Here is a 72,089-nt window from a genome sequence, read left to right as displayed (position 1 = left end):
ATTGTTCCTTATGCAAGAGATTAACACTTGGAACCCTGCCATAGCAATGCCATTCATGCTTTACTATGTTTCTGCCTATTTGATATGCTTGTCTTGGAGCAACTGCGAAGGTGATTTGAACCTGACATTTGGTCATTCTTAATGCCAGTTTACTTTATGTGGAAAACCTTGGCATTACCCTACTCTAAATCTGAATGTCTGAAATTCGTATCTCATGCAAAGCAACATCTAGTTGGTTTTAATCTGATATTTGGTAAATATTGGCTTATTCATTTGGCAGCTCAAGTTTTTTGTTATTTGAAACCAGCTGACTTGGTCTTAAATGTGATATCTAAACATAGATTAAGGACAATGGAGCAGGAGGATTAGCATTTCACTTGATGGCTGAACCTAAAATGACAGGCATGTCGACCACGACTAGTGCACGCAAGAGAAGGACCTGCAGCGAGCCAGTATGTGCTCAGTACATGCATCTTATCTTATCTTGTGCTTATTTCTGCTACATGCTGTTATCTGATCTCTACATTGCGTAATACATGTTTGAATAGTTAATTGTTGTAACTATGTTTGCAATATTACTAGAATGCAGTTTTAATGAAGCAGTCATCATTAGAAGATAGTCGCCAAAGCGACCATGTGCAACATTATGATGTAAGTCTATGCTTAGTACAAGTTCCATACATTGTCTTATTTATGGAACTTGTTATTATCTTATATCTACATTGCATAATAAATGTTTGAATAGTTCACTGTTGTAACTATGTTGCATATTACTAGAATGCAGGTGTAATGAAGAAGTCCTTAGTAGAAGATAGAGCGCAAAAAAGGTTCCGGGGTGAGCCTATGCAACGATATAATGTAAGTCTGTGCTTAGTACTTGTGACTATCTCATATCGACAATGCTTAATACATGTTTGCAGAGTTCATCGTTTAACTCTTTTTTGCATTATTATCAGAATGCAGTTGTGATGAAGCAATCTTCATCAGAAGAGAGGCCCACAAAAAGTTCTGATCTTTCTTCTGATGCATCCTCTCATAGCCGTCAACCTAGACCATTCCTTTCATCAAACAGTAAATATCTCAAGGCTGTACTTTATAAAAGACATGGTATTGCTGCTTTAAGATCTGTAGCTGATATGTTGACCAAGAGTACACAAGATTCAATCAAGGCGATTGCCAAATGTGAACGTGTTATTGATGATGCTAATAGAAGTCCTCAATGATTCTATGTAATTTTTTTATTTAGGCACATTAATTGCCTTGTAATTTTCCTAGTTATTTTATTTGTGTATGTAATTGTGTGTATCATTGATACCAGATTTTAGGCTCATGAAATTTAATGCAAGTTGACTAGTCAAACAACCAGGGCCCTACAACAGATTGGGCCGGCCCACTTACAGTAGTGTGGGACCCACTTTCATTTTGGGTCGGCCACCTACTTATTGGGCCGGCCCGGTAACAGGAAAGTGGGCCCCACCTGCTTATTGGGCCGGCCCACTATCTTGTTGGGCCAGCCCACTTGCTATATGGTGGACCCCACATACTAAATGGGCCGGCCCTTTAACAGGAAAGTGGGACCCACATGTGTTTTTGGCCCGGCCCACTATCTTGTTGGCCCAGCCCACTTGCTATATGGTGGACCCCACATACTAAATGGGCCGGCCCTTTAACAGGAAAGTGGGACCCACCTGTGTTTTTGGCCCGGCCCACTATCTTGTTGGGCCAGCCCAATTGCTATATGGTGGACCCCACATACTAAATGGGTCGGCCCTTTAACTGGAAAGTGGGACCCACCTGTGTTTTTGGCCCGACCCACTATCTTGTTGGGCCGGCCCACTTGCTATATGGTGGACCCCACATACGAAATGGGCCGGCCCTTTAACAGGAAAGTGGGACCCACCTGTGTTTTTGCCCCGGCCCACTTTCTTGTTGGGCCAGCCCATTTGATCTATTGTGGACCCCACGTACTAAATGGGCCGGCCCGATAGCAGGAAAGTGGGACCCACATGCTAATTGGGCCGGCCCAATAACTTCTTGGGCCGGCCCAGTTGCTTTAAGGTGGACCCCACTAGTTAAATGGGCCGGCCCGATAACAGGAAAGTGGGTCCCACATGTCTTTGGGCTGGCCCTTTTGCCTGTTGACCGGTCAAACGAGTGCATTCGGCCCGGCCCACATGCTTAGTGGGCCGGCCCATTAAAGTTTTGACCAGTCAACCTTAGAGGTTAGGCCCGGCCCACGTAACTAATGGACCAGCCCAGCTATATAGTTGACCGGTCAAACTATGTCCATTGCCCGGCCCGCAAACTTAATGGGCCGGCCCGCTTAAGACATGGCAGGCCTCGTGTGGGCCTACCATCTACCACGGGGTTTCAGTAGGTTAACGCCGTTAATCGCGATTAACGGCGTCGCCACGTGTCGGTTGCATGACGTCGGCGATCAACGGGCTCCGGAAACACTTGTGCAACGGTCCGATTTTCCGTGGCGGAAGGCGCCCAATCGCGACGGCCCGAAAAAAATCGTCGTAGGACTTTGCCTGACGCAGTTTCCACAACAGAACCCATATCGTCGGGTTAGGCCCATAGGCGACGAAAAATACCCCTTAGCGGACGATTTTGAGACGTTGTCTATCAGAACTTTTCTTGTAGTGGAGGCAGCCAAGGAAAGTAGTACTCGAATAGTGGTCAGTCGAGCTACAGGTGAGTATGTATCAAAGAAGTCTTCGCCTTCTTTCTGAGTATAACCCTTGGCCACAAGTCGTGCCTTGTACTTTTCAATAGTACCATCGGGCCTAAGCTTTTTCTTGAACACCCACTTGCATCCTACAGGTTTGCACCCATAAAGACGATCAGTAACCTCCCAAGTTCCATTAGCTAAGATGGAATCCATCTCGCTACGGACAGATTCCTACCAGTAGTCAGCATCCTGAGACGCATAGGCTTCTGAAATAGAAGTGGGAGTATCATCCACGAGGTACACAATGAAATCATGTCCAAAAGACTTTGCAGTCCTCTGTCTCTTGCTCCTTCTGGGAGCTTCATTGTCATCCTCCACAGGATTATCAAAGTGTTCTATAGCCATGGTAGGTTTAGGAAATAATTCCTGAGTAGATGAACTGGGCATCTCCTGAATTGATGAGCTAGACGTTTCTTTCATAGGAAAGATGTCCTCAAAGAAAGTCGCATCATTCGAGTCATTAATTGTACCAACATGCATGTCGGATACCTCAGATTTTACTATCAAAAATCTGTAGCCAATGCTATGAAATGCATATCCCAGAAGAACACAATCCACGGTTTTCGGTCCAAGCTTGCGCTTCTTGGGTATTGGCACATTTACTTTCGCCATACAGCCCCAAGTTCGTAGGTAAGAGAGTTTCAACCTTTTCCTTTCCCATTCCTCAAACGGGGTAATGGTTTTGTTCTTTGTGGGGACACGGTTTAGGACATGACATGCAGTCAATATCGCCTCCCCCCACCATGCCTTGGATAGACCCGATGTATCTAACATGGCGTTAACCAAATCAGTTAGAGTACGGTTCTTTCTTTCGGCCACCCCATTTTAATGAGGTGAGTAGGGAGGCGTCCTCTCATGGATAATACCATGTTCCGCACAAAAAGAATCAAACTCGTTGGAAAAATACTCTCCACCACGATCAGACCTTAACCGCTTGATCTTTCGATCAAGTTGGTTTTCTGCTTCAGCTTTAAAGATTTTGAAGTAATTAGGAGCTTCATCTTTAGATTTCAGGAGGTACACATAACAATATCGAGTGGAGTCATCAATTAAAGTCATGAAGTATCTTTTACCTCCTTTTGTCAATTCACCATTCATTTCACAAAGATCTGAATGTATAAGCTCCAGCGGTGCCAAGTCTCTTGCCTCCGCAGTCTTGTGAGACTTACGTGGTTGCTTAGCTTGCACGCATACTTGGCACTTGGATTTCTTGACAATAGCAAATTTCGGAATTATATTCATATTCGCTAGCCGCGTCATGCACCCAAAATTAATATGACAAAGTCGTGAATGCCAAATATCGGACTCACTATCATTGCAAACATGATTAATAATTTGAGTACATAGGTCTAACAGAGATAAGCGGAACAAGCCTCCGCACACATAACCTTTTCCAACAAATTGTCCACACTTGGAAATTACAACTTTATTGGACTCAAAAACCAACTTAAAACCATCTCGACATAAAAGCGGTCCGCTAACGAGATTCTTATTAATGGAGGGAACGTGCTGCACATTCTTCAGCTGGATGGTCTTTCCCGAAGTAAACTTCAGATCCACCGTACCAACACCACGAACAGAAGCACGTGAGCCATTTCCCATCAGCACGGAGCAAGTCCTTGCGACCTGATAAGAAGAAAACATAGAGACATCAGAACATACATGTGTATTGGCTCCGGTGTCTATCCACCAATCAGGAGAATTACATACTTAAAGGACAGTAGGAGAAGTACCGTACCCAACGTCCTTCATCTCAGTATCAACACCAATAACAACATTCGCGGACTTGCCGCTGTTCCCACGCCGATCATGGCGTTCTGGGCAATCAGGAGCCCAATGTCCAGGAGCGCCACAAACATGGCAGTTCCCTTTCTTCTTATAAGGAGTCTTCCTCTTGAAGTTGGTTGAGTTAGAGGCTTTGTTCTTCTCGTCAAACTTGCCTTTTCCATTATTCTTATTCTTAGACTTGTGAGATTGGAAGTTTTTCTTTTGTACCACATTGGCACTAGAACCTCCCTCAAAACTTCGAGCGCGTGTGTCCTTTGCTCTCGCCTTCTCTTCCACATGAAGCGAGTCAATGAGATCCGAAACGGAAAACTCTTGTCTCTTATGTTTCAGAGAAGTAGCAAAGTTCCTCCACGAAGGAGGAAGCTTGGCAATAATGCCACCGGCCACAAATTTGTCCGGTAAGGTACACTTAAACTGCTCGAGTTCTTTGGCAAGTGACTGAATCTCATGAGCCTGCTCAACCACGGAGCGCTCATCAGTCATCCTGTAGTCATAGTATTGCTCCATGACATACAATTCAGTGCCAGCGTCCGAGACCCCAAATTTGGCCTCGAGCGCATCCCACGCATCTTCACCATGGTCGAAAGCCATAAACGGGTCAACAATGTTGTCCCCAAGAATGCTGAACAAGGCCGCCTTAAACATGGCGTCGACCTTCTCAAACTTTTCCTGCTCCTCTGTAGAGAGAGGCCCCTCAGGTCTAGCATCTGTGGCGCTAAACCAGCCTAGGTTTGTAAACCATAGAACTGCCTTTGTGCGCCACCTCTTGTAATGCATACCATCAAAGAGGGGAGGTCGAGTAGCGGCAGCAACGCTGCTTGAATTGATTTGCCTAGAATCAGGTTTTTGGATTGTTGAAAATATAAGCAAATATCCATATGAAATAATTCGTACAAGTAATTGATAAATCATGACTATGAAAATAACAAATAAACTAATCGTGTAGACTAGTAAGATAGATGAACAGATCACGTCTAAACAAGATAAACCGATCGCATCTACCACATAAACTAGAAGAAGGAACTCTAACAGAAACTGAAAGAGAAACGACAAGCTCACATACTTCGCAGCAGCGTCGTTGTCGCCCATGTTGAGGTTGTCGAAGAAGTCGCTGAGGTCCGGGAAGAAGTTGTCGGTGTGGAGGAACTCGTCGTCCGATGACGACGTAGTGATGCCAGTAGTCGCGCCGGAGCGCTCCCCAAAAACCTGATTGCCCCTCACCCGTACAGGTTCACGAGAGGCAGGGTTCCGGAGGCCTACTGTCCCGGCAGTCGGTGCACGCCGACGGACGGGATGAGGAAGACGAAGGCGGCGGCGCAATGAACTTGAAACAGGTAGTCGCATATGCGTCTGGTACAGACTAGGGTTGACGTCCGCGCTTATATAGTGCGGTTCGGGAAGGTCGTGGGACGCAGCCCACATCCGAGTCGGCACAGCCACGATCCAGAAAAACCGGAAGGCAAAACGGCTGAGTAACGCGTCCGTTAATGACTCGAGATTGATTACACAATTAATTTCCCAAACAGCAAAAAGATAAGCTCGGCTCGGCGAGATTCCCGCAACCCGCGACGCGTCGTGACGTGTCGTGACGAGGCGAGGCGTGGCGAGGCGGGCGGCGGAGGAGGAGGAGTGCGCGAGGGCTCTCTCTCTTCTCACTCACTTACTAGGACTAGAACAGCCCACCTTATATACCACTCCAACTCTCTCCCAACTAGCAATGTGGGACTAAACTTTAGCCCCCACTAGTGCTGCCACTGATTATTGGAATGGGCCATGTGAGTTTCAGAATTTGATAATGGGCCATGGGCCAAAGGCCAAATGCCCAAAATTCCAGCAATATATATACTCAATTCATTGTTGGAAGTTTTCATGAAGTAGAAGAATCTCCCGCACACAACTATGCCCAGTGAACCACATACATCATCATGTATGTTTCCACTAAGTTAGTTGCCCGTTCAACTCTTGGCCTATGAACGGTATTTCAGTCATTCTCTTTAGAAGAGATTTGCAAGCGCCAAATGATTCAAAAATCAAATGACTCCAAAAATCCATTTGCATGGAATTTCTTCATGCGTTCCTTTCTAACATGACCTAAATGGCGGTTCCACAAATAAGTGGAATTCTAATCATTTGCCTTATGACATTTTAGCGTCAGTGTTATGCATGTGTGTTTCACCATTAAGATTTATAATAACTTATCCATCGTATATGGAGTACGGTCATAACCTTTAACAACTCATTGTTTTTATTTGACCAGAACAAAACAACAATTATGAAGTTCTTTATTATAAATCTGAAGGGCTAGATAGAATGCCAACGACGAACATAATAACACTTTATTTTTGTTCTAGACGTGCATTCCTATCATATTCCTTGTCAGACACTTAGGCCATTGTATTCTTGTATTGCGTTGTTTTGTATGACACTTCATACCAACCAATATGGTACGAATACCCAAGAATTTTATTGTGTGACCAAACAAGGAATACATTCATAACATGTGTATCATCTATATACACCTAAGTTAGACTTTTTAGTCTTTTCTTTCTTTCTGCCAAAAAATCTTTTGTAGTTTCTCTTTTAGTCTTTCCTCATTCTCAGAAAAAACACTTCAACATCAATAACTTCTAGGTTTGTTGGTCAAATACCAATAACCTTGAGGTTCTTACTTTGAAGTTGATCATCATATGACAAGTGTTCCGGATTTCACTATTAGTAACCTTTTAATGTGATGAACAATTTCACTTGTATCCATCAAATCATGACGTCTTTCTGAGACCATGTCTGTACATGCTAGGCTCGTAAAGTTTAACCTCAGTATTCGCATATGCAAATCTGGCTTGCACCCGTTGTATGCACACATAGAATCTATAACACCCGATCATTGCGTGATGCTTCAAAACGACGAGTCTTAGCAACGGTTCATACTAAGAACGATCACTTCATGGATATGCGAATATCATTAGTGCCCAACTAGTTGGAGGATCGAGACGCCTAGCGTCTTCAACCTTCGTACATTCTCATAAAACTTATGAGTTTATGTAGTCTCACTAGATTATATTCTATCATCTTGCAATAAGGTCTTAGATATCACATATATCTCATACCTTGCTTATTTCTGAAAACAAAATTTCCAGCTCCTTACATTTCAAACGGATTTGAACTTCAAGTTTCACGGAGACAAGATGATTTTAGGTACTAATTGAAACCATTGCTCTTTGAATCAGCAATGTGAGGTTTACTAAAAGTTTGCAATAGGACTTAATCATTTCTTGATTCTTTAACAATACGGTACCAGTCCGTAAAGTTTCTTGTCAGACTTAACAGTATTTCTATCTCAATTACAAGACTAGCGCATGGTAGATAACGAATGCCAATTCTACAAATTTAATTCAAAATACTATTCAAACTATGTTCATGATAATTAGTTCATGTTTTAATCTAATTACTAATGAACTCCCACTTAATACAACATCCCTCATAGTTGTTTAGTGGCACACGATCCATATCCACTACACCAAAACCGATCATCACGTGAGATGATGTAGCTTCAATGGTGAACATCAACATGTTGATCATATCATCCATATGACTCGTGTTCAACCTTTCGGTTTCCTGTGTTCCGAGGCCATGTTTGTACATGCTAGGCTTGTCAAGCAAACCCAAGTATTTCCGCGTGTGCAACATGGCTTACACCCGTTGTATGTGAACGTAGAATCTATCACATCGGATCATCACGAGATGCTTCAAAACGACGATCTGTAGCAACGGTGCATACGAGGGGAGAACACTTTATTATCTTGATATTAAAGTGAGGGATCATCTTATAATGCTACCGTCGCGATCTAAGCAAGATAAGATGCATAAAGGATTAACATCACATGCAATTCATAATATGTGATATGATATGGCCTTTCTTCTTGTGCGTTTGATCTCCATCTCCAAAGCACACGAGCATGATCTCCATCATCACCAGCATTGCACCAAGGTCCATGGCGCCGCTTCATGGTTGTCCATCACTTATAGCTACTATAACAACTACTTGAAATAAATCTATTACATGATGAATAGACACGCAGGTCTTAACAAATTTAAAGACAAACATTAGGCTCCTTCCGGTTGCCATAATACCATAATGAACATCTCATACATATATTCATCATCACATCATGGCCATATCACATCACCAAACCCTGCAAAAACAAGTTAGACGCCTCTAATTTGGTTTGCATATTTTACGTGGTTTGGGGTTTTCGAGTAAGATCCAATCTACCTACGAACATGAACCACAACGGTGATACTAGTGTTGTCAATAGAAAGAGTAGATTGAATCTTCACTATGGTGAGAGAGACAGACACCCACAAAGCCACTTATGCAATACAAGTTGCATGTCGAGCGTGGAGCAAGTCTCATGAACGCGGTCATGTAAAGTTAGCCCAGACCGCTTCATCCCACCATCCCGCAAGATGCAAAGTACACTAACTAAAAACAACAAAAGCATCAACGCCCACAAATCCATTGTGTTCTACTCGTGCAACCAATCTATGCATAGACACGGCTCTGATACCACTGATGGGATTCGTAGCATAGAAAACAAAAAATTTCCTACCGCAAGAACGAATAACAAGCCAAGATCCAATCTAGAAGATGATAGCAATGAGAAGATCATGAGACTAACCCTCGAAGATTTCCAAAGCCTACGAGATTAGATCTCGTTGTTGATGTAGTCGATCATGCTGTGCTGCAATCCGGCAGCACTTCCGTACTCGGTCGTGCGTACGGTGTCGATGAAGCCCGTCCTCTCCCCGTTCCAGTGAGCAGCGGAGGTGTGGTAGATCCCCTCGGAATCCCAGCAGCACGACGACATGGTGGTGGTGGTGGAGGAGAAAAGCTGCAGGGCTTCGCCAAGCCGGAGCAGACTTGCGATGGAGGAGAGAGGGGCGGCGAGGGTTATGGTATGAAGGGTGGTCGACCCCCTGCCCCCTCCCCTCTTTATATAGGGGGGAGGTCGGTTTGGGTGTCCCCCCAACCCCCAAAACCCATCTAGGGCCGGCGGCCAAAGGGGGGAGGGGGAATTCTTCCCCCCAAGTTGATCCCCCCTAGGGTTTTGGGGAAAACCCTAAGGGTGGCCGACTTGGGCCTTGAGGGGCATGTGCCCCTGGCCCATTAGGGCTAGGATGCACCCCCTAGGCCCATGTTGGACCCCCTAGGTCGTGGGCCCCATGGTGGACCCCCCGGAACCTTCTAGAACCTTCCCGGTCTTCCACCGGAAAAATCCCGAACTTTTCCGAAACCTAGAAATCAATTTCCCTTATACGAATCTTATTTTCCGGACCATTCCGGACCTCCTCGTGATGTCCTGGATCCCATCCGAGACTCCGAACAAACTTCGGTCTCCATCTCATATTCTGAATCTACTTATGCGACATCGAACCTTAAGCGCGTCACCCTACGGTTCGTGAACTATGCAGACATGATCGAGACTCCTCTCCGACCAATAACCAATAGCGGGACCTGGAGATCCATAATGGCTCCTACACATTCAGCGATAACTTAGTGATCGATTGAACCATTAACATATGATACCGATTCCCTTTGTCACGCGATACTTTACTTGTCCGAGGTTTGATCATCGGTATCTCCATACCTAGTTCGACCTCGTTACCGACAAGTACTCTTTACTCGTACCGTGGTATGTCATCTCTTGTGACCTTGTCACATGCTTGCAAGATAATTAGATGTCATTCCACCGAGAGGGCCCAGAGTATATCTATCCGTCATCGGGATGGACAAATCCCACTCTTGATCCATATGCCTCAACTCATACTTTCCGAATACTTAATCTCATCTTTATAACCACCCATTTACGTAGTGGCGTTTGATGTAATCAAAGTACCCTTTCGGTGTAAGTGATTTACATGATCTCATGGTCGAAGGACTAGGTAACTATGTATCGAAAGCTTATAGCAAGTTGAACTTAATGACTTGATCTCATGCTACGCTTATTTGAGTGTGTGTCCATTATATCATTCATCCAATGACATAACCTTATTATTAATAACATCCAATATTCATGATCACGAAATCATGATCATCTATTAATCAACAAGCTAGTTATACAAGAGGCTTACTAGGGACTCCTTGTCGTTTACATAACACATATGTATCAATGTTTCGGTTAATACAATTATAGCATGGATGTAAACATTTATCATGAACACTAAGATATAACAATAACTAATTTATTATTGCCTCTTGTGCATATCTCCAACACATACTTCATCGAAGACCTCGCTGGAGACTCGCCGGATACTTCGTAGCAAAAACTTTCTGCTATTGATGCTAAACCGACCTCGCCGGAGACATTGAAGCAACAATTTTATACTAAAGTAGAAAAATAACATAACATTTGTAGCAAAAAGGTTATACTACAGTAGCATCATCCACTACTCGCCAGAGACGTTGTCGGAGACCTCGCCGGAGATATTGTAGCACAAAATTTATTCTGAAGTAGCAAAACCATAGAACATTTGTAGCAAATGATTTATACTGTTGTAGCATTGTCAACTACTAGCTGGAGCAACGCGACGCCATCCCAGTTCTAGCTAGCATCACCATCACTCGCTTCTTGCGCCATCGTTGAGGGTTTGCAGCACAATCGCTGACGTTTTGGAACAATGCCGCTGACAGATTGCAGCACCGTTGTTGTCAGTTTGTAGCACCGTTGTTGGCAATTTGAAGAACCCCTACCGACCGTTTGCAGCATAGCTGTTCAGCCGTTGACCGTTTGCAGCACACACATAGGGCGAGCGCCATCATCCTCAACGCCATCCTGCAGTAGGGGTGTCTTGACGAGCAGCGCCGTCCTCCGACCAGATCGGAGCAGCGATGTTGTCCGTCCTTTGTAGTACCTCCGCGGTCGCCGCTGGTTGTATTGTCATCGCCCTGACATTTGCTCGCAGCACTAGCCCTCACAGGTGGTAGCACCACCCAACGCCCCAGGAAGCATTGCTCGACACCGCTTGCAGCATTGTCGTCGTCTACCGCTAGTAGCACAGCCGCTCACAGGCGCGGCTCTAGCATATCCATGGCGGTGGCCAACAAGAGTAGTGCGCGGCTGGTGCTGGAGAGGCCGCTTATGAGGCGGATGACGAGAAAGGCATGGTCGCGGCGCGACACACTACTGGCGCAGCAGCGACACGAGGCTGGACGCGGCGCTGGGACGCCGCAAGTCGTCGGGCACTGGCTCGCAGCAGCTGTGGATGCCATCCTCTGCGTCGTCTTCCTCTCCGTTGATGTGGGCGGTGAAGACGCTGGCAGCTCGGAGCACCTTGATGGCCGCCCCTGTTGGCTCATCATCGCCACGCTCCCGCACGCGTCGTCGAGGCTGCGGCACCACGCCAGGCTCCCGGGAAGCGCGGGATCCGGCGGCGGGTTCGACGTAGCACCGGCAAGTGACGAGGTCGATGGCGTCTAGCCGAAGGGAGGTACGGCGGCGGCGCACGCGGCTGGAAAGGATGGAGATAAGATGGGAAAATGGGGAGCGAGCGGATACGGTTGACGCTAACGTGGGTGGGTCCCAGCCAATCACTTCCTCACGTGGAGATGGACTCGTGGCACTAGGAGAGCAGGATGTGCAGGACGATCGAACGGCACGCGGCCCGAGGTTGCGAGCCACGCAGCCTCCGGAGGAAACCAAGCATTTTCCTATTATTAATTTCCTCGGAATATGAGATCTAAATTTCTAATTTCTTCCCCTCTCACAATATAGTGCCTTGACTCGTACATATTGCTTAGGGATACATAAATAGCATGGCGTTGATGTTGAATATTTCGATTAATTGCTTAAACAGAATTTTGCCGTTTCCTCCCCGGTCACCAACAACTAATGTTATCTAAAACGAGTGGCTACTCCACACTTTATTACCATCTACTTCAGTAGATAAGAAGATATCTAGCTTTCAATTGACATCATACATTAGATATTTTCTTTTGTTTGCATGGTATACCATGCTGCACTTGCTATTAAATCATGTTATAAAACAGTGTAGTCTTGGGAACTTTCCCCAATCACTTTCCATGCTTTCACATTCATAAAAGAAATGTATCCAGCAGAAATACGAGAGAGAAAAATAAAAATAAGAGATATAAAGTTTAAGACATGTAGGTAGGAGTGAGAGGGATCGGAAACAGAGGTTCCATGTGTGGAAGTGAGAAACTACGTTCGTAAGAGCACCAAAGTTAGCACTCCCAGAAGACTGATCATGTAAACATTTCTTAGATATCGTTTGGTTAGCCACCAATTCTGGCACCTACTTGCTTTTTGCTAAGACGTGGGCGGAACAAGAAGACATAAATCGTCCGTCAAAAGATTGCCGACCAAACTAGGAGCGACCAATCCAGCGAGCAATCCCACTTCCATATCTCATGCGCTTTCTTCCAAGCTTCAGGCTAAAGATAACCGTAGAGAAAGATAACTGCAAGTTTGCAATTTCTTGCCCGGGGTGGGATTCAAGCTTCAACAAACTTTGTTTGCAGGAGAAAAGGAATTGCTTTAATTAAACATGAGTATTACAATCCTTAAGGATGAAATTGAGTATCTTATCTGACCCTGAACCCAACCACATGGTTGTTTTCTCAGAGGTTCTACTAAAACGAACTAGAGCATCACTAGGCTTCTTTTGGGATATGGGAATTTTGACAACACTTATCAAGGTGATTAGATTGCAACAAGGTCTTAATGTCAGAGATTAAGTAGCCTAGTTCGGAGCTGTCTTTCTGCTAGCTAGCCACCAAAGACGCATTGTCAGTCTCGATGATGATCGGGTCACTGATCCACTGCAACGCCAGGGCAACACCCTCCATGCACGCGCAAGCCTCTTCGTCCATCTCTGAACAACAATGCTTTAGAGAGCGACAAGCAGAGAAGACGATCCCTCCCGACGAGTCACACAAGATCATACCTGCACCAGCTTGATATTCCCTTTTGTAGGAGTATAGTAGTTTTGATTTCTTAGCCATAATCTCCATGTAATTATGGATGGAAAAGGTAATCAACTTGATGGATCCTTCATCTGGTTTACGTGGTCCCTTGTAATATCTCTATAGAGTTGATTCCTATGTGCGCTTTTTTTTTCGAAATGGGGGCTGACCCCGGCCTCTGCATCAATTGATGCACGCAGCACTCTTTTATTACCCAGATAATATAATCCTTAGTTTTACAATTCACGAATTACAAAGCGTGTACACAAAAACTAGCCAATGAAAAATAAGAGAGACTCGCTTATACATCTGAAAGTCGTTTAACAGGACGCCAGCCATCCTGGTTGTATATAGCCCGTGCCACCGCATCCAGCCGGCGGCATCCATGATGCATAGGCTCGCGTTGCGTCTCCGGCAGTAAAAGAGACCATTCGTGGATCCAGTGTGAGACCATACGGGTAACCTGTAAATTTTTTGAGTTCGTACTCTTGTTAAAGACAATATCATTGCGGCAGTTCCATATAGCCCACATGAGCGCGCAAAACCCAATTCTATTTCTGAACTTGGACACTTTGTCAACTCCGTTTAACAAATTTCCAAACATATTTGTAACATTTGTCGGAGGAACAATATTGAAAGTGAACTGAATAACTCTCCAAATAAGTTTAGCGAAGGGACAATCAAAGAACAGATGATTGATTGATTCTGATGAATCACAGAACGCACATTTCATGCAACCATTCCAATTTCGGCGAGCTAAATTATCTTTAGTGAGTATAACTTTTCTATGAAGAAACCACATAAAAATCTTGACTTTCAGTGGTATCTTAAGTTTCCAAATATATTTACGAAGATAGATCGTATGACTGTTCATATAATCTTCGTACATGGATTTTACCGTGAAAGATCCAGACGTTGTTAACTTCCATACAAAAATATCCTTCTCCTCTGACAAGGTTACAAGAATAAGGCGTTGGACCAACGCAATCCAAGCATCCCACTTGTTTCCCGTCAAAGACCTTCTAAACTCTATATTCATAGGTGTATTTGAAAGAACATTGGCGACTAAAACATTTTTTCGTCGGACGATATTATACAATGAAGGATATTGGGACGCCAAAGGAGCATCGCCCAGCCAAATGTCTTTCCAAAAGCGTACTTGCTGGCCATTCCCAATTGTGAACGAACCTTGTGAGAAGAAATTGTCTTTCACTCCCATGAGTCCTTTCCAAAAGGGAGAGTCGGTTGGTTTCGCAGTCACTTGTGACAAAGTCTTGTTCTTGAGGTATTTATTGTGTAAAAGTTCTTGCCAAACTCCTTCTTCATTAAGAAGTTTATATAACCATTTATTTAACAAACATCTGTTTTTCAGTTCCAAAATCTCCACCCCCAACCCCCCTTGCTCCTTGGGTCTACAAATAATGTTCCATTTAGTCAATCTGTACTTTCGTTTTAGCTGATCGTTCTGCCAAAAAAAACGAGATCGATAAAAGTCTAATCTTTTCCTAACCCCTTTGGGTATTTCAAAAAATGATAGCATGAACATCGGTAGACTTGTCAGCACTGAATTTATCAAGACCAGCCTATCTCCGTATGAAAGAAGCTTGCCTTGCCAGCGCCCCAATTTACGTTCGAAGCGAGTTTCAACTGAACTCCTTTCCTTGTTCAATAATCGTCTATAATGAATTGGGATGCCCAGATAATTAAAAGGAAGTGCCCCAGATTCGCAGCCAAAAATCTGCTTGTACTGGTCTTCCACTTCTTTCGCCTTACCGAAGCAAAAAAATTCACTCTTGTGAAAATTTATTTTTAGCCCAGATAAATGTTCAAAGATACAAAGTATGAGCTTCATGTTAACGGCCTTCTCAAAGTCGTGCTCCATGAATAAAATTGTATCATCGGCATACTGTAAAATAGAGACTCCTCCCTCTACTAAGTGAGGTACAAGTCCCCCTACTTGGCCATCTTCTTTTGCTCGAGCGATTAAAATAGCCAACATGTCCGCAACAATATTAAAAAGAATCGGAGACAGGGGGTCACCTTGTCTTAGTCCTTTCATAGTTTGGAAATAATGGCCAATATCGTCATTAACCCGTATTCCCACAGATCCTCCCTCAACAAAAGTACTTATCAAATGACACCATTTTTGGGAGAATCCTTTCATACGCAAGGTTTGTTGGAGAAAAGACCACTTAACCTTATCGTAGGCTTTTTCAAAATCAATTTTGAAGAGTACACTATCCATTTTCTTCCGATGAAGTTCATGGATGGTTTCATGCAACACTACTACTCCTTCTAGAATATGTCTCCCCGGCATAAAAGCTGTCTGGGTAGGTTTTATCACCTTGGGTGCAACACTTGTAATTCTATTAGTGCCTACTTTCGTAAAAATCTTAAAGCTTACATTAAGTAGGCATATCGGTCTATATTGTTGAATTTGTGTTGCATTCTCTTTCTTCGGTATCAACGTAATGATTCCAAAATTGAGTTTGTAAAGCGGCAACTCGCCGTGTTGCAATTGTACAAACAAATCCATAAGGTCATCTTTAAGCACCTCCCAAAAGTATTGATAAAATTCAGCTGGGAACCCATCTGGTCCCGAAGCTTTATAATGTTCCATCTCCATAATAGCATCTAACACTTCCTTCTCGGTGAAGGCAGCAGTTATAATTATATTCTCCTCAGGAGTTACTCTAGTAATATCCGCAACGAAATTCTCTCTCATAGTAAAATTATTTTTAGCCGGTACTCCAAATAACTTCTTATAGAAATCAGATATATATATTCTAAGGTTTCCCTCACCAATAATTTTCCCTTCTTCTTGCTCTAATTGGAAAATTCGCTTCTTTCTATATCTACCATTAGCCATTAGGTGAAAATATTTCGTATTATTCCCACCTTCTTGGATAAATTTAACTTTAGCACGTTGAGCCCACTTTGATTCCTCATTATGTCTCAGCTTTCCGACCTTATCATTTGCACTCCTTAGCATCTTACTCTCTGTTTCATTAAGGGGTGATGATTCCGCCTTAATATCAAGATCATCAATAATTTTAGTGAGTCTGTCTCTCTCTTTTTTATACTCCCCACTTTTATTTTTCGCCCATCCACGAAGAAACCGTCTCAAATGTCTAATCTTTTTTTGCCAGGTATCAATGGGACTGTAGCCGTTTGCCACAGATTCCCACTCATTTTTAACCAATTGAAAAAAACCTTCTTCCCTTAGCCATGATAATTCAAAGGAAAAGAGAGCCGTATCCTATATAACTAAGAAGTTCATCCCCACTAACCTATTTCTCTACACATGCAGCTATGCCACATCAGCGGCCCCACCACCTACCCAGCAAATGTCGATGTCTTCCTGTGCATACACACCGAGCATGGTTCCATATTCGTGGAGTTAGGCTTTGCTATTTTCTAGATCCGATCGTTTCCCCTTCCAGTTCCAATTATATCAGCCTTTGATCCGATCGTTTCCCCTTCCAATTCCAATTATATCTGCCACTGAAGTCCTCGTCATATACAATCTCAATTCGGCTGTCCATTGCCATTCCGTCGCCCCTTGCTATCATCTTTCCGTCGCAGCTCGGGGCAGATCGTCGGAAGGAAGACAACGCCCCTCACACTAGATTTGACTGCTCTCCATGGTAGCCGTGTGCAGCTCCTCAAAGTCCAGACTGCCCAAGTTTATGCCAATCTCGGTTGATTTCCTTAGCTCTTTCCTCATTTGGTTCAGTACCACCAGGTTCGTCCGTGTGCAGTTTCTCACTATCCAGCCTGTACCTAGATTTGTGCCAATCCCGGTTGGTTCTGCATCGTGCTTAGCTCTCCCCTCCTTTGGTTCGGTATATCAGCAAATTCGCACCATTAATCCGTATACTGTCCTAGCATATCAGAGTTTATTAACCTGAAGATGTGTTTATTAATCCCCAATCTGTCTACAGGTAAATGCTATCTTCCTTTTTCATTTTTTCATATATCATATTCCCATTATTTGCAACTGATTATACTATTTTGTTCGCACCTGAATACTTCACATGCTTTCCTTTTAACGTACTGTCAAATTTCAGGTTTCTTATTCTGTATAGCTAGCTTACATAAGTGTGTGTTTTTCTTTTGTAGGTAGGCATTTGTTACATATTCCACTAACTGAAAAATCTTATGGGACTGAAGAATCATTGGTTTTTTTTTTTGAGTCAAAATATTTATATTAACCAATCTCACTCTTTCTCATTGTGTGTTCAAGTTTTGCAGGCAGACATTGGATTAGAAGTTTTCTATGAATCCATCACCCCTTGTATTGTTTTCTCAGTAACTTTTAGCTTATGTTTCCATTACTACGTTATACACAAAGCTAAGCTATTCATCCAGCAAAAGGCTCAGTGGATTGATGGTTAGATTTCCTGCTGTGGATTCAGTATAAATCTGATGTGGTAAGTATGGACCGCCCTTTTTCTTCCCATGACATCTTTCCTTGCATTTTTATATTGAGAGTGGACTTTTAGAGTAGGTGCTTGGTGAGCATCCGTATCCACACCGTCTATGTTGCATCGAGATCCGTGCAAGTTCTTTTTTACCCCTCTCAAACAATTTCTCATTTTTATATCTCTCACACCACACATTGTTTGAACTCGAAAATTTGCAGATCACTTAAACATAACAATTGGAATGTGGAAAAAATATTTTAGATTTTTTATGTCATTATCTATATATGTATTTCAAGAATTTATTTTGAAATTTAAATAATTTAAAATTTACATTTGCACAAATAAATTCCGATCTATTTTTCCTCTATTCTATTTGTTATTTTTGAATGACCTGCAAAATAATCAAATCGAAATATTACATAATTTGGAAGATACAAAAAAGACAAAGTGAAAAAAGTCAAGGTGCGCAGGGCGCACCTGCTCCATTGAAGTTTTCCCTTTTATATTTTACGTATCTTTGATATTTATATTCTTTTTTTTTTCACGAGCACACCAAAGTGTGCCTTATCTTTATAGAAGGCAGAATTATGAATACAAGAAGACTACAACTCGCTGCGGACAACGAGCGCAGACAGACTCCACTCCGGCTAGTCCTAAGACACCACCAACACCACAAAAACAAAGCAAAAAAGCATGTCCTAGACTAAACACCAACGCCGCATCTCGACCAACGCCGGTCACCTCCGAAGAACAACAACTCCCACTGGCTTCCCTTGTCGACGCACCATCCACCCTTGATGCCGAAAAGGAGGTGGCAAGTGAATGGCGGGACTTGCTAGACCCGAGGAAGGCACTGTCTTGGACTCACCAGCGACGAAGTACATTGCGCCGCTGAGGAAAAGCCATGAACAGCAGCGATCGCCGGAGGAGCGCAACAAAAGACCTCCAAGCCGTGTCTCCAAACACGATGCTCCCAAGAGAGGAACGGCGTCGAAGACGCCGCCGTCGTGCCGATCCAACTCCGAATCTAGGCTTTCGCCCGGAGACAACTACCAATACCACGAGGTAGCAAGGGACACTACTCGGCGACGCCTCCAAGGAGGAAAAAACGACACCCGCAGGCGCCATCGTCGCCGGCCCGACAAAGTCGAGCAGGACTTTCGCCCGTAGTGTCACCGTCGCAGTGCTATCGAGTATTGGGACACTGTCCATGTAGCCTCGCACCGCCGCCGCTACAGCTCCTTGTCTTCGTAGATGCGAGGTTGTGGTCTCCAACGACGTGCTCGGACTCCCCACCTCCGTCTTCCACCTACTGCACAGCCGAGAAGCTACATCCTGGACCTTCTCCCACCTTCAGCTCAGTCGAAGGACACGCCGAACCGTCACTGTCGCGCCAGCTCCAGGCGGACAGCCCTCCACGGTCGCGGCCCCGTGACCCAGATCGGGCCCGGATGGACCCAGATCCGGCCCGCCACGCCACATCCAGGGCCAGCCACGCCGGCACCTCCGCAGCCTCACGCCGCCTCCAGGAGAACAGCGTGGACCGACCCCTCGTGGCGCCTCCAGCTCCTCCTCCGTGGCCCAGGTCAGCCCGCGCCGCCGCCGAGATCTCGCGCCGCCGCCGCAGGCGCCGACTCCTCCAGACCCCACGTCGCACGCGAGCCCTCCGCAGCACCCCCGGCCGAGCTCAGCCGCTCCAGCCTCTCTCGCCCGCCGTGCGCCGCCGCCCTCCCTCCACCTCCATGCGCAGCCCCGGATGACGCCACTCCCGCGCGCGCAGGAGGCCCGTCGGGGCGCAGCGCCCTCCTCGCATGCCGCCTTTGACGGCCAGGCGCCGCCACCACCGCCGGCGTCGGCAGCGGTGGCGGCCAGCGGGAGCGCCCGGGGTGTGGCCTGTGTGCGCTAGGGTTTTCTCCTCCGGAGTCGCACGCGCGTGCGACCCGGGAGGCGTTTCTTGATGATATTTATATTCCAAATGTAAAGTGGCTATGATTAAATAGTTGATGTGTCCATGTTCTAATCTAAGCTCTTCTTTGTTTTACTCTTTCATGCTATAGAAGATCATGACAACAATTATCAGTTGACTGATTTCTTGCGTATCCAGAAAAGTCTAATTCAGTAAGGTAAGAAATAGTCTAATTCAATAAGGTAAGGAAATGCTTTAACTTTTATGATCTGCCTGGGAGCATTATGTTTCAATGTCCGTGTATTCAATTGATCAACATGCTAACGAATACAGTACAGGGTGAATTTGGTATCTAATCACAGGCAGTTGTTACTGTAGTAAGTTTTCACACTATTAGTGTCCTTGCTCAGCTCCTCTATTGGCTGTTGAAGTGCACTTTTGTCAGGTTAGTCAACATGTCCAATTGTTATTTATAGGTACATGAATATCCAATGGATAGGCAGGGACTGCTCAACTACAGATATTTACCCCCTTTCCTCATATAATTATTTGTGTGATTCATCTTGCTTATTTTTTATTACAGATATTGCTCCATTGTTCATGGAAATGAGAAGATGTTGAGCTGTCGGTGCCTTTATTTTTTGCTCACCTTTTCTCACGGCCACTCTATATGGATTTCAGCACAGCCCGGGGTTTTACAGTATGAATTAAATATATGAACGATTACTTCCATCTGAATTACAAAGATCCCAGTTTAAGATATGGTTACTTTTTATTTAGACCTACTACATGCTAATAGTTATTTAGTTCCTACAAGTTATGAAATGTGATGACAAGACTTTCTCTTCTTTCAATATTAACAGGAGCATCCGTCTTGATTATTTCTCTACAACATTTCTGGAGTATGTTTCTACACAAAAATTGATTTAAGCTAACAAAATAGGCGAGATGTGAATAGAAGATAATCTTCAATGACTAAAATAATAAAATGGTTCTCTAACATTTTTTTAGTAATCCAGTACAATGGTACTGCATCTGTACATCAAACACTCAGATTCATATATGGGAATAACTAGGGAAATACGCAATATACTTTGTAATATTGTTTCTTCGGGTGTTTATTTCGGCAATTCTCTAGAGATATAATTAAAGATTCACGCAGCAACGCGCGGGGTATCATCTAGTTTTTCAAAAATACCAGACCACCTAAGAAGGATAATTTCTCAACCGGTGTATCTAGAACTACTTCGTCCACCTCTCATGAAAAAGACAAATTTCTGCCGAATCGGAAGGAGGCCGACCAGATTTGAACTACAGGTACATGATATAATGCTCAAGATTTTTCGTAAAAATTATTTTTAGGTTCACAACATGCTATTTTATCAGAGATCCAGTGCAAGTTTAGCGAGCCTCAGCCCCGGGCAAAGGATTTTCATGCCCGCTGTTTTGAATATAGTTTGAAACGGGCATAATAAATTCAAAAACGATCCAAACCATGTGAAACCTTCGCGTGGTGTCATATTATATGTCATAGTTGCAAGGAAAAATATTAAAGTTGGAAAATTACAAATGTCACAAAAATTCCTTCACAAAATGAGCTATCACGTTCGAGGTCTCATGACATTTAGGTTAAACGACCAATGTTATGGACAGAATCGCGGCATATTTTGTGATAATGTGCCCATATTGTGCACATTACCTAAATGGGCATGATCTCCTGAATCAAGCAAAAGAGGTGTGTGATCCGACCCCGTACGGGTCAGTGCGCGCACAGAAGTTAACGGAAATTTTTGTTCCCACTCTACACTAGCTAGCACACGATCTAACTTTTCGTAGATGCGATTTTCACGACGACTCGCCCAAGTGAACTGTCGGCCCGACAAAATCAACTCGCGCAGGTTAAGTGAACCTATGATTGCATTGAAGACAAATGGCCACTTTGCATTATAATTTCCGTTATTTTTCTCTAATGGACTTCGAATAATATTAAAGTCTCCACCTACAAGCACCCGTACGCAAGCACGGAAACCCTGATGACTAATCCTATCGAGTGGTTGCTGTAGCCTAACCCTCTCTTATACAATCACATTGACTGCTAAGTTGAGACCCTATAGTGGGGCAACGGCATCAACCCCAAATGTAGACCAAGCTACATGGCCGCTATTTCATTTCATACATTTGATTGGTCGGGTATCCAATCTTGAACCCTTGTGGCGCCTTCTTCTGGTCGGTCTCTACATGTACGAATTTACGTAGCTTCGTCTGCCAAGAGGGATCATCTATTTACATGTCTCTAGCTAGCCCTTGTTGAAAGGACACAGATGCTGCCTAGAGGGGGGTGAATAGACGGTTTAAAACTTTTACTATATGGGCGTAAGAAATACGGAATAAAAATAACGTTTAATTTGTCAAGCATAAAACATATATAACTAGGGTTCATCTAAGTGCACCAACAACTTAAGCTAGACAAGACAAGTGACTATGTGATAGAAAGATATATAACTTCAAGCACGATGGTTATCACAAAGTAAAGTGCATAAGTAACGATCTCGAGTATTGGAATAATAGAGGTGACGTGGAGACAACGATATATCCTGAAGTTTACACTCTTGCGAGTGCTACTATCTGTTGGAGTGGTGTGAGGGCACAAGGCTCCCCAAACGCCACAAAGGTCTCACCGTATTCTTCTCGAGCCTTCACACCAAAAGGAAAGTCTTCGATCCACCATGGAACCATTGAGGGTGGTCACCGAACCTGCACAAATCTTGGGGCAATCTCCACATCTTAATTGGAGTCTCCCAATAAACCGCCACAAAGGCCTCACACTTGAGAAATCTCCACAACCTAATTGGAGGCCCCAAGAACACCACAAAGTCCACTAAGCCGTCTAGGGTCCAAAGACCCAAGAGTAAAAACCTTCTCACTTCACTTCCACGAATCACCATAGAGAACTCAAAACTATGCACCAAATTCAATGGCAAGAACACCACTATGATGCTCACATCCTCAACTCTCAAATTCCACCAAAGCTACAAAAGCTATTGGGGAATAAAAGAGAAAGAAAAATAGGAGGAGGAACACCAAATTTCTCCAAGATCTAGATCCAGAGGATTCCACTAACAAAGAGAGAGATTTGATTGGTGGGATTGTAGATCTAGTTCTCTTCTCACTTTCCCTAAAAAAGATCAAGAAGCATATGAGGAATAGAGAGGTAGGGCAATCTTTGAAGGTCAACAATGGACGGGAGAGGGTGGGAAAGAGCCACAACCCAAGCAGGAAGAAGGGGGTCTTAAATACCCCCTCCCAACAAAATATGAACCGTTTGGGCCCTCTCAGGCTGGATTATCCGGGGCCGGATTATTACAAATATCCGGCCCCCGAAAAATGGCTAAAGACCTAAAACGTGAAGCCCATCAGGGTGGCCAGATATTTGGCCAAGTCGGTTATATTTATCCAAGAGTTTAGAGGTGAAACCTCCGAATACAAAGAACCGGGAAAAACTCCAATATAAAAAACGCAAGAAGTATTTCATGAGAAATCCGTTTTCGATGAACTAGAGCTTGTCATGAGAATAAGCACAGACTCTAAAAAAACCTTATGGATAAGATCCAAATAAGAACCAAAAAAGATGGTGCAAAGATTCAGAGGTTTGAGCTCCCTCTAAACGATACGATCGAGTTACTCACTATGGCGCCTCTTCATAGAACAACAATTAACCTATAAACCGGTCTCTTAACTACACCACGAGAACGGTAAGAAAGAAACCCTATCAAGAACAAACATTAACCTTGCGCATTCTACTTGAGCTTGATGATGACGATCTTGTCTGTAACAAGATAGAACACCTTTCTTGATTGTGGTTGCTTGATGAAATCTTTCGGGTTGCTATGGCAAGCTTCAAGCATATTGATATCTTCTAGATGCTCATCTTAATTGAACTTGCACACATGCACACCATCTATTATTTTGTACTTATGATGATGTCTTGAAGGGGCACACTTCATCTTTGTTTTCAAGACATACTTGACGATTGATCTTCTTCATTTGCTTATTGTTGCAACCTTGAATTCAACATATGGTTCAAGCATTGCCTATGAACAACTTCTACACATATGAATCAACGCAAACATTAGTCCATAGGGATTATCATTAATTACCAAAACCACACATGAAGGCTACACGCATTTTCACCTGTTTGGCCTACTCTATCTTTGGCTCACGTACCTTTGAACTGAGAGCCCATAACTAACACCGCCCACTTTGAAACTTTGGCGCGAGCATGGCAACAATCATAGTTGTAGCACCACCACCAACAGCTAACACGGGAGTCAATGCGACTTGACGCGCATTAGTGTATTAGACCAAGTATGTCGTGTTGGTTCAACAACCCAAAAAAAGTTGTAAACTTTAAATCGCTACCCATTTGGCTGCGATGTATAAAACAACACCAAAGTTTCACAATCGGCCCAACTCAAATGAAACAATATCTTATGCTTCCTCCGTATCCGGGTGTGATGTGGGTGATATCACTATGTGCTTCACGGAAAAGAATCATTTTCTATTTCTACAAGTCGAACCAACAATTAGAACCACTTTTCTACCTTGAATCGATGCACCTCTATGTATAGAATCAGCTCAAATGGCTCATTAAAACCCTTTTCCGCAACATGTTGGATGGTCTTAGATGGCTCTCTCCGCTCAATCCCCCTATCCTTTGAGTACCTCCTCCGAGACCTCAAGTTGCACACATTGCCTATGGGTGCGAGGGGATTAGGTGGTTGCGATCCGTAATCATCATATAAATTATGTAGGTGTGCGTGTGCACTTTGCTTTACAATGCTTTTTCTATTACTAATTAACTCATCATTATTAAACATAGAAATAAAACTCTCAATTTATCAAAAAAAAAAAACAGTGCCGGCCCATTAAAGAAGAAGGCTTAAGTGGGAGGATGTGACCGCATTTTTCTGAACAACACAAAACACCCTCCAATTCAGACGGCCCAACCCATATTGCCGCGCTGGTGATTCGAAATTCAAAACACCAGGAGGAAGGGAAGACGTTGGTGCGGGCGACTGCACTGCCCCACATGTCATAAAGGGTTCCACAAGACTCTCCTTCTCCTCTTGACCTGAGGTGAGGTGCGGGCAGAGAAGAGAAGCGTGCTCGGATCGAATCTCTCAACGACGGGTGCGGCGGAGAAACAACGACGACAATGAAGTGGCTGCGGTGGTGCCGGCGCCACGGCTGGCAGCTGCCCCTCTATCCGCTCCAGGTCCGCCGCCCGCCCTCTCTTCATCTTTTCTCCATTCCTTCATCCCACCCCCTCTTCGCCACTTTCAATGACACCTGACCTCACTGTTTTTCTCGGATTTAATTGCTGACTGCAGCTCGTGGGTGCGGCGGTGTTCGCCGTCCTCGTCGCAGCCTACTACGTGGTCCTTGGCCCTACCTCGGTAGCACCATCGTCGGCACTACCCTCCTCGTGCTCTTCTCCTTCTCGGCACGTTCACCACCAGCGACCTCTCCAGTACCCAAAGGGAGACTTTCGCGTTGCGCTGACGACTGGTTGACGATAGGACGCCGCCACCGCGGCTCCCTACATGCGCTGCACCGCCGTGGACCCCTCCGACCAGACACACGCCAAGAAAATGAAGAGGCAATTTCTGGAACATCTTTCACAAGTCTTTATGCAGAAAATCATAACTTGTAACTTTGTCACTTCGATCAAATTGCGGAAACTCATTTTTCTTGTTAACTAATGCCCTTCTTTATTCTAAAATTCCTTGAGCCTATCAAGTGGTTTCAGGTTCATGTTTCATTTAGTAAATACACACATTCACTTAAATCAACAATGAAGTTTGCAAGACAATGATATCCACTACTTGTTGAAACATAATACATCATTATGTATGATAATCAACAATTTTGATAGACATTCCATTTTACCAGTACACGGAGGTCTATTCATAAGGTGTAATTTACATGTGTCAATAGATCAAATACTAGGCTGCCTGAGTTTTGGATGCTAGCAATGTTTATTTTATCACACTGAAGTCAAGTTGCTGAAATATTGGATCCCATCAAGATGTAAACTCGCATATTAGTTGATTGTAGTCCAAAACATTACACATGTAGTATGTGGGTTGAATTTTAATATTTTCATGTCCAAATTCTAAATTTATTTGTAGTAACGGTTTCTTAACAAAACAGCTTGCGTAAATACCTTTTTTTTTAGATCGAACTGCAAATGAATTTTTCTAGTGGAGAAAACTCATTTCAGCACTGATTTTTCTAGATAGCTTCAATCATAACCACTTGGCTTTAATCTTGTTAGTATGCCTGAACTCACAGGTGAGTGCGAGGCTGCCATCCATCCTCTTGAGCACAAACCTTTCCATCAGCAAATAGCATCCAAACTTGCGCCACTGCCCCAGGCCGTCATGTTTCTCCACCCTCTCTATCCTCTCCTCATCGCCATTGCCGTTGCGGGGCGCGACCCACCCTCCCCTCTCCAGCTCCCACCTCATCCTCTCCCAGAGCACCATGTCCAGCCCCACGGTGGCCGTTTTCGCCGCCGCCGCGGCCACCGGTCGGAACCAAACCGTCCCGCCGTCTGCCTGGGGCCCGCCCTCTTGCACCACGTTAGTGTCACCCAGCAGCGCCGTCGACCGGCGCACCGTCGCGGCCACCGCGACCTCCGCCGGCTTGCTGCTAGCTGCTGGATAGTCGCTGCTGTATATCTGCTCCCAGCTCTGCTCCATGGTCATCTCGTAGAAAGTGCACCGGCGGGACTGGTCCTTGAGGCTGCGCTCCCCGTCAGCCTTGACGAACATGAACGGGACGTACCATCTGCCGACGACGACGGCAGGCGAGCTGCTCTCCGCGATGCTGAGGCTCTCGAGGTCATCCGGCGGCGGAGAGCGGAGTCCAGCCCTGGCGCGTCCGTGAGGTCGTACCTCGGGGACACCATGGTGTTCACCTTCCAGCCCTTCTTCCTCAGGTAGTGCGGCGGGATGCCATCCGTGGCGACCGCCACTGCCTTGAAGCCCTTGCCCCCGGACGGAAGAAGCTGGATCTCCACCTGCTGGTAGACGTCGCCGCTGTCGAAGGCCCGCGGCTTCACGTCGTTCACGCAGGAGCCGAAGCAGCAGGTGGTCTTGTCCTCCTCCTTGGAACACGCCGACACCTTCCTGCACGCGATGGTCAGGTCGTCTCACTTAACTACGACACCGGCCGATCGAGAAAGATGACAAAGAAGGAAAGTATGCTCACCCCCTGTGTTTGCCGTCGAACTGGACGACGTAGTAGCGGCCGGACGACAGTGGCTGGTCGACGACAGGCACCAACATGGCATAGTTGGGGGGCGGGGGGGCCTTGCCGCGGCCGCCGGGCAGCTCGTTACCGGTGCATTGACCTACTATCTCCGAGACAAAATCAACAAATGTTGCACATGACTCGAGAGCTGGGTTGGAGCTTGTGTTGGGCCGCAGCGCGAGCTGCCGATTCTGCGGGAAGGGGAGACCGCGCATCTCCCTGTCGATGCACATGCCGCAGCAGGTTGTTCTGGCTGTCTCCCCCGTCTCATCCACCAGGACCAGGAACCCTGAGCCTGGGCCTTCTGGCGGTGGCTCCGTCGCGGCCTTGGGGTTGGCCAGGTACCGAGACAGCTCCCTCGTAACGTACATTTTCCTGGTCTGCTACTCCGGTTGCCGGGATGTGGATATCAAAGTACAAAAGTGTTATATATAGCCACGGCTTGGACTGGTTGGTGGTTTGCCCATGCATGCATTTTTTTCGATAAAGGGAATATCTTAATATCGAGAGATACCAATTACATCCAATCTCTGCAACAACGCACCACCCTAATGGCACTATGGATGCACACAACCAAAAAAAGGAAAAGAAAACTAAGAAAAAAAAGTCCCGCTACAGTATCTCGGGCCTAACAACAGCAATACATCAAGCACCATGACAACACCTGAATTGCAGACTCTCCAAAAAACGACGCCTCCAAGAAGGGAACAGTGCTCCAACACCGTCGTCGCCCGATCAAAGATCTTAGGTTTTCACCCTGAATATAGTCCCCACTCTCAAACAATGCCTCCACCAAGGTCACTGCCATGCACAACCAGTTAAGGCCAGACCTTGGGTTTTCACCCTAAAAGGTAGAACTCTGCGCTTCACATGTGTTGTCGCCCCCACTTTCATACCGTTGCTGTGAAACCCGGACACCAAGCAAGCCCCTCAACAGCGCGGAGACTTGAACCTCCCTTAGCTAGTCCTCCCCTCCGGCCTTCATAAAATTCTCTTCTTCCGACTTTCATCATGGATCCATAGTCACTTGATGTCAACACAGAAAAAGAGCTTCGCGTCGCTCCCTCCAGAACCAAACGGTCGGAATAAACGCATGGGTGCGCATGACCGAATACCTCCGATCCAGCAAACTCCAGGCAAAGCACTGTTACATTCACCGGCGGAGCCTTACGGAACTCAACCCTCCGGCCAGATCACGAGTCCAGGCCTTCGGTAGGTCCTCCTCTTCACGCAAGAGAGGCCCTAGGACCGCCGTCTTTATTCAGGCCGGACCCCCACGTCGGCGGCCATCCCGGGCTGGCCAACCCAACCCTCCACCGGCGACACCATCACCGGCTTCCATGCACCTCCATCTCACCGTCGGATGGCGATGATAGATCAAAAATCCACCACCACCAACCGCAGGCCGACCCTCTCCAGCGAAAAAGAGGCCACCTCCTCTGTCAAACCCAAGGCTGCTGCCCCGGGTGCCCTCGTGTCGCGGAAGATGCCCGAGATTGCCTCCACGCACAAACGAGAGGCGGGGAGTGGATGGCATGGCGAGACCGAGGGTCTGGCCGCCGCCCACCACCAACCCCTGTTGAAGTGCTGCGGGAAGTCGACGAGAGGAGGGAGACCGCAGCTCCGCCCATCCCACTCGCGCCGACCGGTCTGCCAGGGGACAGCCGACCGGAGGAGGGCCGCCGCCGCCGTTGCCCATCCCACGCGCGTCTGCTCCGCCATGCATCGAGGAGGTGGGGATCCGGCCGCCGATCTCCACGCGGCGACGAGGAAGGGCCCCCGCCGCCGCCACGCCCCGAGGGACTTTGCCCGGCGGCGCTACCGGCGGCGGCGGAGTGTAACACCCCAAATTTCAAAACAAAGAGAAAATGAATTTCCTTTTTTCCAAAAATGAGAACCAACAAAAACTTTTCTAAAATAGAGTGCTATGCTTAGTGCTCATACATAATATTTGTGTTTTGCCATGATGAGTGTTATTATGCTTATGTGATAAACCCTAAAACCCTAAAGTGATCAAGTAAAGATCACAAACCAAATAAAATCAAAGAGAAAGAAATCAAATAAGAAAAACCTTAAACCCTAAACCTCATCCCTCTTGTCATCAATCTTTGAAAAATAAAATAAAAAGAAAAGGTCTTATTTAAGAAAAAGGCATATGCAAGCCTATAGATACTTGTTGAAAATGATGAGCTTTGCCTTGTCTACCTTGAGTAGATGAATTGAAATACCTCAACAAAGTACTTACCAACCAATTCAAGTGTGAAACAAAATAAAATCAAACATATGCATAGAGGCATATGTGCCTATGGCTATTTTTGTAAAACTTTACCCTAGGCCTTTCTACTTTATTTAGAGGATTGGAAAACCTTCATAAACCTTATCTAGTACTTCTCAAACCTAATCCAAAGTGAAACAAAAGATTTTAAAAAGAAAGTAATAATGCCATAGAGGCATATGAGAGCAAAATAGCAAATTTGTGAAATTGAGGATCTTGACCCTAAGACTTGTAGTGAATGGTTGGATCACTCCTATATACCATTTCAACACTCAACAACATCAATTGGGTCAAGCCTAGTCAAATTAAAAATCAAATGCCACATATGCATAGAGGCATATGTGACACATAGCCATAATACCCAATTCTTGCCCTATGACTCTAAACCTTGACCAAATGGTGTGAAACCATCTCTAAACCTAATCTAACCCTAAATTGACCCTCAACCTTGCCCAAGTGAAGCAAGGGGAGCACAATACAAGAATAAGAAAAATTGACATGTCACCTCTCATGTGTTGTGGCCAAATTATCAAATCCTGACCTAGCCACTTCCATTGCCTCAAAATGGTTTGAACCTTTCACCTAACTCAATATAACACCAAATAAACCTCACTCTTGTCAAAATGAAGCAAATAAAAATAAAAGAATAAAAGTTAGAAATTCACAAAACCCTCACATATGGCTTATGCCATTTTTATAAATTTTGACCCTAGACCATTTTGGTCTTCACCATTAGTTGAATAATGTTACTAAACACTTGTTACACCTTTTGGAATCAAAGAAACACAAATCAAATGATTTTCAAACTCAAATTGTGCTCACATGTGATAATGGTCAAAACTGCCAATTATATTCTGGTCACTACTTTGAGCCTCTCTATTTCAAGTTTTTCAAACTAAACTTTCCTAATTCTTTACATGTCATCCAAGAGCACATCAAGGTGAACAACTTTGGTAAAGACCACCATGCCAAATTCATCTTGGATCAAAAACTATGCTCATGCAAAGTTGAGACTTTTTAATATGAACAACAATCTCACTTTGTCAAATTTAGCTATTCTTTGATTTTTAAAATTCCACCACCACTTGCCTTTGTCTCTGGTCAATTGCAACTCATCCATTTACTCCATTCTCAAATTTCTGAACCAAAGTGCACAAACTAAATTTTTACCAAACTTGCAAATTGCAAATAGGCATAATGGCAAACCCTATTTGAAATAGTGTTTTGGCCCAACCCTTGCCACCACTTGGCCCCTACCTGTCCCATGGTCCCCTCTACATCCAACCTTGGCACAGCAACCCTAGGAACTAGCTAAGCTTGGCCATGGCAATACCATGCCGGCCATGGACATGCACACATGCTTCTCTCCCTCTCTCTCAACCCTAGCCCTAGCCAGCATGTCTCACCGCCTCCTCATGGTCCCCTGAGCACGCACATATGCACCGTTTGTCGAATGGTGGCCCGCAACGCCCAGGCCAGCACGTGCCCGCGACGCCCTGGCGCGACAGGAGCGGCATGGCCATGCCATCCCGTGTCTGCCGGCGCGCGCCACGGCCACGCGCCGCCTCGACGAGCTGCGCAACCCCTGGCCCCCCTCTCTCTTTCCTGAGCTTCGCCGCCGCGACACAAGACCGCCAGACACGCTCCCGTGCCCTCGCTCAGCCTGCCGCCGTCGACATCGTCGCCATTCTCCCGCGCCCGTGCTGCCAGACTTCGTCGCCGCCCGAGTTCACCTGGTCGTCCCCCACCTAGCTAGCAAGCGCGCTAGCATCGCCTGGATGCCGCCTACCTAGCTCGGCCCTCCTCTTGCCCCTTCGCCGCTCCAAATCGCCATCACCATGCTCGACCTCGCCGCGCGCCTCAGACCTCGACGCAGCTATAAAAGGAGGCTTCCCGCGCACAAGATCTGCACGCCATTCGCCTCCCCTCTCCTTCCTGACCTTCCTCCAGCAACCGCTCCCCAATTCCCTCGGTAGACCCCCAATCGATCGCCGGAGTCCCGCAGTACTGCCGCAAGATTGCCGGAGATAGGAGCCGCCCCCGGAGCTGACGCTGGTACCCAGAGGACCGCCGTCGTCGACAACACCGCCGTACCTCGTCGCCAAGCCTCGCCGCAGCCCCAGCTCGCCGCCGACCCCCTACCTCGCCGGCGCAGGAAGTCCTCTCCCCCGACGGTGACGACGATCCACCGCCGTCCGATCTTCTTCTGATCCAACGCCTCTCAGCATCCCGTACCGATTCGGTGAGTTACAGTCGCTGACATGTGGAGCCCCCTGTCAGTTGGCCCGTGGCGCACCGAAGCGTTACTGGGCCAGCCCAGTTCGTCTCCCCTCGTTTCGGCCCAAATGCTTTCCCGCGCAAGCCCAAAGTTTGAATTCAAATTTTGGAAATTTAATTAATTCCTTGCAGATGCTTTTTCAAATTTAAATAGAATCAAATCTACCCAACCAAATTTGATGAATTATATATTGTTGGAAAGCTTATGAAATGCTTGATCCAACCACACTGGTCTCACATTGAAATTCTTTATAGAATTAATGTAGCAAAATAAACAAGACAGGGACTTTTCTGCCTTAGAATAATTATTAAAAATCAACCACAAATGATTTTAGGTTAATTCCAACTCCTATAAATCACATTACACTTGTACCAATTGTTTATGCAAAAATATACCATGCTTACTTTGAATGATCATGGCCTAGATTAATTAAAGGACTATATGGCTAGTTCTAGTCAAAGATATTGTCCAAAACTATTAATAAATCATAGGGGAGTTTTTCCCTCACTTAAATCTTGTCATGAACAATTCAAAATGAGGTAGAGACTCTGGTCATATAGGTCTCATATGAATTGTTGATGATATTGAATCACCTTAATGGTAGTTTTTAACTTAGTTACAACTATGTGTTAAATCATATGAGCGGTATTCCTCTCATTTAAATCTTGTTCTCAAGTAATTCAACATGAGGTAGTGGCCATGGTCTATATAATCTCATAATTGAGTTATTGGGTGACATTAAATCACTACCATGATAGTATTAAATTGCATGAGGTATGGAACCTCATTTAAATCATTTTCTTAAATGATGAGTATGAAGAGGTTGACTTTGGTCAACCTAGGTCATATATTGTTCATGAGAGAAATTAAATCTTAATAAGATAATGAGAGGAAATTATTTCTCTAAGTAATTGAAAGTAACACCTAAGTTAGCATGAGAGGAAATTATTTTTCTTAAAATAAGAAAGGAACACATTCACCCACTTAATAGTAGTGTATGATGCTAGTTTAAGTTGTGTAAAGCTTGTGTGTGCTTAGTTTAGTATGTAAGTTTGGTATGATGATTGTATCCTCGTATTCGTATATAGACGCTAGTGCCGGAGAATACCAGGAAGAGGCAGGATTCTACCCAGAAGAAGAAGAGAACTTTGACCACCACCTCAACCAAGGCAAGCTAGACTATTGCAAGTTATAATGTTGAAAGCTAACCTCAAAGCAAGATAATACTCTTGCAAAGTGCAAAGCTCACCATGAGCCAGGCATTACCCCATGTACTTTATGCTTATGATCCTATTTCCCAGTTTTACTTTACAAGCTTTATTTACTTTTGTTTTATCAAAGTACTTTTTGATTTATGATTCACTTGATTAGTATTGGATTAGTACAAGAGTGTCAAGGTTAGCCTCGAAGCAAAGCAAAGTACTTAGCACCCTTCATACTTAGATGCTAGTGCTAAATTAAAAGTGACTACCTTAGTTGGGAACTTGTGAACTGAAATGACTTTGAAAACCTTGGAATGATGAGTCATTCTATTTGAAAGATTTTGAAGGTGAATATGACTGGTGAATGACTTGGTGAATTTTACCAAAACTGATGGTTGGGTTCGGATGCGATACCATTCCAATTTTACAAGTACCCCCACAATACCTGAATCTGGGTAAGGCTTAGCTGGAAATTTATGTGTCTTAGTATGGGTTCCCTCTAAAACAAGCATCATCAGGGTTATGCCGGAGGCTGCCTCTACAACAAAAGGAATGATGTGAAATGACATGAAATGAGGTGAATGTCCGGCCCAAGCCCTGTGCAGTTCCCAGGCTGACTGTCTGTCTTCACTGGGAGGCCAAGCTCATGGGGAGAGGTGCCTATACTAGGGTATGTAAATGAAAGGTTAGGATTGGTAGTTCGCGTACTGCGTACGATAAATCAGGGCCAGTTACCCCTGACGAGCTATTGCAATTGTTGTGGCACAAGTGTACAACCTCTGCAGAGTTAAACCTATTCGAATAGCCGCGTCTGTGGTTATGGACAGTTGGGAAGACCATACTGTTCCGTCATCAGAACTTTTCTAAAACTATGAATGGTGAATGGTGACTTGTGAATTTGAACTTGAAAGGTGACATTGATTTTGAATCACAACAGAGTTGTGGGAATGACACTAATGTTCCCACTTGAGTTAGTTAGTACATGAAGAGTTGTTTACTAAAAGGTTTGTGCACTAAAATTGGCTTTATGCAAAATAAACTAGAGCTTAGCACCCCCTTACTAGAATTGTTAGCACTTACATTAGTATTAGTTTGCGAGTGCTTTAAAGTACTCACGGCTGTGTCCCTGGCTATTCAAATGGCCAGACTATGAAGCAGAACAGCAGTATGAAGAGGGCGACCAGCAGGATGCCTATGACAACTAGGGAATCTTCTGACGTCAGACGTTGGCCTGTGGACTCAAGAGTCCCTTCTACTTACGCTTCCGCTATGAAACTATGAACTTTGTGTCCGTTGATCAATAGATCAACTATTTGTGTAATATTGGATCATGTGATCTCTATTTGTAAGACGACCATGGTATGTAATGAATGATGACTTATGATATTCAACTGTTATGTCTCGCAACAACAATATTCCTGGGATTGCGATGTATGGCATAACAGACATCTGGACTTAAAAATCCGGGTGTTGACAAGTTGGTATCAGAGCCATTGTTTGACCTTAGGAGACCCTAGTTAGAATGGACGTCTGCAAAACTTAGTTTCAAAACCAAAGAAGTGAATATTTGCGAAAAACTTATTCTCACTCTTATCCTTAAGATCTTTTTTCAAAAGGAGAAATTCATGCCCTACTTTTCCTTGCCATTCCTACATAAAATTTTGCACACTGGAATACTTCTCTAATTTACTCCTCCTCTTTGTTCATAGATGGAGTACCAATGGGAGTTCTATCAGCTTGGTCCCGGAGGTGACCTAAGGTTCGAGAAGGATTTGAAGCAACTAGTGGAATATCTAGGACACCCGTATCCCGAGTTCTTCGGAATACCCCTCAACAACCACTCTGGAGAAACACCTCGGTGGGAAGTTTCTACTGATCTACGAAGAAAGCTTGGAGCCCCGGTATGGGAAACCATCTGGATTTCTGTAACGGGAAACACTTGGAAGGAAGGACTAGTCAGAGCTATGCAAGAAGCAATTTCCCGTCTGTGTGGACAAAATGAGAACAAGATCAAGAACACTCGCTTCATCTACTACCCAAGACATGACTCCATGGGACGATCGATGACCATACCCCCACACACGGAGATGAACCCCTATGTAGCACACCAGGACTTCAGGCTGTACAAAATCCGCAGGGATTTGGACAACGCCCTCGCCTCTCGCCAAGCACATCACCCGTGAAGACGAAGAATCCACCCGGAAGAGTAGTATCACCCCAGCACTTAAGTAGGTGTGAGTTGTATCAGGATCCCCTTGTATCGTAGAGCGAATGAATGGTTCTTCAAACCAATGGTGTGTTAGATTTGTAATGTGTTATGCATGAATGAAAAAGTGTTGTTGGTTATACCCCCTCAACACTACTCAAATTTTCAAGTTTTGAACTTGTGAACTTTAATTCAAACAAACCGTAGAAATTTCCCTCTTATCTTATCATCTACTCCGATACTCAGATGGCCCCACCAACCCGCAGCGCCACCCAGGACGCCATGATGCAGATGCTAGAAATGATGATGGCAGACCGAGAAGCCGAGAGAGCTGAATGCCAGGCCAACATTGCTGCACTGCAGCAGATTTCTCAGAACAACAACGGCCATGGAAACCACGACCACCCTGGGTCAAAACTGAAGAACTTTCAGAACACCAACCCACCTATCTTCAACAAGACCGAAGAGCCCCTCGATGCCGATGACTGGCTCCAGACAATGGAGAACAACTTGGAAGTAGCTGGAGTGGAAGCCAATGAGAAGGTCTTGTTTGCAACCCACTATCTTGCCGGACCAGCCCGCGCTTGGTGGACAAGCACCCGTGCCATGAACGGAGGTCAGTTCATGACTTGGGAGGATTTCAAGCTCAAGTTTAGCAAGTACCATGTGCCCCAAGGACTGATCAAGATGATGAGAGACGAGTTCCGCGAACTCAAGCAAGGCAGAATGTCCGTGGTAGAATACCGCGACAGATTTCTTACTCTGTCAAGGTACGCCCCGGACGAGAACCAATGAGAAGCGGAAGGAGAGATTTCTGAACGGACTCCATGACGAGATGCAGACCGTACTAGTCAACATTCCCTTTGCTGACCTAGAAGCTCTGGTGGACTCCGCCATCCAGATGGAAGGGAAGCTTCACCAAGCCAACGAGAACCGCAAACGCCGGATGATGAATCAGCATGGGTCCAGCAATACCCAGAAGTACCGCAACAACTCATCTGAAGGATATACTCCAAAGTACAACAAGCCCCCTGCTCAGAACTACCGCCCAAACTACACCAACAACCACGGAGGACCCCCGAAGCCCGGAGGCAACAACAACAACACCAATCACACCAGCAACAACAACCCCAACAACAACAACAACGGGAACAACAACAACAACAACCACAACAACACTGGCCCTAGGACTGGAAGCAACGCCATCCCCGTCGCCAACAAGGACAAGGCCACCATCACTTGTTATGAGTGTGGAGTGGTTGGGCATTACTCCAATGAGTGCCCCAAGAGACTCGCCAAGATTGCCGGCAACACCGCTGCACCTGCTCAGAACCAACGCCGCTTTGCTGCAAGAAAGAACCAGAACAACAACGGCCGCTACTACAACATGACTGCCACGGAAGCCCAAGAAGCACCTTAGGCCATGCCAAGTATGTCTTCCTGCTAAATCATATCGCCCAATCTCTCTTAGGAACCTAACTTTTCTTAAAATCTCGGGACGAGATTTGTTTAAGGGGGAAGGGTTTGTAACACCCCAAATTTCAAAACAAAGAGAAAATGAATTTCCTTTTTTCCAAAAATGAGAACCAACAAAAACTTTTCTAAAATAGAGTGCTATGCTTAGTGCTCATACCTAATATTTGTGTTTTGCCATGATGAGTGTTATTATGCTTATAAGAAAAACCCTAAAACCCTAAAGTGATCAAGTAAAGATCACAAACCAAATAAAATCAAAGAGAAAGAAATCAAATAAGAAAAACCTTAAACACTAAACCTCATCCCTCTTGTCATCAATCTTTGAAAAATAAAATAAAAAGAAAAGATCTTATTTAAGAAAAAGGCATATGCAAGCCTATAGATACTTGTTGAAAATGATGAGCTTTGCCTTGTCTACCTTGAGTAGATGAATTGAAATACCTCAACAAAGTACTTACCAACCAATTCAAGTGTGAAACAAAATAAAATCAAACATATGCATAGAGGCATATGTGCCTATGGCTATTTTTGTAAAACTTTACCCTAGCCCTTTCTACTTTATTTAGAGGATTGGAAAACCTTCATAAACCTTATCTAGTACTTCTCAAACCTAATCCAAAGTGAAATAAAATATTTTAAAAAGAAAGTAATAATGCCATAGAGGCATATGGGAGCAAAATAGCAAATTTGTGAAATTGAGGATCTTGACCCTAAGACTTGTAGTGAATGGTTGGATCACTCCTATATATCATTTAAACACTCAACAACATCAATTGGGTCAAGCCTAGTCAAATTAAAAATCAAATGCCACATATGCATAGAGGCATATGTGACACATAGCCATAATACCCAATTCTTGCCCTATGACTCTAAACCTTGACCAAATGGTGTGAAACCATCTCTAAACCTAATCTAACCCTAAATTGACCCTCAACCTTGCCCAAGTGAAGCAAGGGGAGCACATTACAAGAATAAGAAAAATTGACATGTCACCTCTCATGTGTTGTGGCCAAATTATCAAATCCTGACCTAGCCACTTCCATTGCCTCAAAATGGTTTGAACCTTTCACCTAACTCAATCTAACACCAAATAAACCTCACTCTTGTCAAAATGAAGCAAATAAAAATAAAAGAATAAAAGTTAGAAATTCACAAAACCCTCACATATGGCTTATGCCATTTTTATAAATTTTGACCCTAGACCATTTTGGTCTTCACCATTAGTTGAATAATGTTACTAAACACTTTTTACACCTTTTGGAATCAAAGAAACACAAATCAAATGATTTTCAAACTCAAATTGTGCTCACATGTGATAATGGTCAAAACTGCCAATTATATTCTGGTCACTACTTTGAGCCTCTCTATTTCAAGTTTTTCAAACTAAAATTTCCTAATTCTTTGCATGTCATCCAAGAGCACATCAAGGTGAACAACTTTGGTAAAGACCACCATGCCAAATTCATCTTGGATCAAAAACTATGCTCATGCAAAGTTGAGACTTTTTAATATGAACAACAATCTCACTTTGTCAAATTTAGCTATTCTTTGATTTTTAAAATTCCACCACCACTTGCCTTTGTCTCTGGTCAATTGCAACTCATCCATTTACTCCATTCTCAAATTTCTGAACCAAAGTGCACAAACTAAATTTTTACCAAACTTGCAAATTGCAAATAGGCATAATGGCAAACCCTATTTGAAATAGTGTTTTGGCCCAACCCTTGCCACCACTTGGCCCCTACCTGTCCCCTGGTCCCCTCTACATCCAACCTTGGCACAGCAACCCTAGGAACTAGCTAAGCTTGGCCATGGCAATACCATGCCGGCCATGGAAATACCATGCCGGCCATGGACATGCACACATGCTTCTCTCCCTCTCTCTCAACCCTAGCCCTAGCCAGCATGTCTCACCGCCTCCTCATGGTCCCCTGAGCACGCACATATGCGCCGTTTGTCGAATGGTGGCCCGCAATGCCCAGGCCAGCACGTGCCCGCGACGCCCTGGCGCGACAGGAGCGGCATGGCCATGCCATCCCGTGTCTGCCGGCGCGCGCCACGGCCACGCGCCGCCTCGACGAGCTGCGCAACCCCTGGCCCCCCTCTCTCTTTACTGAGCTTCGCCGCCGCGACACAAGACCGCCAGACACGCTCCCGTGTCCTCGCTCAGCCTGCCGCCGTCGACATCGTCGCCATTCTCCCGCGCCCGTGCCGCCAGACTTCGTCGTCGCCCGCGTTCACCTGGTCGTCCCCCACCTAGCTAGCAAGCGCGCTAGCATCGCCTGGATGCCGCCTACCTAGCTCTGCCCTCCTCTTGCCCCTTCGCCGCTCCAAATCGCTGTCACCATGCTCGACCTCGCCGCGCGCCTCAGACCTCGACGCAGCTATAAAAGGAGGCTTCCCGCGCCCAAGATCTGCACGCCATTCGCCTCCCCTCTCCTTCCTGACCTTCCTCCAGCAACGCCGCTCCCCAATTCCCTCGGTAGACCCCCAATCGATCGCCGGAGTCCCGCAGTACTGCCGCAAGATCGCCGGAGATAGGAGCCGCCCCCGGAGCTGACGCTGGTACCCAGAGGACCGCCGTCATCGACAACACCGCCGTACCTCGTCGCCAAGCCTCGCCGCAGCCCCAGCTCGCCGCCGACCCCCTACCTCGCCGGCGCAGCAAGTCCTCTCCCCCGACGGTGACGACGATCCACCGCCGTCCGATCTTCTTTTGATCCAACGCCTCTCAGCATCCCGTACCGATTCGGTGAGTTACAGTCGATGACATGTGGAGCCCCCTGTCAGTTGGCCCGTGGCGCACCGAAGCGTTACTGGGCCAGCCCAGTTCGTCTCCCCTCGTTTCGGCCCAAATGCTTTCCCGCGCAAGCCCAAAGTTTGAATTCAAATTTTGGAAATTTAATTAATTCCTTGCAGATGCTTTTTCAAATTTAAATAGAATCAAATCTACCCAACCAAATTTGATGAATTATATATTGTTGGAAAGCTTATGAAATGCTTGATCCAACCACACTTGTCTCACATTGAAATTCTTTATAGAATTAATGTAGCAAAATAAACAAGACAGGGACTTTTCTGCCTTAGAATAATTATTAAAAATCAACCACAAATGATTTTAGGTTAATTCCAACTCCTATAAATCACATTACACTTGTACCAATTGTTTATGCAAAAATATACCATGCTTACTTTGAATGATCATGGCCTAGATTAATTAAAGGACTATATGGCTAGTTCTAGTCAAAGATATTGTCCAAAACTATTAATAAATCATAGGGGAGTTTTTCCCTCACTTAAATCTTGTCATGAACAATTCAAAATGAGGTAGAGACTCTGGTCATATAGGTCTCATATGAATTGTTGATGATATTGAATCACCTTAATGGTAGTTTTTAACTTAGTTACAACTATGTGTTAAATCATATGAGAGGTATTCCTCTCATTTAAATCTTGTTCTCAAGTAATTCAACATGAGGTAGTGGACATGGTCTATATAATCTCATAATTGAGTTATTGGGTGACATTAAATCACTACCATGATAGTATTAAATTGCATGAGGTATGGAACCTCATTTAAATCATTTTCTTAAATGATGAGTATGAAGAGGTTGACTTTGGTCAACCTAGGTCATATATTGTTCATGAGAGAAATTAAATCTTAATAAGATAATGAGAGGAAATTATTTCTCTAAGTAATTGAAAGTAACACCTAAGTTAGCATGAGAGGAAATTATTTTTCTTAAAATAAGAAAGGAACACATTCACCCACTTAATAGTAGTGTATGATGCTAGTTTAAGTTGTGTAAAGCTTGTGTGTGCTTAGTTTAGTATGTAAGTTTGGTATGATGATTGTATCCTCGTATTCGTATATAGACGCTAGTGCCGGAGAATACCAGGAAGAGGAAGGATTCTACCCAGAAGAAGAAGAGAACTTTGACCACCACCTCAACCAAGGCAAGCTAGACTATTGCAAGTTATAATGTTGCAAGCTAACCTCAAAGCAAGATAATACTCTTGCAAAGTGCAAAGCTCACCATGAGCAAGGCATTACCCCATGTACTTTATGCTTATGATCCTATTTCCCAGTTTTACTTTACAAGCTTTATTTACTTTTGTTTTATCAAAGTACTTTTTGATTTATGATTCACTTGATTAGTATTGGATTAGTACAAGAGTATCAAGGTTAGCCTCGAAGCAAAGCAAAGTACTTAGCACCCTTCATACTTAGATGCTAGTGCTAAATTAAAAGTGACTACCTTAGTTGGGAACTTGTGAACTGAAATGACTTTGAAAACCTTGGAATGATGAGTCATTCTATTTGAAAGATTTTGAATTGAATATGACTGGTGAATGACTTGGTGAATTTTACCAAAACTGATGGTTGGGTTCGGATGCGATACCATTCCAATTTTACAAGTACCCCCACAATACCTGAATCTGGGTAAGGCTTAGCTGGAAATTTATGTGTCTTAGTATGGGTTCCCTCTAAAACAAGCGTCATCGGGGTTATGCCAGAGGCTGCTTCTACAACAAAAGGAATGATGTGAAATGACGTGAAATGAGGTGAATGTCCGGCCCAAGCCCTGTGCAGTTCCCAAGCTGACTGTCTGTCTTCACTGGGAGGCCAAGCTCATGGGGAGAGGTGCCTATACTAGGGTATGTAAATGAAAGGTTAGGATTGATAGTTCGCGTACTGCGTACGATAAATCAGGGCCAGTTACCCCTGACGAGCTATTGCAATTGTTGTGGCACAAGTGTACAACCTCTGCAGAGTTAAACCTATTCGAATAGCCGCGTCCGCGGTTATGGACAGTTGAGAAGGCCATACTGTTCCGTCATCAGAACTTTTCTAAAACTATGAATGGTGAATGGTGACTTGTGAATTTGAACTTGAAAGGTGACATTGATTTTGAATCACAGCAGAGTTGTGGGAATGACACTAATGTTCCCACTTGAGTTAGTTAGTACATGAAGAGTTGTTTACTAAAAGGTTTGTGCACTAAAATTGGCTTTATGCAAAATAAACTAGAGCTTGATACGCGTACAACACGCGTCCGTTGGGAACCCCAAGAGGAAGGTGTGATGCGTACAGCGGCAAGTTTTCCCTCAGTATGAAACCAAGGTTTATCGAATCAGTAGGAGCCAAGAAGCACGTTGAAGGTTGATGGCGGCGGGATGTAGTGCGGCGCAACACCAGAGATTCCGGCGCCAACGTGGAACCTGCACAACACAACCAAAGTACTTTGCCCCAACGAAACAACGAGGTTGTCAATCTCACCGGCTTGCTGTAACAAAGGATTAGATGTATAGTGTGGATGATGATTGTTTGCAGAGAACAGTAGAACAGTATTGCAGTAGATTGTATTTCAGTATAGAGAATTGGACCGGGGTCCACAGTTCACTAGAGGTGTCTCTCCCATAAGATAAACAGCATGTTGGGTGAACAAATTACAGTTGGGCAATTGACAAATAAAGAGGGCATGACCATGCACATACATATTATGATGAGTATAGTGAGATTTAATTGGGCATTACGACAAAGTACATAGACCGCTATCCAGCATGCATCTATGCCTAAAAAGTCCACCTTCAGGTTATCATCCGAACCCCCTCCAGTATTAAGTTGCTAACAACAGACAATTGCATTAAGTATTGTGCGTAATGTAATCAGTAACTACATCCTTGAACATAGCACCAATGTTTTATCCCTAGTGGCAACAGCACATCCATAATCTTAGAGGTTTCTGTCACTCCCCCAGATTCACGGAGACATGAACCCACTATCGAGCATAAATACTCCCTCTTGGAGTTACAAGCATCTACTTGGCCAGAGCATCTACTAGTAACGGAGAGCATGCAAGATCATAAACAACACATAGACATAACTTTGATAATCAACATAATAAGTATTCTCTATTCATCGGATCCCAACAAACGCAACATATAGAATTACAGATAGATGATCTTGATCATGTTAGGCAGCTCACAAGATCCGACAATTAAGCACAATGGGGAGAAGACAACCATCTAGCTACTGCTATGGACCCATAGTCCAGGGGTAGACTACTCACACATCACTCCGGAGGCGACCATGGCGGCGTAGAGTCCTCCGGGAGATGATTCCCCTCTCCGGCAGGGTGCCGGAGGCGATCTCCCGAATCCCGAGATGGGATTGGCGGCGGCGGCGTCTGGAAGGTTTTCCGTATCGTGGCTCTCGGTACTGGGGGTTTCGCGACGGAGGCTTTAAGTAGGCGGAAGGGCAGGTCAGGGGGCCACACGAGGGCCCCACACTACAGGTCGGCGCGGCCAAGGGCCAGGCCGCGCTGCCCTATGGTGTGGCCGCCTCGTGGCCCCACTTCATCTCCTCTTCGGTCTTCTGGAAGCTTCGTGGTAAAATAGGACCCTGGGTGTTGATTTCGTCCAATTCCGAGAATATTTCCTTACTAGGATTTCTGAAACCAAAAACAGCAGAAAATAGCAACTGGCACTTCGGCATCTTGTTAATAGGTTAGTTCCAGAAAATGCACGAATATGACATAAAGTGTGCATAAAACATGTAGATAACATCAATAATGTGGCATGGAACACAAGAAATTATCGATACGTCGGAGACGTATCAGCATCCCCAAGCTTAGTTCTGCTCGTCCCGAGCAGGTAAAACGATAACAAAGATAATTTCTGGAGTGACATGCCATCATAACCTTGATCATACTATTTGTAAAGCATATGTAGTGAATGCAGCGATCAAAACAATGTATATGACATGAGTAAACAAGTGAATCATAAAGCAAAGACTTTTCATGAATAGTACATCAAGACAAGCATCAATAAGTCTTGCATAAGAGTTAACTCATAAAGCAATAATTCAAAGTAAAGGCATTGAAGCAACACAAAGGAAGATTAAGTTTCAGCGGTTGCTTTCAACTTGTAACATGTATATCTCATGGATATTGTCAACATAGAGTAATATAATAAGTGCAATATGCAAGTATGTAGGAATCAATGCACAGTTCACACAAGTGTTTGCTTCTTGAGGTGGAGAGAAATAGGTGAACTGACTCAACAATGAAAGTAAAAGAATGGTCCTCCATAGAGGAAAAACATCGATTGCTATATTTGTGCTAGAGCTTTGATTTTGAAAACATGAAACAATTTTGTCAACGGTAGTAATAAAGCATATGTATCATGTAAATTATATCTTACAAGTTGCAAGCCTCATGCATAGTATACTAATAGTGCCCGCACCTTGTCCCAATTAGCTTGGACTACCGGATCATCGCAATGCACATGTTTTAACCAAGTGTCACAAAGGGGTACCTCTATGCCGCCTGTACAAAGGTCTAAGGAGAAAGCTCGCATTGGATTTCTCGCTATTGATTATTCTCAACTTAGACATCCATACCGGGACAACATAGACAACAGATAATGGACTCCTCTTTTATGCATAAGCATGTAGCAACAATTAATAATTTTCTCATATGAGATTGAGGATATTGTCCAAAACTGAAACTTCCACCATGGATCATGGCTTTAGTTAGCGGCCCAATGTTCTTCTCTAACAATATGCATGCTTAACCATAAGGTGGTAGATCTCCCTTACTTCAGACAAGACGAACATGCATAGCAACTCACATGAAATTCAACAAAGAATAGTTGATGGCGTCCCCAGTGAACATGGTTATCGCACAACAAGCAACTTAATAAGAGATAAAGTGCATAAGTACATATTCAATACCACAATAGTTTTTAAGCTATTTGTCCCATGAGCTATATATTGCAAAGGTGAATGATGGAATTTTAAAGGTAGCACTCAAGCAATTTACTTTGGAATGGCGGAGAAATACCATGTAGTAGGTAGGTATGGTGGACACAAATGGCATAGTGGTTGGCTCAAGGATTTTGGATGCATGAGAAGTAATCCCTCTCGATACAAGGTTTAGGCTAGCAAGGCTATTTGAAACAAACACAAGGATGAACCGGTGCAGCAAAACTCACATAAAAGACATATTGTAAACATTATAAGACTCTACACCGTCTTCCTTGTTGTTCAAACTCAATACTAGAAATTATCTAGACCTTAGAGAGACCAAATATGCAAACCAAATTTTAGCATGCTCTATGTATTTCTTCATTAATGGGTGCAAAGTATATGATGCAAGAGCTTAAACATGAGCACAACAATTGCCAAGTATCACATTACCCAAGACATTTTAGCAATTTACTACATGTATCATTTTCCAATTCCAACCATATAACAATTTAACGAAGAAGAAACTTCGCCATGAATACTATGAGTAGAGCCTAAGGACATACTTGTCCATATGCTACAGAGGAGCGTGTCTCTCTCCCATACAGCGAATGCTAGGATCCATTTATTCAAACAAAACAAAAACAAACCGACGCTCCAAGAAAAGCACATAAGATGTGATGGAATAAAAATATAGTTTCAGGGGAGGAACCTGATAATGTTGTCGATAAAGAAGGGGATGCCTTGGGCATCCCCAAGCTTAGACGCTTGAGTCTTCTTAGAATATGCAGGGGTGAACCACCGGGGCATCCCCAAGCTTAGAGCTTTCACTCTCCTTGATCATGTTGCATCATACTCCTCTCTTGATCCTTGAAAACTTCCTCCACACCAAACTTAGAACAACTCATTAGAGGATTAGTGGACAATAAAAATTAACATGTTCAGAGGTGACACAATCATTCTTAACACTTCTGGACATTGCATAAAGCTACTGGACATTCATGGATCAAAGAAATTCATCCAACATAGCAAAAGAGGCAATGCGAAATAAAAGGCAGAATCTGTCAAAACAGAACAGTTCGTATTGACGAATTTTATCGAGGCACCAGACTTGCTCAAATGAAAATGCTCAAATTTAATGAAAGTTGCGTACATATCTGAGGATCACTCACGTAAATTGGCATAATTTTCTGAGTTACCTACAGAGAAAACAGCCCAGATTCGTGACAGCAAAGAAATCTGTTTCTGCGCAGTAATCCAAATCTAGTATGAACTTTACTATCAACGACTTTACTTGGCACAACAAAACACTAAACTAAGATAAGGAGAGGTTGCTACAGTAGTAAACAACTTCCAAGACACAAAATAAAAACAAAGTACTGTAGTAAAAACCATGGGTTGTCTCCCATAAGCGCTTTTCTTTAACGCCTTTCAGCTAGGCGCAGAAAGTGTGTATCAAGTATTATCAAGAGACGAAGTGTCAACATCATAATTTGTTCTAATAATAGAATCAAAAGGTAACTTCATTCTCTTTCTAGGGAAGTGTTCCATACCTTTCTTGAGAGGAAATTGATATTTTATATTACCTTCCTTCATATCAATGATAGCACCAACAGTTCGAAGAAAAGGTCTTCCCAATATAATGGGACAAGATGCATTGCATTCAATATCCAAGACAACAAAATCAACGGGGACAAGGTTATTGTTAACGGTAATGCGAACATTATCAACTTTCCCCAAAGGTTTCTTTGTAGAATGATCAGCAAGATTAACATCCAAATAACAATTTTTCAGCGGTGGCAAGTCAAGCATATTATAAATTTTCTTAGGCATAACGGAAATACTTGCACCAAGATCACATAAAGCATTACAAAAAAATCTTTAACCTTCATCTTAATGATGGGCTCCCAACCATCCTCTAGCTTTCTAGGAATAGAGGCTTCGCGCTCTAGTTTCTCTTCTCTAGCTTTTATGAGAGCATTTGTAATATGTTGCGTGAAAGCCAAATTTATAGCACTAGCATTAGGACTTTTAGCAAGTTTTTGCAAGAACTTTATAACTTCAGAGATATGGCAATCATCAAAATTCAAACCATTATAATCTAAAGCAATGGGATCATCATCCCCAATGTTGGAAAAAATTTCAGCAGTTTTATCATTGTGCAGTTTCAGCAGTTTTAGCAGTTTCGGGCAGTTTCTCGCGCTTTGCATTAGAAGTGGAAACATTGCTAACACCAATTCTTTTATTATTAATAGTAGGAGGTGCAGCAACATGTGTAGCATTAGCATTACTAGTCGTGGTAATAGTCCAAACTTTAGCTACATTTTTCTCTTTAGCTAGTTTTTCATTTTCTTCTCTATCCCACCTAGCACGCAGTTCGGCCATCAATCTTATATTCTCATTAATTCTAACTTGGATGGCATTTGCTGTAGTAACAATTTTATTTTCAATATCCCTATTAGGCATAACTTTCGATTTCAAAAGATCAACATCAGAGGCAAGACTATCAACTTTAGAAGCAAGTATATCAATTTTCCCAAGCTTTTCTTCAACAGATTTGTTAAAGGCAGTTTGTGTACTAATAAATTCTTTAAGCATGGCTTCAAGTCCAGGGGGTGTGTTCCTATTATTGTTGTAAGAATTCCCATAAGAATTACCATAGCCGTTGCCATTATTATAAGGATATGGCCTATAGTTGTTACTAGAATTGTTCCGGTAAGCATTGTTGTTGAAATTATTATTTTTAATGAAGTTTACATCAACATGTTCTTCTTGGGCAACCAATGAAGCTAACGGAACATTATTAGGATCAATATTAGTCCTATCATTCACAAGCATAGACATAATAGCATCAATCTTATCACTCAAGGAAGAGGTTTCTTCGACAGAATTTACCTTCTTACCTTGTGGAGCTCTTTCCGTGTGCCATTCAGAGTAGTTGATCATCATATTATCAAGAAGCTTTGTTGCTTCACCAAGAGTGATGGACATAAAGGTACCTCCAGCAGGTGAATCCAATAAATTCCGCGAAGAAAAATTTAGTCCTGCATAGAAGGTTTGGATGATCATCCAAGTAGTCAGTCCATGGGTTGGGCAATTTTTAACCAGAGATTTCATTCTTTCCCATGCTTGTGCAACATGCTCAGTATCTAATTGTTTAAAATTCATTATGCTACTCCTCAAAGATATAATTTTAGCAGGGGGATAATATCTACCAATAAAAGCATCCTTGCATTTAGTCCATGAATCAATACTATTCTTAGGCAGAGATAGCAACCAATCTTTAGCTCTTCCTCTTAATGAGAAAGGGAACAATTTTAATTTTATAATGTCACCATCTACATCTTTATACTTTTGCATTTTACATAGTTCAACAAAATTATTAAGATGGGCAGCAGCATCATCAGAACTAACACCAGAAAATTGCTCTCGCATAACAAGATTCAGTAAAGCAGGTTTAATTTCAAAGAATTATGCTGTAGTAGCAGGTGGAGCAATATGTGTGCATAAGAAATCATTATTATTTGTGGTTGTGAAGTCACACAACTTAGTATTTTCAGGAGTGGCCATTTTAGCAGTAGTAAATAAAGCAAACTAGATAAGGTAAATGCAAGTAACTAATTTTTTTTGTGTTTTTGATATAGCAAACAAGATAGCAAATAAAGTAAAACTAGCAACTAATTTTTTTGTATTTTGATTTAGTGCAGCAAACAAAGTAGTAAATAAAACTAAGCAAGACAAAAACAAAGTAAAGAGATTGGGAAGTGGAGACTCCCCTTGCAGCGTGTCGTGATCTCCCCGGCAACGGCGCCAGAAAAAGAGCTTGATACGCGTACAACACGCGTCCGTTGGGAACCCCAAGAGGAAGGTGTGATGCGTACAGCGGCAAGTTTTCCCTCAGTATGAAACCAAGGTTTATCGAACCAGTAGGAGCCAAGAAGCACGTTGAAGGTTGATGGCGGCGGGATGTAGTGCGGCGCAACACCAGAGATTCCGGCGCCAACGTGGAACCTGCACAACACAACCAAAGTACTTTGCCCCAACGAAACAGCGAGGTTGTCAATCTCACCGGCTTGCTGTAACAAAGGATTAGATGTATAGTGTGGATGATGATTGTTTGCAGAGAACAGTAGAACAGTATTGCAGTAGATTGTATTTCAGTATAGAGAATTGGACCGGGGTCCATAGTTCAATAGAGGTGTCTCTCCCATAAGATAAACAGCATGTTGGGTGAACAAATTACAGTTCGGCAATTGACAAATAAAGAGGGCATGACCATGCACATACATATTATGATGAGTATAGTGAGATTTAATTGGGCATTACGACAAAGTACATAGACCGCTATCCAGCATGCATCTATGCCTAAAAAGTCCACCTTCAGGTTATCATCCGAACCCCCTCCAGTATTAAGTTGCTAACAACAGATAATTGCATTAAGTATTGTGCGTAATGTAATCAGTAACTACATCCTTGAACATAGCACCAATGTTTTATCCCTAGTGGCAACAGCACATCCATAATCTTAGAGGTTTCTGTCACTCCCCCAGATTCACGAAGACATGAACCCACTATTGAGCATAAATACTCCCTCTTGGAGTTACAAGCATCTACTTGGCCAGAGCATCTACTAGTAACGGAGAGCATGCAAGATCATAAACAACACATAGACATAACTTTGATAATCAACATAACAAGTATTCTCTATTCATCGGATCCCAACAAACGCAACATATAGAATTACAGATAGATGATCTTGATCATGTTAGGCAGCTCACAAGATCCGACAATTAAGCACAATGGGGAGAAGACAACCATCTAGCTACTGCTATGGACCCATAGTCCAGGGGTAGACTACTCACACATCACTCCGGAGGCGACCATGGCGGCGTAGAGTCCTCCGGGAGATGATTCCCCTCTCCGGCAGGGTGCCGGAGGCGATCTCCTGAATCCCCCGAGATGGGATTGGCGGCGTCTCTGGAAGGTTTTCCGTATCGTGGCTCTCGGTACTGGGGGTTTCGCGACGGAGGCTTTAAGTAGGCGGAAGGGCAGGTCAGGGGGCCATACGAGGGCCCCACACTACAGGTCGGCGCGGCCAAGTGTGGCCGCCTCGTGGCCCCACTTCATCTCCTCTTCGATCTTCTGGAAGCTTCGTGGCAAAATAGGACCCTGGGCGTTGATTTCGTCCAATTCCAAGAATATTTCCTTACTAGGATTTCTGAAACCAAAAACAGCAGAAAACAGCAACTGGCACTTCGGCATCTTGTTAATAGGTTAGTTCCAGAAAATGCACGAATATGACATAAAGTGTGCATAAAACATGTAGATAACATCAATAATGTGGCATGGAACACAAGAAATTATCGATACGTCGGAGACGTATCAGAGCTTAGCACCCCCTTACTAGAATTGTTAGCACTTACATTAGTATTAGTTTACGAGTGCTTTAAAGTACTCACGGCTGTGTCCCTGGCTATTCAAATGGCCAGACTATGAAGCAGAACAGCAGTATGAAGAGGACGACCAGCATGATGCCTACGACAACTAGGGAATCTTCTGACGTCAGACGTTGGCCTGTGGACTCAAGAGTCCCTTCTAGTTACGCTTCCGCTATGAAACTATGAACTTTGTGTCCGTTGATCAATAGATCAACTATTTGTGTAATATTGGATCATGTGATCTCTATTTGTAAGACGACCATGGTATGTAATGAATGATGACTTATGATATTCAACTGTTATGTCTCGCAACAACAATATTCCTGGGATTGCGATGTATGGCATAACAGGCATCTGGACTTAAAAATCCGGGTGTTAACACGGAGGGTGGGGTGCGAGAGAGGTTAGGGTAGGGTGCGGAAGAGGCCGTGCAAAGATGCCCATGCATGCATAGTGGGTTGAAAGTATGCGATGAGCTGCGCGCAGATGCCAAATTGGCAAATTGCTGATGTGCACATGCCAAAAGGGAAGCCTGGGAGATGCATGTACCGACTGGTTGGCTTTGACAGCGGGAAGATGCATGCATGTATGATGTATCCACCGTACCAACTTACAGCAGCACACCATATAAAATGTCGTTTTTGCTATAGAACTGTTGGCCCAAAAAAAACTGTGTCCCGTCTATGGTTTTTGACATAACTGGCTGAATGCTCATGGTTTGCCACGACCTTACGTCATCTTATTTTACAAATTATATTCATCTTTAACCTCCCGCTTTTTTTTTCTTACATCAATCTAAGAGAGGTCGCATGAGGTTTGCCGGATAACTCTGTTGATATAATAGGAAGGATTTTGGGCTATATTTTTCAACATCTCTCAACCTGCCCGATGTTTTTTCTTTTGACAATCAATGCCATATATATCATAGTAACAAATAGTACATGGTAGAGATACATGAACTGACTCCAACGATTACAAAATAAAGTCTAAAGATAATAACAAAACTACGAGGTCTTGAAATTCTTTCTTCTTCCGGAACCCAATCTTGTAATCTTCTGAAGGCAGCCAAAGATAGACAACGAACCATAGACTTGTAAATACCGACGAAAGTTATCCCATAATTTTTTGAGCCGCAATGCCAAGGCTGCACGCACGCACGCAATCATTAAAGAAATTGAAAGTATAGAGATGGTAAACCTAGAGGGGGGGTGAATAGGTTTCTACAAATTTTAATTCTTTCTTTGCAATATTAGGCTTTGCGGAATATAAAGATGAGCCTAATGCAAACTAGGTGAAGCAACCTATATGAGGATACAACTAACTCGAGCACGAAGGCTCTCACAGGTAGTTAAATCACAAGTAAGGAGTTCGGTTAGAGATAACCGATAGCACGCGGAGACGAGGATTTATTCCCGTGTTTCCTTGCTTTGCAACAAGGTACGTCACGTTTGGAGGAGTGGAGGTCCCACGAAGGATTCCCCGCGCCACGAAGGCTCACCCTATTCTCCGGAGCCTATCCCACGAAGGAATAGCTCACTCACTTGTGGTAGACTTTGAGGTAGCCTCCAAACCTTCACAATCTTGCCCGGAGCAAATCCACAGCCCGGATGCTTCCGGACTCCTCTTGCCTACCTAGGGTTTCCAAGGAACTCTAGGAAGCAAGCTTCTCAATGAATACAAGGGGGAATGAGATTTGGCTTGGTAGAACGGTAGATCGGGTCCTCCTCTAATGATTCCCCGGAGGGATTTGAGTTTGGGTGGAGGAGGAGGGAGATCTGAGGCTTTTGGTGTTTCTAGCAATGGAGTAAGAGAGAGAGAGCTCAAGAACAGCTTGTAGTGTAGTGCCTAACTGTTCAGAGGTAGGAGAAGACCTATTTATAGTGTTCTTCGAAATACGGCCGTTGGTCACTTGCCACATCAGCAGATTCTTCGAGAAACCCGGTCGACCGGATTTGGCGCCGGACAGGCCGGTCCACAGCCCGGTCGAGCCAAGACCTGGCCGGCCGGCCGGTTTCCAACCGGAGCTGGGACCGGGTCTTGACCGGCAGGCTTCGAGCTTCGGATGGCGCCCGGATGTCACAGGCGCAGAGTCCGGTTGCTGACCGGGCCACTCGGTCTGGTGCCCGGTCAGACCGGGCCATGGACCGGAGCAGCCGGTCCGAAACCGGGCTGGTGACCGGACGCAGACCGGAGAGCTTGCCTTCTTTACTGGAACTTGCCCGGATGGCACCGGTTCTGGGTCCGGTTGGTGACCGGGCTGTCCGGTGCCAGGGCCGGTCTGACCGGATCTGTGACCGGCCAGGCTCTGAAAAACTTGCTGATTTTTCGTCGAATTGGGGGGGTCTCCCGTTGCCTTTTTGTTCCATTGCTACACCATCATACCTCTTTGGCTAATACCTGAAAGTGATCTTGTAGGCATGTATTAGTCCAAATACTCTAGCACGGTGTCATAGATACCAAAATAATGGATAAGGGTAAAATACCCTTACAATCTCCCCCTTTTTGGTATACGATGACAAACCGAGCTAGAGTAACATATAGATATTATGATAAGCTCTAAACCTTGATTCCATATAAGATATTACGACAGCTCCCCCATAATGTGTGCACTTGAAGAATTTGCGTTTGAATGCAAAGTGCACCATTTGTGGAATATGAGAAGCTCCCCCAATATCTTTAGGAAACAAGCATGGTATGGACAAGTATATCAACATATATAAGCATAAAGCATGATTATCCATAAAGCATGATTATCCTAACATAGAGTAGCACACATAATAGTCGTCCATACATATCCATACATGAATTATTCAAAGTAGCAAATGGTTCTTGAGAAATCAAAGCAAATACGCACAAGCCATATAAAATCCAAATAAAGCAACTCCCATGGCTTGTGACAACGAAAGAACCCCGTAATTCTAGACTCTACTCTCTTCTCCCCCTTTGGCATCGGAACACCAAAAAGGCGAAGAAAAGAGGAGAGATGCTAGCGTCCCATCAATAGAAATGGGGCCCCGCGGATGGAGAGTTGCCATCACCATCCCCATCGTCATCCTCTTCATCGTCATCCTCTTCATCATCATCCTCATTACCTTCATCCTCTTCATCATCAGCATCAGCAGGAGGTGCACGAGCAGATCTAGGAGGAGGACCACCAAAGTACAGGGAAGGATCAAAGTTCTGGAACATCTCATCAGAAAGAAGAGGCATCTCCCAGTTTGGTGCATGGACAGGTTCCAACTCAGGGCCAGGAGGAGGGATAGATGCATTCCTAGCAGCCATGAACTCATTTTGGCGCCTCCTGGTCTCTTGGTTCAAAGAAAGACTTTGATGTGCAACATCATTTGTATTTTTGCACATCTGCCATAAGCTAGAGAAGTACCGTGAGACACCATGCTGTGGGCGACTAGAGGAGCTGGAGCTAGCATGGTCATGGCGTGCCTTGGACCGGCGCTCAGAAGGCATCATTTCAGGAACATCCGGGCTATCACCTTGGGCAGGTACCTTGAAAGCTTCCATCCTGACCCGCTCACCTTGAGTATTGAAAGGTGCGGGCACAACCTTGTTGATGAGCAGCTGAACGTACTGGGCAAGATTAGGAGTCAACCTCTCGCGAACACAGCGCCGTAACTCACAGTAGATGAGATCACAGCCATCAATAAGTTGCCGGTGCTCAGGGTGACAGTAGTACATCAAGTTCAGATGATATGCACGGCATTCACTTGTATCGCCGGACTTGCTGATGAGAGTCTCACGGAATAGCTTGGCAAGTAAGAGGTAGGAGTAGTACATCCCAGAGATGGTGGGAGGTCCAGGTGTGGGTTCCGGCGGATAGCAAACGGCAATGTCCCCACGGTTGAACTTCTGCTGAGAATATATCTTGAAACCAGAAGCACGTCCTCCACCAAACCCCAAAGCTTCACAGAAATCAAGATAGTTGCAAGTGTATTTCTGTTTGCCAGTCATCCAAGTCATAGTCCGAGCTGCATCATCATGGAAAAAGACTGTGCAGTGAAACTGTCTCACCAAGGTTGGACAATAGCACCCATCAGTAGGTGTCAAGCACATAAGATCATACAACCCCATCCGCCTCAAGGTCGCAACCACAAAGCGAAACTTGGTGGCTTCATACATTCCAATGACATCCTTGATGGCCTTGGGCATAACAATGGTGCCTTTCTTCATGTGCTCGCGGGAGTTATAGAAGTCATCCCACATGACTTGCTGTGTCTTGGTCCAGAAAAATTGATCTCCCCCTGTGTAAGTGGGTTCCTCAAAGCGATAGGGGTTGGACTCTCTGAGTCTTCTCCATGCCCCAATATGTACATCACCAACATGGAACTCTGGCAGTACCTCATCACCATCCTGTGCTGCATGTTTATCTTTCCTCTTATTGGCAGATGTCTTGGTTCGGCCTCCAGTTGAGCTGCCACCCGTAGTCTGAGGAGCACGACCAGTAGAGCGCCGTGGTGGAACCCCTGAGTGCCTCCCTCGCTTGGCAACAGTGCCACGGTCCCCATCAGTCCATTCATCACCTGTGAATCAGCAAAATAGGGCGAGGATAGCAAAGAGGTAAGTGTACATGTCATCAGCATATGTGAGGAAGCCAAAAGCATAGCCTATATTCAAGTGTTTCGACTAGATCATGCGAAAAAGCTGGGCGAGCCGGCGCAGGGGCCGGTCCGACCGGACGACAGACCGGACGAGCCGGTTGGCCATCCGGTTGACCGGGCGGTGCGCCGGACCAGCCGGTCGAGAGGCCGGTCGACCGGGCTGTAGACCGGGTCATGCTGAGTTGTGATGTTTGCCCAGAAATTCGACACAAAATCATGCAAAAACTCACAAACTTGAACATAGATTATACCAGGAGAGTGAACAATGTGCATAGGTGGGGTGTGACACTCTAGGTGGCATGAGGACTTACTAACCCTAACCCTAACCCTAACTTTTCTCAACTTTCCTCAAAAATGGGCAATGGGAGAGGGAAAGCAAGAGGGAGCGGGATAGGGAGAAAGATTTACCCGAAGACATCGTCCTCTTTGCCCAAGTGAGCAAGAAGAACTCGTGAAGAAGGCTTGAGGACCAAATCCCCACGATCTCCCAAACTTGCTTGAGAGGGACCAAATCCTTTGGTGAAGATGCTTGAGAGATCCCGATCTATGGTTGTCTGAAGTTTGGGGAGAATCTAGTGGTGGGAAGTGCCTAGGGCGTGGTGGAGATGGTGGAGGCGGCGGCCATGGAGGTTTGAGAGGTGGGGGATAATGAGGAAGAAGATCCCCAAGGGGTATCCTCTCCAAAACATAACAGCCCGCACGGCCGGTCGGGCGCCCGGTCGACCGGGCCAGTGACCGGACGATCCGGCGCATAGGCCAGTCCGACCGGGCCAGTGACCGGCCAGAGTCAATTTTCCCAAAAATGTGTCATTTTGCCTCGTTTTGCCCCTATTCTTTGTGTAAATGTGTGTGAGTGCTCAAATGATGACATGTACATGTAGATAGATAGATGATGATGAGATGAGCATAGACATGGGGTTGGAAAACACAAAGTTCTCTAGGCATACCCATTGGAGTGAAAATGCAAACAAGATACAAATAGCTACAATGGGCATGATTCGAAGTATATCAAGAATCATAAGAGCATTTTGAAATAGTTTTTTTTAATAAGATCATTTGGCCTTATATAGTCAAATCAAGTTGTAATGAAGGCTCAATGAGGGGCGGGGGATTACTCCCCCTATGTGAAAGCGCAAATGTCATGAGACCTCGAAGAGACATGCTTGGGTCCATATAATGACATTGGGTCTATTTATGTTGCACACATAGGTATGCATCATACCAAGATATGGTAGAATGACTATCCCCATATGTGCTATGCCTCTAAGCTAGATAGCAAGATAAATGCAAGAATATAGTGCAAGAAGTTAATCAATCCAAGTTTTTAGGATCAAGAATACCAAGTTCTCCTCTCAAGTTAACAAAGCGGGCTTCATCCAAAGGCTTAGTGAAAATATCCGCCAATTGGTAGGTTGTTCCCACATGAGTGAGATCAATATCCTTATTGGCAACATGATCACGTAGGAAGTGATGGCGAATGTAAATATGTTTGGTGCGACAATGTTGAACCGGGTTGTTGGCGATCTTTATTGCACTTTCATTGTCACAAAGAAGAGGCACCGTACCAAGAGACACACCATAGTCTTTCAAGGTTTGCTTCATCCATAACAATTGAGTGCAACAAGATGCCGCAGATATGTATTCGGCTTCGGCGGTGGATAGGGCGGTGGAGTTTTATTTCTTGGATGACCAACTCACCAATGACCGGCCAATAAATTGGCAAGCCCCGGAGGTAGACTTCCAATCAACCTTATCACCGGCCCAATCGGAATCCGAATAGCCAATGAGTTCAAAGGTTGACCCCTTTGGATACCATAGCCCGAGAGTAGGAGTGAGAACAAGGTATCTTAGTATCCGTTTGACCGCCACTAAATGGCTCTCCTTGGGAGCGGATTGAAAACGAGCACACATCCCTACACTTAGCATGATATCCGGCCTAGAGGCACAAAGGTAGAGCAAGGATCCTATCATGGAGCGGTATACCTTTATGTCCACATCCTTCTCAGCGTCACATGAACCAAGTTGCCCCTTTACGGGCATGGGTGTCTTCATTGGACTTGCATTGGTCATGTTGAATTTCTTGAGCATGTCCTTCACATACTTTTCTTGAGAGATGAAGGTGCCTTTTGCAAGTTGCCTCACTTGGAAGCCTAGAAAGAACTTCAACTCTCCCATCATGGACATCTCAAATTTCCTAGTCATCAATAGCTCAAAAGCTTTGTTATGATTGGGGTTAGTTCCACCAAAAATAATATCATCAACATATATTTGACATATAAAGAGGCCACCCCCTTTAACCCGCTTGGTGAAAAGGGTGGAATCGACCGTACCCATGCAAAACCCATCATGTAGTAGGAAATCCCTAAGGAACTCATACCAAGCACGTGGAGCTTGCTTGAGACCGTAGAGTGCCTTATGGAGTAAATACACGTGGTTGGGTCGGCATGGGTCTTCGAAACCCGGGGGTTGAGCCACATATGCGGTTTCTTTTAGGGGACCATTCAAAAATGCACTTTTCACATCCATTTGATATAATTTGAAATTGTGGAAAGATGCAAATGCAAGCAAAAGACGAATAGCTTCAAGACGGGCTACCGGCGCAAAGGTATCCTCAAAATCCATACCTTCTATTTGGGCAAACCCTTGCGCCACTAACCTTGCTTTGTTTCGTATAACAATGCCATTCTCATCTTGCTTGTTTTTGAATACCCATTTGGTCCCAATGACATTGATGCGATGATCCTTGGGTCTCTCAACTAGAGACCATACTTCATTACGAGTGAAACACTCCAATTCTTCTTGCATGGAAATTACCCAATCCGGATCGACCAAGGCTTCATGTACCTTAAGTGGTTCAAAACTAGACACAAAAGCATGATGTTGACAATAAGTGATAAGTAATGCATGGTGTCTACGAGTTACCACTCCTCTTGAGATGCTACCAAGGACTTGATCCACTTTCATGTCACTTGCCCTTGTAGCGGCCTTGATCTTCCGAACGGTTCCTTCATGATCAATGAATTCATCTCTTGCTAGTACTTGATCATGAGGGACCACTTGAGCTTGATCATGAGTTGAGGATGTTTCTTGATCATCATCATGATCTTGCTCCATGGAATGAGGATCTTCTTCTTGTTCTTCGGATTGAGACTCATCTTGAGTAGAGGATGGTTCTTGAGTTGCACTTGATGGTTCGGCTTGAGTTGAGCTAGGCTCCACTTGTGGCGTGCTTGAAACATCTACTCCATCATCTTGATCATCATTATGAACCTCCATGGGCCGGATGTGTCCAATGCCCATATGCTTGATGGCACTAGATGGATCATCATCATTACCTGCAACACATGGAACAACTTGCTCCACTTGGGAGCCATTATCCTCCAAGAACACCACGTCACAAGATACTTCAATAGTCCCGGAGGACCGGTTGTAGTATCTATAGGCGTGAGAGTTCTCCGCATATCCAACAAATATACCCTCTATGGTTCTAGTTTCAAATTTACCGAGCTTTCCTTTGTTGTTCTTAACAAGGCATTTGCATCCAAAGACACGAATATACATGACATTAGGCTTGTTACCGGTAAGGAGCTCGTATGGGGTTTTGTTGTGGAGGGGACGGAGGAAGAGCCGGTTGGAGTAGTGGACGGCCGTAGAGATGGCTTCTCCCCAAAAGTTGTGGGGTGAGTTGAATTCACTCAACATGGTTCTTGCCATCTCAATGATAGTCCGGTTCTTCCTTTCAACAACACCGTTTTGTTGAGGGGTGTATGGCGCTGAAAACTCATGCTTGATGCCCTCATCATCCACAAACTCTTGCATAGTGTAGTTCTTGAACTCGGTGCCATTGTCGGTCCTAATTGCCTTGATCTCGGATTCATACATACGTTGAGCTTTCTCGGCGAAGGTGATGAACTCTCTATGAGTCTCGTCCTTAGACTTAAGGAGAAAGACCCAAGAGTATCTTGAGTAATCATCAACAATGACAAGTCCATACTTGCTTCCACCAAGAGTATCATAATGTGATGGCCCAAAGAGGTCCAAATGAAGGAGCTCCAAAGGCCTAGATGTGGTAACAATACTCTTGATGGGATGCTTCTTCTTGAGTTGCTTTCCGGCTACACATGCACTACAAACACGATCTTTCTCAAAAGAAACGCCGGTTAGTCCCACAATATGCTCACCCTTTAGGAGTTGTTTAAGATTCCTCATGTTAACATGACCAAGGCGGCGATGCCACAACCATCCTTCGTCATGCTTGGCCGCCATTAGACATGTGGAGAAGGAGGGGCTCTCTTTCGAGAGGTCAACCACGTAAAGGTTGTTCTCCACATATCCAACAAGGACCAATTTGAGATTGTCACTCCTAAAGACTTGCACATAATATTTAGTGAAATATGAATTGTAACCGGCATCGGCAAGATGATATATAGAAAGTAAGTTATAGCCAAGGTGTTCAACAAGCATAACCGTCTCAAGGCACAAGTCCTTAGAGATTGCTACCTTGCCATATACAAGTACCTTTCCCTTTGAGTTGTCACCAAAGGTAATGCTTGACTTCTTGTTGATATCTTCAATGAATTGATCAAGCACACCTTTTCCTCCGGTCATATGATTGGTGCATCCACTATCAAACACCCATTTTGGACCACCGGAGGAATACCCCTACAAAATCAAGTAGAGGATTTAGGAACCCATCGATTAATGGGTTCCTTTGCAATGGCAACAATATCTTTTGGTACCCAAATTGAGTACTCTCTATAAGCATAGCCATTAAGAGGGCCAACATAGTTAGCATAGACATCACCATAATAATCAACAAATAATGCATAGTGATCGTTTGGCCCCGTGCGGTCACCACAAGTGGCTTTGCCCTTTGAGGCTTTGCCATTGTTAGTGACCTTCTTGTTCTTATCTTGAGCGGGTTTCTCCTTCTTGTAGTTGTTCTTCTTGTGGGACTTGGGAGTATATCCAAGTCCATACTTTTGATTGTTTGACCTTTGCTTACTCAAGAGGTCATCCAATCCCATCTTGTTCTTGGCGGTGGTGAACTTTGCAAGTTCCTTTGTTAGCCTAACATTTTCCTCAAGAATAGATGCTTGCTCACAACAAGATTCATTAGGATGATAGTCAAGACCATATTTGGTCACCAAGGACTCAAGATATGCATTGGTCTCAACATGCAAAGAAAGTTCCTCTTGTAAACGAACATGTTCCTCAACAAGTTTAGCATGCTCACTAGTAAAGGAAATGGAGGAACAAGCAAGCTTTTCAACATCAATGGGATCCTTCATTGATCCAAGAGCCCTTTTGTAGGATTCTTGAAGTAGATCATGGTTCTCTCCAAGTTTCTTGAGCTCATCCTTGACAAGCTTGTTAGCTCTTTCAAGGTGGTCAAGATCCCTAGTGAGAGAAGCATGAGCAACTTCAAGTTCCTCCTTTGAGGCATTGAGCTCTTGGGTCAATAATTGAGCCCTATCAATAGTTTCTAGGTCCTTAACTTTATCAAGTTCATAAGTTTCAATTTGTTGCTTAAGGCCTTGAGATATGCACCTTTCGGTTTTTAGCTCTTGTCTTAGGAGATTGAATCTCCGTTCCTTCTCATTCAATTGATATTCTAATTCCTGAATGGACTCATCCTTTTCTTTGAGTGAGTCCATCAAGAAATCAAACTTGACAAGAGCTTCACCATGAAGGGTGCATCTAACATCATAGAGTTCCTTAAGCATAATTAATTCTTCTTGATCTTCGTTTTCATCATCAAGAACACTAGATAGGGAAGGTGGAGGTTCCATTACCTTGGTTTCCCTTGCCATAAGACAAGAGCCAATGATTGGAGAGGAGGGAGAGTCATCGGAGTCATCATCTTGAGTTGTTCTTGCCATGAAGGAAAAGCCAACATCATTCTCCGTGGAGTAATCTTTGGAGTAGTCATATGTGAAGAGTGACCCGGGCTTGGAGTAAGCTAAACCGGCCACTCCGGCCTCCTTCTCCTCATCTTCCTCTTCTTCATCGGACAAGTACTCGGCCCCAACAAAAGCTCTTCCCTTGTTCTTCTTGTACCGATCGTTGATTGGGTTCGGCTTCAATCTTGGCTTGACCCCTTTGATGAACTTTGGCTTGTCTACCCTTTTCTCATAAGGGCACTCATTTGCAAAGTGGTTATCTTCATCACAATTGTAGCAAGTTCTCTTCTTCTTGTCATTGAGGAGCATTGGGAACTTTGCCTTGTACTTCTTGGCAAAGAAAGCAAAGTCGGTAGCAATGTCACTAGTTGAAGTCATCTCTTCATCTTCTTCAATTTCATAGTCTTCTTTGCTTTCATGGTCGGCTCTAGCTTTGAGAGCAAGGTTGTGTGACGCTTCATGGTTGTGTGAGGCTTCATCAACATGGTTCATTGCCTTGAGCCTCTTTCCGGCTTTGGCCATGCTTTCATTGGCGGCCACATAGGAGACTAGATCATCGGAGTTGAGATCGGCACTCTTGGTCATGATTTGCAAGTTGAGTGCAAGGTTGGTGTCTTCTTGTTTGACGGCAATCATAGCAATGACCTTGGACTTTATGAAGGCTTCATTCATCTCGAAGCCGTCATTGTACTTCTCAGCACCAAGTCCCTTGACCCTTACTTTCAGAGCACCAAGCCTAGCATAGGCATCGGATACGGATTCTCCATCTCGAATCATGAACTGGTGAGCCTCTTGCTTTGCGGTCTCATAGAGAGCTGATTGGATCAAATCGGTTCCCTCTTGGAGTACTACGATCCGATCCCACAACTCTTTAGCGGAGACAATGTCATCGACTTGATCAAGAAGCTTGCGGTTGATGCCACTTCTAATCTTGTCACGTGCGGATGCATTGAGTTGACGGTTGTAGAACTCGGTGGAGGTCAACCGAGTAGGATCTTGTGGCTCCCGATGTCCATGAACAATGAGCTCCCATAGCTCCACACTGCAGCTGCGAATATGAGATTCCATAGCAGATTTCCAATGTGGAAAGTGAGTTCCATCGTAATGGGGAACGGTCCCACTATGGTTTATATGAGGCATGGGTGAAGTGTTTCTGGGATAGTCATGGTTAACATCATGGTAGGTTTCCTTAGAGGCCGAAGCCCCACTAGAAGTTCCACCCGCAGTTAGGTTCTTAAGCATGGCAGTCATTTCTGTCATTTGGTTTTGTAGCTCATCCTCCTTTTTCTTCTTCTCGGCATCATATGCCAAGAATCTAGATTTCATCTCTTTAACCGAAAGGTTAGAGTCGTCATCTAGACCCTCGAAGAGTTTATCCATCTCACTCTTAAGGCGGTGAAGCCCTTAATAAGAGTCCAGGCTCTGATACCAATTGAAAGTATAGAGATGGTAAACCTAGAGGGGGGGGTGAATAGGTTTCTACAAATTTTAATTCTTTCTTTGCAATATTAGGCTTTGCGGAATATAAAGATGAGCCTAATGCAAACTAGGTGAAGCAACCTATATGAGGATACAACTAACTCGAGCACGAAGGCTCTCACAGGCAGTTAAATCACAAGTAAGGAGTTCGGTTAGAGATAACCGATAGCACGCGGAGACGAGGATGTATTCCCGTGTTCCCTTGCTTTGCAACAAGGTACGTCACGTTTGGAGGAGTGGAGGTCCCACGAAGGATTCCCCGCGCCACGAAGGCTCACCCTATTCTCCGGAGCCTATCCCACGAAGGAATAGCTCACTCACTTGTGGTAGACTTTGAGGTAGCCTCCAAACCTTCACAATCTTGCCCGGATGCTTCCGGACTCCTCTTGCCTACCTAGGGTTTCCAAGGAACCCTAGGAAGCAAGCTTCTCAATGAATACAAGGGGGAATGAGATTTGGCTTGGTAGAACGGTAGATCGGGTCCTCCTCTAATGATTCCCCGGAGGGATTTGAGTTTGGGTGGAGGAGGAGGGAGATCTGAGGCTTTTGGTGTTTCTAGCAATGGAGTAAGAGAGAGAGAGCTCAAGAACAGCTTGTAGTGTAGTGCCTAACTGTTCAGAGGTAGGAGAAGACCTATTTATAGTGTTCTTCGAAATACGGCCATTGGTCACTTGCCACATCAGCAGATTCTTCGAGAAACCCGGTCGACCGGATTTGGCGCCGGACAGGCCGGTCCACAGCCGGTCGGGCCAAGACCGGGCCGGCCGGTTTCCAACCGGAGCTGGGACCGGGTCTTGACCGGGCAGGCTTCTGAGCTTACTGGATGGCGCCCGGATGTCACAGGCGCAGAGTCCGGTTGCTGACCGGGCCGCTCGGTCTGGTGCCCGGTCAGACCGGGCCATGGACCGGAGCAGCCGGTCCGAAACCGGGCTGGTGACCGGACGCAGACCGAAGAGCTTGCCTTCTTTACTGGAACTTGCCCGGATGGCACCGGTTCTGCGTCCGGTTGGTGACCGGGCTGTCCGGTGCCAGGGCCGGTCTGACCGGATCTGTGACCGGCCAGGCTCTGAAAAACTTGCTGATTTTTCGTCGAATTGGGGGGGTCTCCCGTTGCCTTTTTGTTCCATTGCTACACCATCATACCTCTTTGGCTAATACCTGAAAGTCATCTTGTAGGCATGTATTAGTCCAAATACTCTAGCACGGTGTCATAGATACCAAAATAATGGATAAGGGTAAAATACCCTTACAGTAGTCATTCAACATCGGCAAGAGTACCAACACCAGTATGTCAGGAAATAACAACCGACTAGCTTTGTCGTCGTCGATGGAGAACCGAGAGTACGAATCACCATTGTCGAGGATGTAGCAGCCGGGTCAAAAATTGCGAGGATAATCCTCCTCGCGGCAACAACGACAAAAGATCCAAATCGATATGCCGAAGCAAGATCTGAAGGCCCATACCTAGCTGATTGTAATTTTTCAACACCACCATTAACGTCGGGAAGGAGATCTCGTCGTCGAACGAAAGCCCGAAGATCACTTATTGCAGACGATGCCATCTTCATTGAGGGGAAACCAACAAGAAGACGACTACCAGAATCCTAACATAATCTACTGAAAACACTACTTTTATTGAAAACTCCACGCATAGATCGGGTTCCCCACTCCTCCTGATGCCGGCGAAGACGACCGGAGGAGGGGAAACCGATCTATTGTAACAGCCCAAATTTCAAAACAAAGAGAAAATAAATTTCCTTTTTCCAAAAATGAGAACCAACAAAAACTTTTCTTATATAGAGTGCTATGCTTAGTGCTCATATCTAATATTTGTGTTTTGCCATGATGAGTGTTATTATGCTTATGTGATAAACCCTAAAACCCTAAAGTGATCAAGTAAGGATCACAAATCAAATGAAATTAAAAGAGAAAGAAATCAAATAAGAAAAACCCTAAACCCTAACCTTCTCAAAAATCATTTGGATCTATTTTGAGAAACCTAAATTAAAGAAAAAGCCATATGTGGGCCTATAGCCTTAATATGTAAATCTTGAACCCTACCTTTTCTTACTTTGCTAAATAATGGTGAACCTTTGCAAAACTTATTAAACCCTAAACCTCATCCCTCTTGTCATCAATCTTTGAGCAATAAAATAAAAAGGAAAGATCTTATTTAAGAAAAAGGCATATGCAAGCCTAGGGATACTTTTTGGAAAATGATGAGCTTTGCCTTATCTACCTTGAGTAGATGAATTTAAATACCTCAACCCACTCAACAAAGCACTTACCAACCAATTCAAGTGTGAAACAAAATAAAATCAAACATATGCATAGAGGCATATGTGCCTATGGCTATTTTTGTAAAACTTTACCCTAGGCCTTTCTACTTTATTTAGAAGATTGGAAAACCTCTATAAACCCTATCTAGTACTTCTCAAACCCAATCCAAAGTGAAACAAAGGTTTTTTTAAAAAGAAAGTAATAATGCCATAGAGGCATATGAGAGCAAAATATCAAATTTGTGAAATTAAGGATCTTGACCCTAAGACTTGTAGTGAATGGTTGGATCACTCCTATATACCATTTCAACACTCAACAACCTCAATTGGGTCAAGCCTAGTCAAATTAAAAATCAAATGCCACATATGCATAGAAGCATATGTGACACATAGCCATTTTCACCAATTCTTGTCTTATGCACTTCTACTTTTACCAGATGGTGTGAAACCATCTCTAAACCTAATCTAACCCTAAATTGACTCTCAACCTTGCTCAAGTGAAGCAAGGGGAGCATATTACAAGAATAATGAAAATTGACACATCACCTCTCATGTGTTTTGGCCAATTTTGCAAATCTTTGAGCTAGACCTTTTGGAATGGTTTCAATGGTTTGAAAATGTTTCTAAACTAATAAGAATCACATTAGAGTCAAGAAAAGTCAAATCAAATGGAGAGAAATCAAATCGTGAGATAATTCCATTTTCACTCACATACACATAGGGCCAATTTATCAAATCTTGACCTAGCCACCTCCATTGCCTCAAAATGGTTTGAACCTTTCACCTAACTCAATCTAACACCAAATAAACCTCACTCTTGTCAAATTGAAGCAAAGAAAAATAAAAGAATAAAAGTGAGAAAATCACAAAACCCTCACATATGGTGTATGCCATTTTTATAAATCTTGACCCTAGACCATTTTGGCCTTCACCCTTAGTTGAACAATGATGCTAAACACTTATTACAACTTTTGGAATCAAAGAAAAACTTTTCAAATCAAATTCAAACTCAATTAGGGATCACATGTGATATTGGTCAAATCTGCCAATTCTAGTCTGATCACTACTTTGAGCCCTTGCCATTCAATTTTCTCAAACTAACTCTTGCTAACTCTTTGCACCATTTCAAAGTCAACATCAAGGTGAACACTTTTTGTAAAGAGCACCATGCCAAAATCATTTTTGATCATTTGCTATGCTCATGCAAAGTTGCAACTTTTAATTAAGTGGAACAATCTCCCACTTAGTGAACTTTGCAATATTTTGATTTTCTAAATTCCACCACCACCTCTCTTTGCCTCTGGTCATTTGCAACCAAACCAAACACACCTTTTTCAAATCTTGCAACCATATGAATTTAACCAAATTTTGCAAGAAATAGAAATGGGCAATTATGGAACAAACCAAAAACACTAGTGCGAATAGTTTTGGCCTAACCCTAAGCCACCACTGACCTCTACCATGTTCCCTGGTCCCTTCTACCTCTAACACTCCAAATAGCAAGCCTAGATAGAAGCTAGACATGGCCATGCCAATGGCATGCCGGCCATAGCCATGATCCCTCCCATCTCCTCTCTTCTCTCCACAGCAGCCTCGACCACCTTGCCAAACTTGCTCCTCTTGGTCCCCTGAGCCTGCCGGTAGTCGCCGTTCGTCGTGAGATGGACCACAACGCCCTGGCCAGGACTCGCCCGCGACGCCCACGTGCGACAGGAGCGGCATGGCCATGCCGTGCCTGTCGGGCGACGCGCACGCCACGGACACGCGCCGCCTCGCAGCATCTCTCCCTCTCTGGACCCCCTCTCTGCACCCTGCGCTTCGCCGCCGCGACCAGACCCCGCCAGACACGCGCCGTACCTCGCGCAAGCACCGCCGCCGTCGACATCATCGCCGGAATCCCGCGCCCGTGCCGCCAGAGCTCGACGTCGCGCGCGCCAACCAGACCGTCCCCCACCTCGTCTCCTAGCTCTCTAGCCTCGCAGTGATGCCACCTACCTCGCCCTGCTCCCTCCTAACCCTCTCCATCGCCGGCAACGCCGTGTCGCTGTCGACCTGCCGCACCCCGCCCGGCCATCTTGCAACCTATAAAAGGAGCGCTCCTCCTCCTCCTCTGAGCACCCCAGGCAACTTCCCTCCCTCCTCTGAGCCTCCTCGCCCTCTCTACACGCCACATTGCTCGCCACCGCCGCCCAATTGCAACCTCGCCGCCCGAGAGCCGCCGCAGAGCAATCCGACGCTACCATCCACCCCCTGAGCTCCGGCGACCATCGTTGAGTTCGCCGTCGTCAACACCGTCGCCCTGCATCAGCGCCACCGCTCGCCGACGTCCCAGCTCGCCGTCGACCCCCTACCGCAGCCGCTGCAGCAAGGTCCTCTCGTCGTCGACGACGACGACGCCCAGCCGTCCGATCTGTTTCTGATCCAACGCCTCTCAGCCCCCGTACCGATTCGGTGAGTTTCACCCACTGACGGGTGGGTCCCCCTGTCAGCTGGCCCGCGGCGCACTGGAGCACTGCTGGGCCGGCCCAACTCTGCCCCCTGGCTTTTTCAAAGCCTTGGGCCCGTTTATTTTCCCGCCGGCCCATTTTTCAAATCTGGTTAGATAATTTGGGTATAAATTTAAATACTGAACCCCACTTTGAAATTCCATAGAATCTGTTTGGCTTGGCCAAATTTAACAAACTTCATATTGTTGGAAAGCTTAGAGTTTTCTCTACACAATGCCTTTGGATTCAGACCCATACCTATTGTAGAATTAATGTAGCAAAATAAACAAGACAGGGACTTTTCCCCATTCAAATAATTCTTAAAAACCAACTAAAATAGATATTGAGTTGATTCCAACTCCAATAGCTCACATTTGACTTACACAAATTGTTTATGCAATAAATTGGTGTGGTCACTTTGCATGATCATGCCCTAGTTTAAGTAGTGGATAATATGGCTAGTTTAACTAGTTGATATTGTCCAAAACTATTAAGTAATTCATATGAAGTCTTATACCTCATTTAAATTTTTGTCTCAAATGAATTCATGTGATGTTTGGACCACTGGCCAAACTCACTTATATGAATTACTTAGGGATTTTAAATCATATGTAGTGTTATTAAATGGTATGAGGTACTCTACCTCATTTAAATCAATTTCTCAAATGATGATGATGAATGGTTGACTTGGGTCACCATGATTTCATGTACGATTGTTTGAGAAATTAAATCTTAAGAAGATTTCAATGAGAGAAAAGTATTTCTCAAACCCTAGATGGAAACTATCTTTTACATATGTAAGGAGAGGAGATTATTTTCCTCAAGCAACACAACCAATGCACCCTAGTTGTAGTAATTGTGGGAATAGAATAATTGGTGTAAATACAAGTAATGTTAGAATAGCCAATGAATTGTTGATGATGTTAAAACACCTCAATGGTAGTTGTTAACCTAGTTACAACTATGTGTTAAATCATATGAGAGGTTTCCCTCTCATTTAAATCTTGGTCTCAAGTAATTCAACATGAGGTAGTGACCATGGTCTATATAATCTCATGTTGAGTATTTGGTGACATTAAATCACTACCATGTTAGTATTAAATTGTATGAGGTATGGAACCTCATTTAAATCATCTTCTCAAATGATGAGTATGAAGAGGTTGACTTTGGTCAACCTAGGTCATATATTATTCATAAGAGAAATTAAATCTTAATAAGGTAATGAGAGGAAATTATTTCTCTAAGTAATTGAAAGTAACACCTAAGTTAGTATGAGAGGAAACTATTTTTCTTCTTAAATAAGAGGAACACATCCACCCACTTAATAGTAGTGTGTGATGCTAGTTTAAGTTATGTAAAGCTTGTGTGTGCTTAGTTTAGTATGTAAGTTTGGTATGATGATTGTGTACCCCGTATTCGTATTTTAGACGCTAGTACCGGAGACTATCAGGAGGAGGAGGACTTCTACAAAGAGGAAGGAGAAGAGAACTTGGACCCCCACTTCAACCAAGGCAAGCTGATATTATTGCAAGCCAATACCAATGCAAGCTAATATTCTTGCAAAGTGCAAAGCCCCTTTGGGGCAAGGCACCACGAATCTTATCTTTTCTTACATAAGCCTATCCCAAGTTTATATCTTACAAGTTTTTACTTGTTTTCTCAAGAAGTTACTTTTATAGTTAACTTTGGTCAAAGTAGAGAAATTTACTAGAGGGGTAAAGTTAGTCTCCCTCAAGCAAAGCAAGATAATACTCTTGCAAAATGCAAAGCTCACCATGAGCAAGGCATTACCCCGTTTACTTTATGCTTATGATCCTATTTCCCAGTTCTACCTTACAAGCTTTATTTACTTTTGTTTTATCAAAGTACTTTTTGATTCATGATTCACTTGGTTAGTATTGGATTAGTACAAGAGTATCAAAGTTAGCCTAGACGCAAAGCAAAATACTTAGCACCCCTCATACATAGATGCTAGTGCTAATTTGGAAGTGACTACTCCATTTGGGAACTTGGGAATTGAAATGACTTTGAAAACCTTGGAATGATGAGTCATTCTATTGAGAGATTTTGAAGGTGAATATGACTGGTGAAAGACTGGGTGAATTTTACAAAAACACTGATGGTTGGGTTCGGATGCGATACCATTCCAATTTTACAAGTACCCCCACAATACCTGAATCTGGGTAGGGCTTAACCGGAAGTTTGTGTGTCTTAGTATGGGTTCCCTCTAAACAAGCGTCATCGGGGTTATGCTGAAAGCTGCCTCTACCACAATAGAAATGATATGATATGATGCGAAAAGAGGTGAATGTCCGGCCCAAGCCCTGTGCAGTTCCCAGGTTGACAGTTGGTCTTCACTGGGACGCCAAGCTCATGGGGAGAGGTGCCTATACTAGGGCATGTTAATGAAAGGTTATGATTGGTAGTTCGCGTACTGCGTACGATAAATCGGGGCCAGTTACCCCTGACGATCTATTGCAATTGTTGTGGCACAAGTGTACAACCTCTGCAGAGTTAAACCTATTCAAGTAGCCGCGTCCTCGGTTATGGACAGTTGGAAAGGCCATACTGTTCCGTCATCAGAATTCTTTTGAAAATTATGAATGGTGAAGGGTGACTTGTGATTTTGAACTTGAAAGGTGACATTGACTTTGAATTACAACGGAGTTGTGGGAATGACACTAATGTTCCCCCTTGAGTTAGTTAGCACATGAAGAGTTGTTTACAAAAATGTTTGTGAACTAAAATTGGCTGTATGCAAAATAAACTAGAGCTTAGCACCCCTTACTAGTATTGTTATCACTTACATTAGTATTAGTTTGCGAGTACTTTAAAGTACTCACGGCTGTGTCCCTGGCTATTCAAATGACCAGACTATGAAGCAGAACAGCAGTATGAAGAGGACGACCAGCAGGACGCCCACGACAACTAGGGAATCTTCTGACGTCAGACGTTGGCCTGTGGACTAGCGAGTCCCTTCTATTTACGCTTCCGCTATGAAACTATGAACCTTGTGTGTGTTGATCAATAGATCGACTATTTGTGTAATATGGATCATGTGATCTCTATTTGTAAGACGACTATGGTATGTAATGGATGATGACTTATGATATTCAACTGTTATGTCTCACAACAACAATATTCCTGGGATTGCGATGTATGGCATAACAGGCATCTGGACTTAAAAATCTGGGTGTTGACAAGTTGGTATCAGAGCCATTGTTTGACCTTAGGAGACCCTAGTTAGAATGGACGTCCGAAAAACTTAGTTTCAAAAACCAATGAAGTGAATATTTGTGAAAACTTGTTCTTACTCTTATCCTTGAGATCTTTTGCAAAAATGAGAAATCTATACTTTACTTTCTTTACAAGCCTACCTAAAATGTTGCACACTTGACTACTTCTTTAACTTACTTATCCTAATTGCTCACAGATGAAGTACCAATGGGAGTCCTATCAGCTTGGTCCCGGAGGCGACCTAAGGTTCGAAAAGGAGTTGAAGCAACTAGTGGAATATCTAGGACACCCGTATCCCGAATTCTTCGGAATACCCCTCAAAACTCAGTTAGGAGAACCACCTCGGTGGGACGTTTCTACTGATCTACGAAGGAAGCTGGATGCCCCGGTATGGGAAACCATATGGTTTTCTGTAACGGGAAACACTTGGAAGGAAGGACTAGACAAAGCTATGCAAGAAGCAATTTCCCGTCTGTGTGGACAAAATGAGGACAAGATCAAGAACACGCGCTTCATCTACTACCCAAGACATGACTCCATGGGAAGACCGATGACCATGCCCCCAAACCCGGAGATGAACCCCTATGTAGCCCATCAGGACTTCAGGCAGTACAAAACCCGCAGGGATTTGGACAACGCCCTCGCCTCTCGCCAAGCACCTCACCCGTGAAGAAGAAGAATCCACCCGGAAGAGTAGTATCACCCCAGCACTTAAGTAGGTGTGAGTTGTATCAGGATCCCCTTGTATCGTAGCGCGAATGAATGGTTCTTCAAACCAACGGTGTGTTAGATTTGTAATGTGTGATGTTTGGTATGAATGAAAAAGTGTTGCTGGTTTTTACCCCCTCAACACTACTCAAGTTTTCAAGTTTTGAACTTTTTGAACTTTAACTCAAACAAACCATAGAAGTTTCCCTCTTATCTTATCATCTACCTCAATGTTCAGATGGCCCCTCCTACCCGCAACAACTCCCGTGCCCAGGCCAACCAGATGCACATTGAGCAAGCCAAGATGACTGACACCATCAACATTCTTGCAATGGAGCGCAGGGCACTTCGCCATCAGCACGCTAAGAAGGACTACCTCATTGCTCGCCTCCGCGTGAGGATAGCATCACTGGAGCAGCTCATCCCAATACCCAACCATGCCCCCAGAGACAAGTCCACGGTGACTTGCTATGCATGTGGTGTTACTGGGCATTACTCCAACAAGTGCCCGATGAAAGCCGCCAACAACGCCCCAAGGACTGGAAGCAATGCTGTACCTATTGCCCAAAAGGACAAGTCAACGGTAACCTGCTACGAATGTCGAACTGTGGGTCATTACTCCAATGAATGCCCCAAGAAGCTTGCCAAGACTGCCCCCAATAACGTTGCACCTGCACAGCAGCAGCGCCGTATCGCAACTAAAAGAAAGTTTGCTCCAAACTACCCGAACAACCGCAACGGTCGCTACTACACCCTGACGGCCACCGAAGCGCAAGAAGCACCTCAGAATATGCCAAGTATGTTCCATGCTAAATCATATCACCCAATCTCTCTTAGGAACCTAACTTTTCTTAAAATCTCGGGACGAGATTTGTTTAAGGGGGAAGGGTTTGTAACAGCCCAAATTTCAAAACAAAGAGAAAATAAATTTCCTTTTTCCAAAAATGAGAACCAACAAAAACTTTTCTTATATAGAGTGCTATGCTTAGTGCTCATATCTAATATTTGTGTTTTGCCATGATGAGTGTTATTATGCTTATGTGATAAACCCTAAAACCCTAAAGTGATCAAGTAAGGATCACAAATCAAATGAAATTAAAAGAGAAAGAAATCAAATAAGAAAAACCCTAAACCCTAACCTTCTCAAAAATCATTTGGATCTATTTTGAGAAACCTAAATTAAAGAAAAAGCCATATGTGGGCCTATAGCCTTAATATGTAAATCTTGAACCCTACCTTTTCTTACTTTGCTAAATAATGGTGAACCTTTGCAAAACTTATTAAACCCTAAACCTCATCCCTCTTGTCATCAATCTTTGAGCAATAAAATAAAAAGGAAAGATCTTATTTAAGAAAAAGGCATATGCAAGCCTAGGGATACTTTTTGGAAAATGATGAGCTTTGCCTTATCTACCTTGAGTAGATGAATTTAAATACCTCAACCCACTCAACAAAGCACTTACCAACCAATTCAAGTGTGAAACAAAATAAAATCAAACATATGCATAGAGGCATATGTGCCTATGGCTATTTTTGTAAAACTTTACCCTAGGCCTTTCTACTTTATTTAGAAGATTGGAAAACCTCTATAAACCCTATCTAGT

General features: G+C 44.2%; 1 non-coding gene and 1 pseudogene across 1 annotated transcript; both read right to left on the bottom strand.

Annotated features, from left to right (window-relative positions):
- Positions 1-26,115: 26,115 nt before the first annotated feature.
- Positions 26,116-27,537, bottom strand: LOC127313401 (uncharacterized; annotated as a pseudogene).
- LOC127318205 (small nucleolar RNA Z206) lies at positions 26,424-26,549 on the bottom strand. Its single transcript, XR_007861759.1, has one exon. It is a non-coding gene; the product is annotated as a small nucleolar RNA Z206 (small nucleolar RNA).
- Positions 27,538-72,089: the final 44,552 nt, after the last annotated feature.

This window comes from Lolium perenne, chromosome 7 (genome assembly GCF_019359855.2).
Source record: "Lolium perenne isolate Kyuss_39 chromosome 7, Kyuss_2.0, whole genome shotgun sequence".
NCBI classification, from domain to species: domain Eukaryota; kingdom Viridiplantae; phylum Streptophyta; class Magnoliopsida; order Poales; family Poaceae; genus Lolium; species Lolium perenne.
The sequence above is the reverse complement of the archived record's forward strand: the minus strand, read 5'-3'. Positions and strand labels throughout refer to the sequence as shown.